The following is a 70,529-nucleotide window of genomic DNA, read 5'->3' on the forward strand; positions in this document are numbered from 1 at the left end:
TGACACATGATTGTTGTGTGACCATCCCTTCACAAATCAAACTTTGTGTGTTCTCACAGGTAGCTCTTGGATGCCATGAAAATCAACTCTGGGGTCCAACAGACATGTCTTTCTCAGTTGACACCCCAGCCATCCACCTCCCAGGTCCATGCTGTCCTCTCTCCGTTAGGGCGTGATGTAGGAGACACACAATCTCATTCTCATTGCAAGGTGACTTCTTGAACCTGCTCTCTGCAGGCGGCCTGGTGATGTGTGGGGAACTGTGGACCTTCCTATGGGGAAGAGAAGATGGAATCCAGGAACCATGGAAGTAGGGCCATCAGCCTCTCCCTTTAGCCATGTGGTTAATCCTGGTTGATCCTATGAAATGGCAATGAAATGCTAGAATCACCTAAACACAGAATCATAGGATGCAGGGGAACTGAGTCAGCAGAACCCTCTGATCTTAGAAACTTATGATTCTCCAAGCATGGACCCATAGATGGAGAGTCTTAGGATCATAAGAAAATCAAATTTGGGAATAAAAGAAAATCACGGTGGGCCAGACAGGTAGCTCATGCCTGTAATTCTAGTGCTTTGGGAGGCTGGGGCCAGCAGATCTCTTGAACCCAGTAGTTTGACACCAGCCTGGGCAACATAGTGAGACTCCGTCTCTATAAAAAATTAGCTGAGTATGGTGGTGTGCGCCTGTAGTCCCAGGTATTCAGGAGACTGAGGTGAGAGGATTGGTTGAGGCCACAAGTTCGAGGCTGCCGTGAGCCGTGACTATGCCACTGCATTTCAGCTTGGGTGACAGAGACCACATCTCAAAAAAAAAAAAAAAAAAAAAAAAAAATCACAGTATCATGGAGTTCTGGAATCCTGCAGATTAATTATCCAGAATCCTGGCTTCCAGGCTATACCTTACTTCCCTGTGAAATGAGGGCATTAGACTCCCCAGACTTTCCTGTGGAAAGAGCTAAGTTTTGCTGTCACAGCAGCTCTTAGGGACCGGTTGGTGGCTGCCTGCTGGAGTTCCTCTTCTGGTCCAATACTGCCACCAAGTGGAGATGCCAGAGGAGGGCGGCACTGAAGGGGTACCGGGTCCAATCTTCCCTTAGAGGCAGTGCCCCTTCTGGGCAAGGTTATGGGTAGTATGAGCGGTGCCTCCTCCCCAGACCTTGGCTGTCCTGCAGCCCAAGTGGGATTTTACATTGTGGGTATGACCTATCTCATGGGAATGGTGGTGACCACAACACTTGCTGAAGCCTGCATGACCCAGCTGATCCCTGAGACCACAGGAGATGCGATGTCACCATCTTTGGAGCATAATCCAGAGCCAGGGCTCAGAGGCCAAGAGCAAGATTCACAGTGTTGCTGTTCACACATGGGCCTGGGCCTGGGCCCAGGCAGCTTGATAATCACGCTCCTCCTGTCCACCCCCATAACCCAGGATCATGGGTCTTGGACTCCCTCATCACTGGAGATGCTCTCCTTTACTCTGGTTCACCCCCAGCTTCACCTTTAGGGCCTCCCCTCAGCCTTGAAGATCCTGAGCTCCAGGGACATGGTGGGATTTTTAGAACCTGATACAAGTGCTGCGTGCAAGTGGTTTATGTGGGAACATGGTTCTAGGGAACAGGAGAGTGGGGGAACAGGTGAAGAGAGAAAGCCATTCGGGTATCCATTGGCTGCCGTCTTCCCTGGTTGAAGAGGCTGGGGCCCGCTATGCCTGGCAAGGCACAGGAGATATGACTCCAAGGAGACATCATGTTTTGTTTCTTACAAGGCCAAGCCATCAGCCCCTTTGTGGGCTTCCTCCCTAGCATCCACAGCCTGCACACCCTTTCTGACTATCAACAGCACCCTACTCTCCCATTTCACGGAGGGAAATCGAGGCCATCAGCTTCTGTGTCACAACCTGCAGTCTCTGCAGAGAGTTTCTGTCTCTCCCTCCTCAGAGGGTTGCTGAGGTTGTCCTCCAACCCAATGGCTCCAGAAGCTTCCTTGCTGGTTCCTTCCTTGCTGTTCCTTGCTGGTTGTCTTCCAGCCCAACGGATCCAGAAGTTTCGGCAAAGCATTCGTTCCTGTTCTCTCCAGGCTCTTCTCATACTAGGCTCAGCAACCACCTCCATACTCTCCTAAATCTTCCACCTGCCCCCTCTACCTGCAGCTTCCTCTTAGTTCAGAAGCTATCAGCTATTTAAAGTGGTATTACTTCTTTCCATTTCTATGTTTTGTTGCTAGTGCTGACTTTTAGCATATTGATGTTGTTTCCTGCAACTGTCCTAAGTTCACTTATTAGTTCCAGCAGATTTATTCTTTTTTGTAGATTTGTTGGCGTTTTCCATGTAAACAATTGTGTTACCCGTGAATAAAGACAGGTTACCTTTTCCTTTAAATTCTAGATGCCTTTCATTTCTTTTTCTTGTCTTATTGCACTGGCTAGAAACTCTAGGACAGTGCCAAATAAAAGTGGTGAGAGTGGATGTGCTTGTGTTGTTCTTGATGTTTAGGGAGGAAATATGCAGTGTTTTATTTAAGTGTGATGTGAGCTGTAGTTTTTCATAGATGCCACTTATCAGGTTTAGGAAGTTTGCAGCTAGTTCTAATCTGCTGAGAGTTTTTATATAAATATTGGAATTTATTAAATGATTTTTCTGCATTAATTGAGACAATTATGTTTTTATTTAGTCAATTAATATAGTGAATTGCATTACTTTATATTCAAATATTAAACTAACCTTGCATCCCTGGGATAAATCCCACTTGCTCATGGTGTATCATCCTCTTTATGTATTGTTGGATTGGATATGTTAAAACTTTGTTAAGAACTTTTGCATCTATGTTCCTGAGAAGTACTGATCTAGAGTTCTTTTTCCTTATAATGTCTTTGTCTGATTTGGGCATTAGGATACTTCTGGCCTTATGAAATACTCATGAGTATTTCCAACTCTTTAATTTTCTGGAAGAGTTTGTGGAAATTGTTATTATTTCTTGCTTAAATGTTTGTTAGAATTCACCAGTGAAGTCATCTTGCCTCGTTTCTTTGTAGGAAGGCTTGTAACTACAAATTCAGTTCTTTAAATAGCTATAGAACTATTTTGGTTATTTATTTCTTGTGCGAGCTTTGGTAGTTGATGTCTTTCAAGGAATTTGTTCATTTTATAGAAGTTGAATTGATTGGCATGTAGACGTTTATTCCTGTTCATTTTTTAACATCTATAGAATCTGTAGAGATGTCACCTTTCTAATTGTTGATATTAGTCATTGTCCCCTCTCTTTTTCCTGGATTGTCTGGATAGAGACAGAAAGCCCATGGGTTGAGCCTGTCCATGGTCTTCTCTTCCTGAGTTCTTAGCCTATGAATTTTGGATGTGCTCAGCCTCCACAAATGCGTAAGGCACTTCCTTGTGATAACTCTGTCCTGCCTTCAGGGACTCCACTTACATCTATGTTGGGCTGCTTGAAGTTTTCCCACAGCTCACTGATTCTCTTTTCATATTTGCAGTCCTTTTTTCTATGCTATGTCTTCAAGTTCACTAATTTTTTCTTCTGCAGTGTTAAACTGCCATCAATGCCATTCAGTGCATGTGTCCGCTCAGATATCATAGTTTTCATCTTTGGAAGTTTGATTTGGTGCTTTTAAATATCTACTCCTTCTCCACACATAACATGCTCCATCTTTCCTCTGTCTTCTTTTTTTTTTTTTTTTTTTTTTTGAGACGGAGTCTCGCCCTGTCGCCCAGGCTGGAGTGCAGTGGCCGGATCTCTCAGCTCACTGCAAGCTCCGCTTCCCGGGTTCACGCCATTCTCCTGCCTCAGCCTCCCAAGTAGCTGGGACTACAGGTGCCCGCCACCTCACCCGGCTAGTTTTTTTTTGTAATTTTTAGTAGAGACGGGGTTTCACCGTGTTAGCCAGGATGGTCTCGATCTCCTGACCTCGTGATCCGCCCGTCTCGGCCTCCCAAAGTGCTGGGATTACAGGCTTGAGCCACCGCGCCCGGCCTTCCTCTGTCTTCTTGAACATGTGGAAGCACTAGAGGCAATTTTTTGATGTGCTTGCCTATTAATTTTATCATCTGTGTCATCATGTTTGTTTCTATTGCTTGATTGATTTTCCTCCTCATTCATGAGTCACATTTTTCTTCTTACTCACATGCCTAGTAATTTTTGATTAGATACCAGACATTGTGAATTTTACCTTACTTGGTTCTGAATACTTTTGTATTCTTACAAATATTTTTCAGCTTTATTCTGGAATGGAGTAAAATTACTTGAAAGCAGTTTAATTCTTCTGAGGCTTGCTTTTAAGCTTTGTTAGGCAGAACCTAAGCAGCACTTATTCCAGGGCTAATTTTTCCCCAGTACTGAGGCAATACCCTTCTGATCATTCCACCTGATGTCCTATGAATCACTAGATTTTTCCACTCTGGCTATTGGGAAGACAAACTGTTGCTGGCACTGTGTGAGCTCTGAGGATTGCTTCTCTAATTCTTTGAGGTAGTGGTTTCATCACATGTGTGCACTGGCCAGCACTCAGATGGATACATTGAGGAATGCTTCTGAAAGTCTTGGGAGCTCTCTCTATGCAGTCACTCCTGTCTGGCACTCTGCCTTGTGAACCCCAGCCAACTTGAACTCCCTGGACTCAGTCCTCCTCCCTGCTGCAGTGTAAACTCTCTCTAGACAGTGTGGCTAATGCAACTGAGGAACCCAGTGTTGAATTTTAAGTTTAATGAATTTCAACTTAAATGTAGCCACTGGCCATGCATGGCTAGCCACTGGCCATGTGTGGCTACCACCATGGATGGCTCAATCTCTAATGCAGCTGGTAGAGAGCCTGGGGTCCCTGCTCTTCCTCTGGGAAATGAGCTCTGCCCTCTCTGCAGTCAGGACATGTGTGAGCTCAGCTGGCTCTGGTCAGCCCGGAAAACCACAGTGGAGAGTTCACCTGTCTATCACCTGTCCAAGGTGGGCCTTACATTGGCCTAGTTCAAGCTGGTTGCTATGATTTGAACGTTTGTCTCCTCCAAAACTCATATTGAAATGTAATCTCTGAAGTGGCAGTACTGAGAAGTGGAGCCTTTAGAGGTGATTGAGTCAGAGGGTCCTGCCCTCATTAATGGATTAATCAATTCATGGATCAGTGGATTAATGGGTCATCATGGAAGTGGGACTGATGGCTTAAGAAGAGGAAGAGAGACCTGAGCTAGCACCCTCCCCATGGGATGCCCACTACTCTCTTAGGACTCTGCAGAGAGTCCCCACCAGCAAGAAGGCCCTCACCAGATGCACCCCCTTGGTCTTGGACATCCTGTCCTCCAAAACTATAAGAAATAAATTTTGTTTTTTTAAATAAATTACCCAGTTTTAGGCATGCTGTCATAAGCAATAGCAAATGGACCAAGATTCCAGGTTTTGCAGCAGAGTTAGCAGTTACTCTTCACTGCAGTATGGCAGATGCTTAGTTGGGCTCTGGTCTCCAAAGAGCCCCCTCTTCTAGCCCAGTTCTGTCAGATCTTGACTTAGAAAATAGCACAGCTTTCAGACCATCATAAACTCAAGGGGAGCCATTGTGACACTGGGAAAATAGACACTAATTCCACACTTCCAGCCTCCAGGGTCTTAATCTGTCCTAGGCAGTGCCATGGAATAGAAAATCCCAGAATTCCAGCCCAAATGCCCAGCCTCACATCTCACTGGTGGGCAAACCAGTCCAGAGAGATTACGGACTTGCATCCACACATAGCACATAGTGATGGGGCCTGGGCTGGAGCCCCCCCGTGCCTCCAGACCCTCCATCCTGGCCGGCTGGCCTGTCCCCCACAACTCTCTCTCAGAACATTCTCTGATTCTATCTTGCTTTTTGTCTCTGCTCCCTCCCTTTCTTGTGGGGCTTTCCCTCTTCTCTAGGTACCTATTTTGGCCCTTTCCAGGGAAGACAAACACAAGGAGAATCCCATCTTGGGTTTACGTGCAAGGGCACGCTCTGGACATTCTGTCCTATCTGGTCCATCTCCCCATCTGCCTGCTCCCCTCTGGGGTAACTCTGCTTTTGCAAGCCTGTAGACGGAGAGGGTGGAGAAGGCCTCCGGGGGAGAGACACTACAGGGTGGGGAGAATCTCATTCCTCAGGGAGGGCTTGTCAATTGAGTCCTGGGGCTGCTAACAGGCAGTTGTGTTCTTCCTTCCCTGAAGGCCTTCTTAGGACGAATTCCTCAAAGTGGGACAGTTGGTCCCAAGGTGTCATGCACATTGAAGATTTTGCTACATATCATTAAACTGACATTCAGAAAGAACCCTCACCAACAGCATGAGAACAACTGTCCCCACCCCCCCACCTGACTGTCTAATCTTTGAGCAGCCTGGTCTCTGAGTCAAAGGACCAAGGAATGAGTGAATGCCCAGGGCTTGGCTGAGAGGTTAGGTCCCTACTGAGGGATGGGTGGGTTTCCACAAGGCAGGGTCTTGGGAACTTTGATACTTACAATACAACCACTGAAATCAAGACACTACCTTGACTCATTACTGCTTTCTAATTGTCACAGCAGTTCAAGGGTGATGAGTTGTCCCAAAAAGCCTTGTTTAGAAAGAATGTCTTGGTCAGAATCATGCATTGCATTTAGCTGTCATGTCTCTTCAACCTCCTCCAGTGTGGCTTATTGGTCATTTATATATCTTCTTTGGAAAAATGTCTGTTCAAGTTCTTTGTTGATTTTTAAATTAGTTTTTTGTTGTTGAGTTGTAAGAGTTCTTTATATATTCTGGATGTTAATCCCTTATCAGATATATAATTTGCAAGTATTTTCTTCCATTTTGTAGGGTGTCTTTTTTTTTTTTTTTTTTTTTTTGAGACGGAGTCTCGCTCTGTCGCCNTTTTTTTTTTTTTTTTTTTTTTTTTTTTTTTTGAGACGGAGTCTCGCTCTGTCGCCCGGGCTGGAGTGCAGTGGATTACAGGCTTGAGCCACCGTGCCCGGCCTATTTTTGTTTTCTCTATAGTGGCCATCTTAATCTAGGACATGCCAACCACTGCATGGTTGAAAATCCATGTATAACTTTTGACTCCCCCAAATTTAACTACAGCAGCCTTGACAATAACATAAACAGTTAACACATATTTTGTATATTGTACGTATTATATACTGTATTCTTACAATATAGTAAGTTAGAGAAAAGAAAATGTTATTAAGAACTTCATAAGAGAAAATGTATTTACTATTCACGAAGTGGAAGTGGATCATCACAAAGGTCTTCATCCTTGTCTTCACATCGAGTAGGCTGAGGAGGAGGAGGAAGAGGAGGGCTTGGTTTTGTTGTCTCAGGGGTGGCAGAGGCAGAAGAAAATCTGAGCGTAAGTGACTCACGCAGTTCAGATCCATGTTGCTAAGGGGCCAACTGTATATATCTCATTTGTATATATACATAATATATATTACACATATATTACATATATACACATCACATTTTTATATATGCGTATATATAACTTTTTTTTTTTCTTTTTTGAGACTGAGTCTCACTCTGTCGCCCAGGCTGGAGTGCAGTGGTGCGACCTCGGCTCACTGCAACCTTTGCCTCCCAGGTTCAAGTGATTCTCCTGATTCTCCTGCCTCAGCCTCCCAAGTAGCTGGGATTACAGGCACGTACCACCACGCCAAGCTAACTTTTGTATTGTTAGTAGAGAGGGAATTTCACTATGTTGGCCAGGCTGGTCTCAAACTCCTGACCTCTGGTGATCCGCCAGCCTCAGCATCCCAAAATGTTGGGATTACAGGCGTGAGCCACTGTGCCCAGCCAACATTTGTATATATGTGTATGTCACATTTGTGTATATATATCACATTTGTATATATCACATATCACATTTGTATATATACTGTATGTCACATGTTTGTGTGTGTGTGTGTATCCATTCCTGCGTCAATTGATATTTAGGTTACTTCCACCCCTTGGCTACTGTAATTAATGCTGCAATGGACATGGATGTGCAAATACCTCTTCAAAATCCTGCTTTCAGTTCTCTGGATCTATACCCAGAGTGGGGTTGATGGATAATATGGTAATTCTATTTTTATTTATTTATTTATTTTTTGAGATGGCATTTCATTCTTGTTGCTCAGGCTGGAGCTCAACGGCATGATTTTGGCTCACTGCAACCTTCACCTCCCAGGTCCAAGCAATTCTCCTGTCTCGGTCTCCTAAGTAACTGGGATTACAGGAATGTGCCACCACGCCCAGCTAATTTTGTATTTTTAGTAGAGACAGGATTTCACCATGTTGGTCAGGCTGGTCTTGAACTCCTGACCTCAGGTGATCCACCCGCCTTGGCCTCCCAAAGTGCTGGGATTACAGGTGTGAGTCACCGTGCCTGGCTTAGTAATTCTATTTTTAGTCTTGTCGAAAACCTCCAAACTATTTTCTATAGCAGCTGTGTCATTTTACATGCCCATCAACAGTGCATAAGGGTTCCAATTTCTCCACATCTTTGTCAATACTTGATGTTTTCTATTTTTGTTTCCTTTATAGTGGCCATCCTTAGGAGTGTGAGATGGTATCTCATTGGTCTTTACGTGCATTTCCCTGATGATTAGGATGTTGAGCAGCTTTCCATGTGCCTATTGGCAATTTGTATGTCTTCTTTTGGGAATCATCTATTCCCAAATAGGGAATCATCCTTTGCCCATTTTTTAGTCAAGTTATTTGGTTGTGCTTGTTGTTGTTGATGAGTTGTAAGAGTTTTTAGATATATTCTTGATATTAATCTTTATCAAGATATATGTTTTACAAATATTCTCTCCCATTCTTCCACGTTATAGGTTGTCTTCTCTGTTGATTGTCTCCTTTGCTGTGCAGAAGTTTTAAAGTCTGATCTAGTCCCATTTGTCTATTTTTACCTTTGTTGCCTGTGCTTTTGGTGTCATATTCAAGAAACCATTGCAAAATCCAATGTCAATAAATTTTCTACATTTTCTTCTAGAAATTTTATAGGTTCAGGTCTTAAGTTTAGGTCTCTAATCCATTTTGAGTTAATTTTTGTTTATGGTGTAAACTTAGAATGCAACTTCATTCTTTTGCATGTGCATATCCATTTTTCCCAACACCATTTATCAAAGAGTGCATTCTTTCTCTGGTGTATGGATTTGACAGTCTTGTTGGAGATCATTTGGCCGTGTACATGAGAGTTTATGGGCTCTCTATTCTCTTTCATTGTTCTATATGTTTGTCTTTATGCCTGTACCATACCGTTTGGATAACTGTAGCTTTTGGAATTGTTTTCTCTCTCTTTTATTTACTTATTTTTTTTGAGTTGGAGTCTTGCCCAGGGTGGAGTGCAGTGGTGTGATCTCAGCTCACTGCAACCTCCGCCTCCTGGGAACAAGCTATTCTCCTGCCTCAGCCTCCCAAGTAGCTGGGATTGTAGGCATGAGCCACCATATCCAGCTAATTTTTGTGGGGTGTTTTTGTTTGTTTGTTTTTAGGGTAGAGATGGGGTTTCGTCATCTTGGCTAGGCTGGTCTCGAACTCCTGATCTGAAGTGATCTGCCCTTCTCAGCCTCCCAAAGTGCTGGGATTACAAGCGTGAGCCACCGTCCCCTGCCTGGGATTGCTTCCTTAAGTTTCTTTTTGGATTGTTCATTACTACCGTATACAATGCAACTGATTTTTGCAAGTTGATTTTGTATCCTGCAACTTGGTTAAGTTTCTTTATAATCTCTATTATTTCTTTGTGGATCATTTAGGATTTCTTCTGTATAAGATCATATCATCTGTGAACAGAGATAATTTTACTTCTTCCTTTCCAATGTGTTTTTAACTTCTTTTATTTGAGATGAAATTTCACTCTTGTTGCCCAGGCTGGAGTGCAGTGATGTGATTTTGGCTTACTGCAACCTTTGCCTCCTGGGTTCAAGCAATTCTTCTGCCTCAGCCTTCCAAGTAGCTGGGATTACAGGTGCCTGCTACCACGCCCAGCTAATTTTTTGTATTTTTAGTAGGGACGTAGTTTCACCATGTTGGCCAGGCTGGTCTTGAACTTCTGACCTCAGGTGATCCACCCACCTTGGCCTCCCGAAGTGTTGGGATTACAGGTGTGAGCCACTGTGCCTGGCCTTTTTTTTTTTTTTTTTTTTGCCAAATTGCTTTGGCTAGAATTTCTACTACTGCACTGGATAGAAATAGCAAAAGTGAACATCCTTCTCTTGTTCCTGGTCTTCGGGGGAAAGCTATCTGTCTTTTACCATTGATTATATGATGCTAGCTATGAGGTTTTTATATATGGCCTTTAACTAGAGAAAGTTTCCTTCTATTTCTGGGTTGTTGAGTGTTTTGTTTTTTTTTAAAATCATGAAAGGGTGTTGACTTTGTCAAATGATTTTTCTAATCATTTTTTAATCAATTGAAATAGTCATGTTTTTTTCCCCTTCATTCTGTTGATATGGTATATTCTATTGATTGTTTTTTGTATGTTGACCCATTACTGCATTCTAGGAATAAATCCCACTTGGTCAGATATATAGTCTTTCCACTATGCTACTCAATTCATTGTGCTTTCATTTTTTGAGGGTTTTTGCATCAATATTAATAAGGGATATTGGTCTATAGTTTTCTTGTAGTGTCTTTGTTTGGTGTTGGTATCAGGGTAATGCTGGTCTCAATGAATGAGTTAGGAAGCGCTCCCTCCTCCTCAATTTTTTGGATGAGTTTGAAAGGGATTGGTATTAGTTTTTGTTTTTTTTCTCACAGAGTCTTGCTCTATTGCCCAGGCTGGAGTGTAGTGACATGATCATGGCTCACTGCAGCCTTTACCGCCCGGGCTCAAGTGATCCTCCCATCTCAGCCTCCCAAGTAGTTGGAACTACAGGTGTGCATCACCATGCCCAATTAATTATTTGTTTTTTGTTTGTTTGTTTGCAGAGACAGGGTCTCACCAGGTTGCCTAGACTAGTCTCAAACTCCTGGGCTCAAGCGATCTTCCTGCCTTGGTCCCCTAAACTGCTGGGATTACAGGCATGAGCTACCACACCCAATTCTTTTTTGTAAATGTTTGGTAGAATTCTCCAGTGAGGTCACCTGGCCTTGATTTTATTACTGATTAGATCTCCTTACTGGTCCAATTTTTCTATTTCTTTATGGGTCAGTTTTAACACATTTTGTGTTTTAGAAATATCCATTTTAGTTAGGCTATTGAATTTGTTAGTATACAATTGTTCATGGCATTTAGTCATAATATTTTTATTTCTGTAAAATCAGTAGTAATGTCCCCACTTTCATTTCTGATGTTATTAACTTGAGTCTTGTGTCTCTCTTTCTTGGCTGTTCTAGTGAAAGATTTGTCATTTTTTGCTGGCCTTTTCAAAGAAATAACTTTTGGTTTTATTGATTTTTTCTATTATGTTTTTATTTTCTTTTTCACTTATCTTTGATCTGATTTTTATTATTTCCATTCTCTTGGATGGAAGCTTTGGGTTTAGTTTGCTCTTTTTTACCCTAATTTTTAAGGTGTATAATTATTGATTTGAAATATTTTTTCTATTTTAATGTAGGTGTTTACAGCTATGCATTTCTCTATTACCACTGTTTCCATGGTATCCCAGAAGTTTTGGTATGTTTTGTTTTTATTTTCATGTGACTCAAGGTTATTTTCTAATTTTCCTTGTGATTTCTTCTTTGACCCTTGGTTGTTTAAGAGTGTTTCGTTTAATTTACACACATTTCTAAAATGTCCAGTTTTCCTTCTGGTGTTGATTTCTAGTTTCATTCCATTCTGATCAGAAAAATACTTCAGATTATTTCAATCTCTTAAAATTTATTAAAAATTGTTTTGTGGCTTAGCATGTGATTTATCCTGGAGAATGTTCTATGCGCAGTTGAAAATAATGTGCATTCAACTATCGCAAGAACAGAAAACCAAACACCGCATGTTCTCACTCATAGGTGGGAATTGAACAATGAGATCACTTGGACACTGGAAGGGGAACATCACACACCGGGGCCTATTGTGGGGAGCGGGGAGGGAGGAGGGATAGCGTTAGGAGATATACCTAATGTAAATGACGAGTTAATGGGTGCAGCACACCAACATGGCACATGTATACATATGTAACGAACCTGCAGGTTGTGCACATGTGCCCTAGAACTTAAAGTATAATAATTTAAAAAAAAAGAAAGAAAATAATGTGCATTCTATTGTTGTTTGGTGGCATGCTCTATAGGTATTTTAGGTTTAATTGGTTTATAGTATTTTCTAAATCCTCTATTTTCTTAATGTTCTTCTGTCTGTTTTTTCTATCCATTATTGAGGTGAGATATTGAAGTTTACAACTACTGTTGCAGAACCGTTCATCCCTTCAATTCTGTCAATGTTTGCTTTATACATTTTTGGTCTGTTAGGTGTTTATATGTTTATAGCCTTATTGTCTTACTGTTTGAAGACTTTTCTCTCTCTATATTGTTCTTCTTTGTCTCTTGTAAAGTATACTTTTCTGACAATAATATAGCCATCCCAGCTCTTTTTCATTACTATTTACATAGAAAGTCTTTTTTCTATTCTTCTATATTAAACCTCTTTGCATCCTTCTATGTAAAGTGAGCCTCTTGTAGACAGCATACAGATGGACATTGACTTTTAAAATTCAATATGCCAGTCTGCTTTCTTAGAGATTTTAGTTAATTTACCTTTAATATGATTACTGATAAAAGGATTTACTTCTGCCATTTATTTGTTTTCTATATGTGTTATATAATTTTTGCTCCCCAATTACTACCTTTTTTATATTTAGTTGATTTTTTGTAGTATAAAATTTTGATTCCTTTCTTTCCTTTTCTGTGTGTTTTAAAGTTATTTTCTTAGTGGTTACCACCTAGTTTGAGTAATACCAACTTAGTTTCAATAGCGTACAAACACTCTGCTTCTATACATCTCTGCTCCTCCCCATTTATATTATTAGTTGTCACAGATTACATCTTTATACATTATGTGCCAATTAAGTTAGATATATAGATATTATTTTATGTGTATGCCTATTATATCATATAGAAAAATAACGATGTTACAAACCATACCAAAAGTACATTAATGGTGGCCTATATATTTACCTATGTAATTATCTTTATTTTTTCTTATGGCTTTGAATTACTGTCTAATGTCCTTTCATTTCAGCCTGAAGAACTCCCTTTAGCATTTTCTGTAGGAACAATCTTCTGATAATAAATTCCCTCAGCTTCTGTTTTTCTAGAAATGTCTTATCTTTTATTCTCAAATGAGAATAAAGAGAAATTTTTGCTAAATATAGAATTCTTAGTTGACAGGGCTTTCTTTTTTCTTTCAAGATTTAAATATGTTATCCTATTGCCTTCTGGCATCATTTATTTTTCTGATGAGAAATCAGATGTTAATCTTACTGAGGATCCCTTGTGCATGAGATGTTTTTATAATGTTGCCTTCAAATATTTCTTTTTGTCTTTTTCTTTCAACAATTTGATTATAATTTGTCTTGGTGTGGGTGTCTTTAAGTTTATCCTGCTTGAAATTCATTGAGCTTTTTGGACATGTATATTCATGTCTTTCCTCAAATTTGGGAAGTTTTCAGCCATTGTTTCTTCAACTATTCTTTCTACCTCTTTCTGTCTTCTTCTGTGAATCTCTAACGGTGTATGTTGGTCCACTTGATGGTGTCTTATACAGCTCTTAGTCTCTGTTTACTTTTCTTTGTTCTTTTTTCTTTCTATTCCTGAGACGTAATAATTTCAGTTGTCTTACCTTCAGGTTTGTAGGCTCTCCTGCCTGCTGAAATTTGCTATTGAGCTCCTCTAGTGAAATTTTCATTTCAGTTATCCCACCTTTTATGCCAAAAATTCTGTTTGGTCTCATTTTATAATTCCTATATCTTACTAAGAGTTTTATTTTGTCATACGTGGTTTTCCTGATTTTCATTGTCTTTAGCTGTTTGAGCATATTTAAGATCATTGTTTTAATCTTTATCCAATAGTCCAATGCCTGGGCTTCTTAGGGACAGTTTCGATCTATTTTATTCCTTTGAATAGGCCATACTTTCATGTTTCTTTTTATGCTGTGTAATTATTTTGAAAACTAGACAGTTGAATATTATAATGTGGTAACTTTGGAAATAAGATTATCCCTTTTCCCAGTGTTTGCTGGATTTTTTATCGTTGAAGGCTATAGCAGATAATTTCTATAATGACTTTCCCAAACTGTTTTTTTGCAAAGACTGTATTCCTAGGCATATTCAGTCACTGACATTTTGTCCATAGCTCGTGTTCAACTTGTGCTTTTTTATTTCATATTTTTATTTTTTGAGACAGGATCTCACTCTATCACCCAGGCTGGAGTGTAGTGGCATGATCATGGTTCATTGCAGCCTCCATCTCTTAGGCTCAAGCAATCCTCCCACCTCAGTCTCCTGAGTAGCTGGGACTACAGGTGAGCACTGCCATGCCGGACTAATTTTAAAAATTTTTTTAGACTAGGTGTCATTATGTTGCCCAGACTGGTTTCAAACTCCTGGGCCCAAGCAATCCTCCCACCTTGGCCTCTCAAAGTGCTGAGATTACAAGGGTGAACCACTGCACTCGACCTCAGCTTGTGTTTTGACAGAGATTCCCTTCAATATCAGGAACTAAAAAGAAACAAACAAACAAACAGCAGAAACCAAATAACCACTCCCAGACTTTACAGATTGACTCTGTGCTAGGCACTCCTTCAACACTTATCCAAGCCTGCACTTAGCTTAGGGATTAGCCCAAAGTGGACGCTTAGGATCTCCTCAGGTGTTTTCTGAGCATGCATCTTGCCCTGGGCATGCATGTGGCCTTCTAAATCCCCTTGTACACATGGGTGTTTTTGAATGCCCTGATTTTCCAAAGAAACTCTCACCAGCTTTTACTACTGGGTCTTAAGTGTTTTATTGTAGGTCTCAACTATAATCTTCTGCCCTAGGCATCTGCAGGATGTGAGTTCACCTTGCTCTCTCTTTCTATATATATATATATATGACATATATGTTTATATATGTAGTATTATATATAGTATTTATATATATACACACAGTACACACACACACACACACACACACAATATCTGCGGTGTTTCCATCTGCATTCTGAGTTAGGCAAAACAAAGACAAGCACCTTGTATGAGTCCTTTGGGCCACCTCTCCCTAGGCCCTCAGACAGCTTAGGACAGACATGCACAATAATGTGCCAATCAGGTCTGGTATGCTCCCTCTTGTATGAGAGACCAGGGTCTCACACTGAGAATACTGACTTCCCTCTCCAGGACTGCTGCTGCACCAGGGAGAGAGTGGGCAAGGGCAAGTAAAAGGGCCATGGAGCCATCCTACCATTTTAAAGTCACCTGTTTCTTGATTCAGCATTTGTTTGGTTGCTGTGACCCTTTTACTGCTTCCCAGAATTCTGACAAAATTGATTCTGACCGTTTCTGCTTGTTTCTGGTGGGGTAGGGGCAAGAGATTGGCACTGCCTGCCTTGCTATTTTGCTTATGTCACATCCAATCAAGGTAGTCCTTTCTGTATTCCTTCTGCTGGTGATTTGTTGAGCTTCTTGGTTGTGAGAGTTGATAGTTCTCTTAAAATTCGGAAAAATTTTAGCCATTTTTACTTCAAATCTTTCTGTCCTCTCCCCTTTGGGGAGTACAATTACACAGGTGTTAAACTGCTTGAAATGGTTTCAGAGCTCACTGAAGCTTTGCTCTGTTTTCTACTGTCTCTTTTTTTAATCCATGTTTTCATTTGGAATAGTTTCTATTGCCAATTCATTAATCTTTTCTGCTGTAGTGTCTAATATGCTATTAATTCCATCCAGTGTATTTTTTTATTTGAAAATTTTAATCTCCATAATCTCCATTTAGGTATTTTAACTATTTCCCACATGTCTCCTTCATATACTCTTTTTTTGTTTGTTTATTATTTTTTCTGTTTTGTTTCATTTTGTTTTGTTTTGTTTTTATTTTTGTTTTTTGAGGCAGAGTCCCGCTCTGCCACCCAGGCTAGAGTGCATTGGCGTGATCTTGGCTCACTGCAGCCTCTACCACTCAAGTTTGAGAGATTCTCCTGAGCCTCCTGAGTAGCTGGGACTACAGGTGTTTGCCACTACACCCGGCTTATTTTTGTATTTTTAGTAGAGACAGGGTTTCTCCATGTTGGCCAGGCTGGTCTCAACCTCCTGACCTTAAGCCATCCTCCCACCTGCGCCTCCCAAAATTCTGGAATTGCAGGCATGCACCACCGCACCCAGACCGCCTTCATATACTCCTGCTTTCCTCTATCTTCTTGGACATGTGGGGTGTATTTATAATAGTTGCTTAAATGATCTTATCTACTAATTATATTATCTCTTTCATTTCTAGATCTGGTTTTGTTGATAATTTTTTTTTCTCATTATGGGTCATATTTTCCTGTTTATTTGCATGCCTAGTTATGTTTTATTGGATGTCTGGCATTGTGAACTTCATCTTGTTGAATGTTATTTCTTTAAATGTTTTTGAGCTTTGTTTTGGGATGCAATTTGATCCTTTCAAAGACTGCTTTTGAGTGTTTTTCAACAAGCACAGAGTGACTCATAGTCAAGGGCTCATTTGGCCATCTCTGTGTCCTTCTTGTCCTCTTCTCAATGTCTCATGAATTGCGAGGTTTTCTGAACTGGATATTAGCGACCTATTCCCAGTTTTGTGTGAGCTTCACCAATTTTTTCTCCTGCATTTCGAGTGGTTCTTTCCCCTGTCTTAGGTAGTTTTCTTGCCCTTGTGTACTGATCAGTCCTGACGAGGACACTCTGCAGCCCTCTGCAACTCCCTCCTCCTCTTCAGTCTTCTGCCCTGTGAACTCCAGCCAGCTTTTCATAATAAAATATCTCAGGCTGGTGGGCTGAAACAACAGACATTTATGTTCTGAGTTCAGGAGGCCAGAATTCTGAGGTCAAGGTAGGGGCAGGGCTGGTTTCTCCTGAGGCCTCCCCTTGTGGCTTGCAGATGCCACTTCCTTGCTATGTCCTCACATGGCCTTTCCTCTGTGCACACACAGCCCGGTGTCTGTGTGTACAGACTTCCTCTTCTTATAGGGGCATCAGTCAGATTGGATTAGGGATCCCCTTATGGCCTCATTTTAGCTCAGTCACCTCTTTAAAGACCCTGTTTTCAAATCTGGTCACATTCTAAGGTACTGGGGGTTAGGACTTCAACATATGGATTTTACGGGTAGGAAAGGGTCAGGACTCAGCCCAGAACAGCCTCTGGGACTCTGGCTCTGTCTCCTCAGGGAGACTACTGGCCCCTGCCTGGACCCACCTCACTCTGTCCCCTCTCAGGGCCTGTTGTCCTGTGCTGCTTGTTGGCTAATGTTGGGAATTGTGGTTCCATCCATTTTGTCTAGATTTTTTAGTTGTTTCAGGAGGGAGGGTAAATTTGATCCTTTTTACTTAATCTCGGCTGGGAGTAGAAGTCTCACAATAGAGCTGCTTAACCCATCCTCTTGTTTTCCACTCCATCCTCATCCCAGCCCTGGCGGCCCTTAGCAGAGTCCCAGGTTGCTGCCCAGAGACCCTGCCGTCCATCCTCTTGTAACTCTCTCTGCTGTGCCTTATCAGTTACCTCTTCTCTGTTTTTTTTTTCTTTCTTTCAAAGTTTTGTTGTAATCTCTTGAGCAAGCTTCTCCTGATCAACTTGTCCCTATGGGTCTTCCATGTTTTCATTCATTCATGACTATTTTAGTGAGATCTTGAAGAAGAAACCAGTGAGTGTTAAACAGATTAAACTGCTGTCTTCCACCAGACATTTCCTCATGTCTTTAAACAGTTAAAGTTTCTTGGAAACATTATTTGAAAGCAGATGTTCTCCTGGGGGACATTTATAATGCTTGTAACTTTTCACTATTGTAAATAATGCTTTGATCACTGCCCTTGTGCAGAATGTTTTGTACATCTCTGTTACTTTTCTAGTATAAATGCTTAGAGACTGGGTCAAATCCTTGACAAAATTAAAACCTCTGAGGTATACTGCCAGATGGCCACCAAAATTTTGTATCATTCTACCCAGATACTACCAACGCTTTCTTCCTATGCTTACAAAGCACTTGCTTACTCTGGAATAAATAAAAAGTTTTCCTGTATTTCAATTATTTTAAAATCTCTTTAATCCACCTAGAAATTGTTTATGGCATAAGCTAGGGTATGACTTTATTTTTATTTGTGAAACAGTTGATTCACTCTCTTCAAAATGGTTTTCCATCGGCACATCTTTGTGGAACATTTCTCCCTCCTTCTCCTCCTCAAATTGAGCTGGGGCCATACCTAGGTGCTTCCAAGGGAGATATACAGGATAACACTGGCTTCTGGGCCTGGGGTCGTGTCTGGCTGGGGAGGGGGAATCCCCAGGACCAAATGTTCTCCCAGAGCCCTGGAATCTACCCCAGTTTTATCCTGACAACCCTGCTATAATGATGTGTATATGGATACCAGAACCACTACTTACCAACCAATTCTAGACTATAGCACCTTTGCCCACTGCAAAGCTGACTCACACCTGAAGATGTCTTTATTATTATTATTATTATTATTATTATTATTATTTAAGAGACAGGGTCTCACTCTACGTCCAGGCTGGAGTGCAGTGGCATGATCATAGCTCACTGTAGCCTCGACCTCCTGAACTCAAGCGATCCTCCTGCCTGAGCCTCCCAACATGCTGGGGCTACAGGCTTGAGCCACTGCCCCCAGACAAGATGTCTTTACCATCATACCCCAGGGTATCTATCAGTCAGGGTTTGATTGGAGAAGTAAACAGCTTGGAGATGTGACAGAAATTTGACTTCATATCACTTTGGGAGCTGGTTATATGGTTATACTGTCTTTTTTTTTTTTTTTTTTTTTTTGAGACCGAGTGTCGCTCTGTTGCCCAGGCTGGAGTGCAGTGGCATGATCTCGGCTCACTGCAAGCTCCACCTCCTGGGTTCATGCCATTCTCTTGCCTCAGCCTCTCGAGTAGCTGGGACTACAGGTGCCCACCACCTCACCCAGCTAATTTTTTGTACTTTTAGTAGAGACGGGGTTTCACTGTGTTAGCCAGGGTGGTCTTGATCTCTGACCTCGTAAGCTGCCTGCCTTGGCCTCCCAAAGTGCTGGGATTACAGGCATGAGACACCGCGCCCGGCTTTTTATTTTTTATTTTTTGAGACAGAGTTTTGCTCTTGTTGCTCAAGGTGGAGTGCAGTGGCACGGTCTCAGCTCACTGCAACCTTCAGCTCCTGGGTTCAAGCGATTCTCCTGCCTCAGCCTCCCAAGTAGCTGGGATTATAGGCACCTGGCACCACACCCGGCTAATTCTTTGTGTTTTTAGTAGAGATAGGGTTTCACTATGTTGGCCAGGCTAGTCTTGAACTCCTGACCTCAGGTGATCTGCCTGCCTTGGCCTCCCAGTGTTGGGATTACAAGTGTGAGCCACCATGCTTGGCCTATACTGTTTCTTGAAAGCTGTTGACTTGGAAGTTCGTGGAATGGGAAGATGGGAGTGGAAGATGGGCATGAGATGGACATGAGGCTCCTGTGAGGCAGAGTCACGGCCCAGGAAGGTGCAGCAGGACCTGGAGGGATCTCCTGCCACCTCCCAGACTTTACCTTCAGTGATGGGTCCATGCAGGACAGGATGCTGCCTTTTGTATTGCATTAAACACCCGCTGGCTGGCCAGGGTTGTGGGGGGCAGGGCCAAGGCAAAAGATCCAGCAGGAAAGCTGAGTGCAGTGGTTCATGCCTGTAATCCCAGCACTTGGGGAAGCCAAGGTGGGAGGATCACTTGAGGCTGCAGTAAGCCATGATCACACCTCTGTACTCCAGCCTGGGTGACAGGGTGAGATCCTATCTCAATAAAATAAAATAAAATGAAATAAAATAAAATAAAATATAGTAAGATGCAGCAGGAGTAGGGAGCCATGGACCTAGCCACTGTCCCATGCTCTCTGTTGGGTGGGACACATCTGCCTGTGCCTGCGTCCAGGCTTAAAGACACAAGGTGCTCCTTTACCCAAATCTCAGGCAAAAATGTTCCTGGGGTCCATACTCCCTGGAGTCTTGTTCTAGCTCAGGGAGTCAATTAAATTTGGCAGAGAGGCTCAGCGGGGTGAAGGGGCCACTCACAGGCCTCCTTGGCCTCAAAGGCTGAGCCTGTCACATGTTGAGAAGAGCTACTGGTTCAGAGCCAACCCTGGAGGCTGTTGGCCCCACCCTCAGGGACATGCCCATGAGCAAGTGAAGAGCTCAGGATCTTCCTGCTTGTCCACACCCTCCTCCCAGGAGAATCAGTGAGCACCCTTGGACCAGGGGCCCTTGACTAGATTTGGGCTGCTTTGGGGTTTAGAGGGACAAGTACTTGGTGCCAGGAAGGGCCTGGATGCAGGAATTCATGCCCCTTGAGGCCCACTAGGGAGCTGTAGTCATGGGCGGGAGTCCCAGCAATGGGAAGGTGAAAAGGCAGGCAGAATCTAGAGCTGCTTTTAGTTGGATTACTGCTCAAAGCTCTGGCCAAGATGAAAAAGGAAACTTCGCAGATGTGAATCTTGAGTCTGGAGAGCATCTGGGGAGAGAAGGGCTGCCAACCCAGTGGGAGCACCAAAACCTGGCCGAGTACCTCACCTGCCTCCCCAAGGGGCTGGCCCGCTTCATGCTTGGTGTCCTCATCTTCCACCATGAGGTTAGAGAGTGCATCCTGTGTGACTTCGATTCTTTTAAATTCATTGAGGTGTATAGTGTGTTCCATCTTGGCAAATGTTCCATGGGCATTTGAAAAGAATGTATATTCTGCTGTTATTGGGTGGAGTGTTCTATCGGTGTCAAGCAGACCCTCCAGGTCAATGGTATTATTGAGTTCTTCTATATCCTTGCTGATTTTCTTAGAGTAGTTCTATCAACTTCTGACAGAGAGATTTTGAGTCCTGCACTATAATTGTGGATTTGTCTACATCCTCAGCTCTATGAGTTTTTGCTTCATGGATTTTGAGGCTCTATTGTTTGGTATGTACACATTTGGAAACAAAAATGAAACTATAACATATCAAAATATATGGGATTCAGCTAAAGCAGTGCTGAGAGGGATATTTGTAATAGTAAATGCTAGAAAAGAGGGACGCTCTCAAATCAATATTCTAAATTCCCACCTCAAGAAACTAGGAAAAGAGGAGCAAAATGAAACAAAAGCGAGATGATGGATGAAAATGATAAAAAGAAGAAAAATAAGTAAATGAAATAAAAAACAGAGAAACAATAGAGAAATATCAATGAAACAAAAATTTGGCTTCAGAGGCGGGCACGGTGGCGCACACCTATAATCCCAGTACTTTGGGAGGCTGAGGCGGGCAGATCACCTGATGTTGCAAGTTTGAGACTAGCCTGACCAACATGGAGAAATTCTGTCTCTACTAAAAAAAGATTACAAAATTAGCCTGGCATGGTGCCGCATGCCTGTAATCCCAGTTACTCGGGAGGCTGAGGCAGGAGAATCACTTGAACCCGGGAGGCGGAGGTTGCAGTGAGCCGAGATCGTGCCATTGCACTCCAGCCTTGGCAACAAGATTGAAACTCCATTTAAATAATAATAATAATAATAAAATATAAAAGAATAAAATCAGTAACATTTATAAACCTGTAGTAAGACTGAAAAAGACAAAAGGATACAAGACACAAATCACCAATATTATGAATGAAACTGGAGACATTACTACAGATCCTGCAACATTACAAGAATAATCAGGTAACACCATGAACATTTCTACTCTCATAAATTGAGAAGCTTAAGAAAAATGGACCAATTCCTCACAAATGACAGACTAGCAAAACTCCATCAAGATGAAATAGACAACTTGAATAGTCGTATAGCCATTTTTTAAAAATTGATGTAAATAAACATTCCTTCCCCAAATGTCCAAGGCCAGATGGTTTCACTGGAGACTTTTACTACACATTTAAAGAAGAAATAAGTCCAGGCATAGTGGCTTATGTCTGTAATCTCAGCACTTCGGGAGGCTGAAGTGGGAAGATCACTTGAGCTCAGGAGTTCAAGACCAGCTTAGGCAACACAGTGAGAATATGTCTCTGTACTTTTTAAAAAAGGAAAAATAAAGAAAAATTTATACAATTTATTCTAGGAAGTTTATGCAATTTATTCTAGAAAATAGAAGTGGTGGGAATCAATCCCAACTCATTTTTAATATCCCTTACAAACTTAGAAGCAAAAATCCTCAACACAATATTAGCAAATTGAGTTCAGCAATATATAAAAAGAATTATATACCATGACCTGGTGGGATTAATTCCAGGTATGTAAAGCTAGGTCAGTATTTCAAAGTCAATGTAATCCATCATATCGACAGGCTAAAGAAGAAAAAGCGTATGATTGTATTGATGCAGAAAGAGCATTTGGAAAAATCTAACACCCACTAATGACAAAATCTCTTAGAAAAATAGGAACACCCATTAAATAACAAAATCTCTCAGCAAACTAGGAACAGAGGGGGACTTTAAAAATATATTTTGTATTAAAAATATAAAAATCTTTATAGCTAATGTCATAATTAATGATAAAAGAGGAATGCTTTCTCCATAAGATCAAGAACAAGGCAAGGATGTCAGCTCTCATCACTCTTATTAACACAATACTGAATGTTCTGGCCAGTGTAATAAGGCAAGAAAAGGAAATAAAAGGCATACAGATAGGAAAGGAAGAAATAAAACTCTTCCTATTGGCAGATGACATGATTATCTACATAGGAATACCAATGAATCCTAAAAAATAAACCTTGTAGAACTAATAAATGGGTTCTGTAGGGCTGCAAGATAAAATATCAACACACAAAAATAATCTTATTTCTATATACTTATAGTGAACATGTGGAAGCTGAAATAAATATAAAAACACACCATTTTCAGTCACTCCAAAGAAAATGAAATATTTAGTTACACTTAACAAAAACATGTATAGGATCAAGTATGTGTTGAAATTGCAAAATGATACTGAAAGAAGTAAAAAACAAAAACCCTAAATAAATAGGAATGCTATGTTCATGGATTGGAAGACTCAAATAGCAAAGATGCCAATTGTTCCCACATTGATCTGTAGGTTTAATGTAGTTCCTATCAAATCCTCAGCCAATTTGTGGGTTTAGACAAGTTTATTCTAAAATGTATGGGAAGGCCCACTTTTTGATGGGGTTGTTTTTTTCTTGCAAATTTGTTTGAGTTCTTTGTAGGTTCTGGATATTAGGGCAAAGGATATGAACAGACACTTCTCAAAAGAAGACACTTATGCAGCCAAAAGACACATGAAAAAATGCTCATCATCACAGACACATCAACAGACACATCAAAAATGCCATCAGAGAAATGCAAATCAAAACCACAATGAGATATCATCTCACACCAGTTAGAATGGTGATCATTAAAAAGTCAGGAAACAACAAGTGCTGGAGAGGATGTGGAGAAATAGGAACACTTTTACACTGTTGGTGGGACTGCAAACTAGTTCAACCATTGTGGAAGACAGTGTGGCGATTCCTCAAGGATCTAGAACTGGAATACCATTTGACCCAGCCATCCCATTACTGGGTATATACCCAAAGGATTATAAATCATGCTGCTATAAAGACACATGCACATGTATGTTTATTGTGGCACTATTCACAATAGCAAAGACTTGGAACCAACCCAAATGTCCATCCATGGCAGATTGGATTAAGAAAATGTGGCACATATACACCATGGAATACTATGCAGCCATAAAAAAGGATGAGTTCGTGTCCTTTGTAGGGACATGGATGCAACTGGAAACCATCACTCTCAGCAAACTGTCACAAGAACAGAAAACCAAACACTGCATGTTCTCACTCATAGGTGGGAATTGAACAATGAGAACACTTGGACACAGGAAGGGGAACATCACACACTGGGGCCTGTTGTGCAGTGCGGGGAGTGGGGAGGGATAGCATTAGGAGATACACCTAATGTAAATGACGAGTTAATGGGTGCAGCACACCAACATGGCACATGTATACATATGTAACAAACCTGCAGGTTGTGCACATGTACCCTAGAACATAAAGTATAAAAAAATAAATAAATAAAATGTATGGGAAGGCACAGACCCTAACTACCTAAAATTATCTTAGAAAAGAAGAACAAAATGAGAAGAATTGCTCTACCTGATGGTAAGTCTTCCTATAGTATACGGCTACTGAAACCAAGACAGTGTGGTAACAGCTGAGGGACAGACATATAGATCAATGGAACAGAGAACCCAGAAATAGCTCCATCCAAATATCCACAACTGATTCTTCTTATAAGGGTTCAAAAGCAATTCAGTAGAGAAAAGGCAGCCCTTTTAACAAATGGTGCTGGAGTAACTGGATAGCCATTGGCAAACAAAAACAAAACACTGAATCTGAACCTAAATCTCACACCTTACCCAAAAAATAACGTAAAATGGATCACAGGCTTAAATGTAACTGTAAAACTATAAAACACATAAAATAAATGAGAGAAAATCTTCAAAATCTATGGCTAGGCCAAGAGTTCTCAGACTTGACACCAAAAGCATGATCCACAAAAGGAAATATTGTTAAGTAGGACTTCATCAAATTAAAAAGTTTTGCTCTGCAAAAGTCCACGTGAAGAGTATGAAAAGACAAGCTGCAGACTGGAAGGGCATATTTGTAAACCACATTTGCAAAGGAGTTATACCTAAAATATATAAAGAACTCTCAAAACTCAACATTAAAAATCCAGTTAGAGAGTGGGCAGGAGCATATGTTCTCAGGACCTTCAGAAGTTTTTTGCCTCCATGGGCAAAAATAATAAATTATATATATTTTAAAATACATATATATTTTTAAAATATATATATTTTTAAATATATATATTATATATATATTTTAAAACACATATATTATATATATATATTTATATATATATATATATATATTTTTTTTTTTTTTTGAGACGGAGTCTCGCTCTGTCGCCCAGGCTGGAGTGCAGTGGTGGGATCTCAGCTCACTGCAAGCTCTGCCTCCCGGGTTTACGCCATTCTCCTGCCTCAGCCTCCCGAGTAGTTGGGACTACAGGCGCCCGCCACCTCGCCTGGCTAGTTTTTTTGTATTTTTTTAGTAAAGACGGGGTTTCACCGTGTTAGCCAGGATGGTCTCGATCTCCTGACCTCATGATCCACCCGTCTTGGCCTCCCAAAGTGCTGGGATTACAGGCTTGAGCCACCATGCCCGGCCTATTTAAAATATTTTTAAAAATTAAAATAAAAAGGAAAATGAGCAAAAGACAAACAGGCATTCCATCAAGAGGATACACACATGGCAAATAAAAATCATGAATGTTCAACATAATTAGCCATGAAGAAAATGCAAATTAAACCCACAATGATACGTGACTGCACATCTATCAGAATGACTGAAATAAAAAAGTGACAAGTACAAATCCCAGTGAGTGTGTGGAGAAACTGGATCACTCCTTCACTGTTGGTGAGGGTGTAAAATGTGCCTGCTGGCACAGCACCTCTGGAAGGCAGTTTGTAGATTTTTACAAAACTCAACATGCAGTTGCCCTGTGACCTAGTCTTTGCTTTCTTGGGCATATTTCCTAGAGATATGAAACTTATGTTCACAAATACATGGACTTGAATGCTTAGAGCAGTTTTATTTGTAACAGTCAGAAACTGGAAACAGCCCAGATTCCAGGGGTGAATGGTGAAATGCACTGTGGTATATCTGTAGAGTGGAATATTATGCAGTAGTGAAACGTCATGAACTATTGATCCATTTGGGTGGATCTCAAGGGAATTTTGCTGAGTAAAAAAGTGAATCCCAAAGAGTTACCTGCTGTAGGATTCCAGGTAAACGGCATCCTCGAAAAGACAAAATGAGAGATGGAGAACAGATGAGTGGGTTCCTGGGTTGGGCTGTGTCTACGCAACAGCAGCATGAGGGGTCCCATTCTGATGGAAATGTCCAGTATCCTGATTGTGGCAGTGGACACACGAAGCTAGCACAGAACTAAACACCCACATACAAAAATGAGTGCCTGTAACAAGGTCAGTGGAGTGTATCAATGTCAACTTCCTGGCTGTCATAACATCCTAGAGTTTTGCAAGCGGTTACATTGGGGAAAACCAAAGGATACCAGGGGTCTCTCTGCACTATTTCTATGCAAGTGTCCAGTATGCATCTGACAGAGGACATGGTACTATCCATGAGAATAAGCAAGAGAGGTCCTGTGCTGGATGCCGCCTGAGGGGTGTGTGTGTGTGTGCTGGCGGGGATGCAGGCACCTTCTCTAGCTGATCCGCAGGGTGCAGCCCTGCCTTGCAGGGAGCCAGGCTCCGCAGAGGCCCCTGGGCTGGGCTCAGCCTCCCAGGCCTGACCTTGTAAGCCCAGGAGCTATTCTGTGTCTGTGTGTCTGTCTCTCTCTCTCTCTCTCTCTCTCTCTCTCTCTCTCTCTCTCACACACACACACACACACACACGGCGCAGCCCGTGAGCTCATTTTGCCCATGGCTGGCAGTCTGGGTGGGTTGCTTCTGCTTGAGCTCTTTGTCCAGCTCCATTTCAAATGACTCATGAGTGGTTTTTGCCCTCTCCCCTAGGGACACCCTCTGCCTGGCCTCATAAATCTTCCCAAGGAGGCAACGTTTCCTGATAAGCAACCTCTCGCCCCACTCCTCCAAGACCACCCAAGAGATTGCTCCCCCTTCCCTGGGCGGTGCCAACAGCTTCCCCACCCTGAGCCTCCCCATGGTCTCTTGAGCTCAAAGCGGTGGTATGCAGCTCCCTGGAACCCCATCCTCATGTACTCTGTTAGCTGGGCCAGGTCCAGAGAGGAGCACATCAGCTGGGGAGGTGGCCTTGGTGGGCGTGGTGGGGGGGACGCCTTTGCCCAGTAGGGTGTCCTGGCGGTGCCTACACCGTGGCAGCTCAGGCAGCCCTGCCGCACACCCCGCCTGCACGGGCTTAATCAGGGGCTTGTGGCTGTGGGGATTTCTGCTCTTTGTCCTCCCTGCCCCAAGGGAAAGGCTCCCTTTCTCTCACTGGTTCATACTGTCTCCCTCTCTCTCACATGCTGTTATTCTGTTTCTCATTTTCTATCTCATTCATTTATTGTCTTTCCCTCTCTATCTCTTTTTGTCTCTCATTCTCTGTCTTCGTATCTCTCTCCATCTGTCTCTTTTGTCTCCCTCTCATTCTCTCTTCATCTTTCATTAATTCCGTGTCTTTCATTCATTCTGTCTCTCCATCTCTGTCTCTCATTCTTTCTCATTCTCTTTTTCTTTCCCTTTCTTCATGTCTGTCTCTCTTTCCATCTCTCTCTCTCTGTGACTGTGGCCCAGGGAGCATGGGACTGAAGAGGTTGGATCACTGGACTGAAGAGGTGGAGACAGGAGCCGCCAGGATCCTCACCCAGCCCAGTTGCTGTGCGTGGCCAGGGACAGCGGGGCAGGAGTGGCCCTGGGGAGGAGGTGTCACTGTTTCTCAAGGGTCCCGCCTCCTGAGCTTTCTGGCAAGGCCTAGGGGAACAAGCACTTATTTCTTCCCAGCCACATGGTGACTTGAGTGGATCCAAGGACATGCTTCTGAGACTTGCTTCTGTTTTGGTGGGGGCACCCTGGCTTTCGAAAGGGGTCCACCATTGGGGGTGTGTGAGCCCAGAGCCCTCCAAGCCCCTCACAACCCACACCACTTCCCTGAGGAATCCAGATTGGGCCTGGAAGGGAGGTGGGGATGAGCCTGGTCTCGGGGAGTGGCTGCCTTTGTCCAGCAGGGCGACCCAGCAGCACCCAGACACCGCGGCAGCTCAGGCAGCCCCTGTACATGCTGTCCTGTGTGGACACAGTCAGGGTCTGCGGCTGTGGGGGATTCAGGACTTCACAGGGCAGGGGTCTGCACGAAGATAGATGTTTGCAAGAGCGCCTGGACCTGATGAGCATTCATAGGCGGCTTTTGGGTTTTCTCTCTACATGGTGAGGTTCCTTCCTGAGCCCATGCCTCCTCCCTGGTGCTGACACAACCTGTTAGGGCTGTGCCTTCCCTACCCCTTGGAAAGCATGCTGAACCCTAGTGGGGAGTAGAGCAGGAAAAACCCAGCCTGGCTTTAAACACTTCTTGCAATCCCTTGGGGCTTCTGCCAGCTACCCAGCGCATCCATTACAATTACACATCTGGAGCTGGGGAAACCACCACAGGAGGGGCTCCAGGAGCTGTGGGACCAACTGGGAGTTGACTGAGCTACAATTCCATGGGTTCTGGGACCTCCACAAGCCCCTGCTGTGCCTGGGGCCACTGCGACCTGCTGGGTCTCCTGGAATTGATGTCGGTTCAGGGCTGTGTCCAGCTATCCCAGAAAGGTCTGATTATCTCCTCTCCCCACTGCATGTTCACCCTGGTAAAAGGCCAGAAGTGCCTTTGGGGAAGGCTGGGAGAAAGATAAGAACAGTAAGCTTTTGGTAGCGCAGCGGGTCCCCCTCAAGGGGGCTCAGCCTCCCCTCTATCCAGGGGGTTCTGGGTCTGCAAACTGGCTCAAATTTGGGACTTGACTGAGGAGCTTGGACTTTGGATTTATATATATATATACACACACACACACATATATATACACACATATACACACACACACACACACACACACACATATATATATATATATATATATATATATTTTTTTTTTTTTTTTTTTCAGACAGGGTCTCTGTTGCCCAGGCTGAAGTGCACTGGTGCAGGCATAGCTCAGTGCAGCCTTGAACTCCTGGGCTCAAGCAATCCTCCTTCCTCAGCCTCCTGAGTAGCTGGGACTACAGGCATACACTATGATGGCCAGCTAACTTATTTTATTTATTTATTTATTTATATTTTTAGTAGAGATGGGGTTTCGCCATGTTGGCCAGGCTGGTCTCGAACTTCTGGCCTCAAGTGATTCACCCGCTTCTGCTTCCAAAAATGCTGGGATTACAGGTGTGAGCCACTGTGCCTGGCCCAGCTAATTTGCTAATCTGTTTTTCTTCTTTTCTTTCTGTTTTTTTAGATGGAGTTTTGCTCTTGCTGCCCAGGCTGGAGTGCAATGGCGCGATCTCGGCTCACTGCAACCTCCGCCCCCTGGGTTCAAGCGATTCTCCTGCCTCAGCCTCCTGAGTAGCTAGGATTATAGGCACCTGCCACCAAGCCTGGCTAATGTTTTTTGTATTTTTAGTAGAGACAGGGTTTCACCATGTTGGTCAGGCCAGACTAGAACTCCTGACCTCAGGTGATCCACCCACCTCAGCCTCCCAAAGTTCTGGGATTACAGGCGTGAGCCACCGTGCCTGGCTTATTTTACTTTTTTATAGACACAGGGTCTTGCTATGTGTCTATAGCTGGTTTCAAACTCTGGGCTTCAAACGAACCTCCAGCCTTGGCCTCCCAAAGTGCTGGCAGTAGAGGGGTAAGCCACCACGCCTGTCCTGTTTTTGACTAGAGTTAGACTTCTGTTCACCTGACCGTGGGCCCAGCGATGGCTTGTCCTGCCTACTCCCCTCCCCTTATCTGGAGAGCTTCTTAGGCCTGGAAGGCCATGGGGAGTTGTAGGGGTACAATGTAGCTTCCAGTCAGAGAACCGCCAGCCCCTGCCTCTCCAATAGAAATATAGGGGCCAGACTGCAGTATGGCAGATGAGAATAAAAAAGCCCACACTTCCTGGGAAACGTCTCCCCCTCGAACTGTGCCCAGGGTTTTCTGGATATGGTTTGAGAGAAGCAGAGGGTGGGGGCAGGTACTTGCCTTCTTAGCGCTGTGTGCCTTTGGGCAGGTGAACGCTGCCCTCTGGGAAGGGCCACTAGTGGCTGTGGCTGAAGCAGCAGGCAGGCCACGGTGGGCGAGGGCAGCCAGACATGAAAGGGAGTTTGAGCCTGGGAGATTAGTGGGAGGGAGTATAATTCTCCCTGGTTCCAGGTAGGCTGAGGGGACTGCCTCTATCTGCCACCATCATCCTAGGTGTAGTGAGGTAAGAGCTGAGCCAGCCCTGCCAGACCTCAGGTGTATCTCTGACATTACCCTGCTGGGGCACTGGGCCCTACCACTCATGTGCCCTGGGTCCTGTCAGCCACATGCCCTGGGCTCCTGGGCGTTCTGACAGGCTCCTGGCTGGAGTTGGGCCAGGGCTTCAAGTGGGGGTCTGGTGGGGCCACTCAGGGATGGCCTGCCTGCCGCTCCCACCACCAAAAGCTGCCATGAGCTGACAGCCTCCCTTCTCTCGGGAAACAGCAGGGTCCTTCCATGGATGTCAGATCATCCTTCTCAGCAGCCTCTTGCACCAAATGTGGTCCTGAGAGTCCAGGGCTGGGACTAGAGCCCTCTACCCGTCAGTCGGCCAGGCAGCTGCCTCCTTCCTTTGGTGACCACTAAGCTGTCGCTGGGAGAGTGATTCAGTGGAAGGGAGCTCTGTGGTGCCGGAGGCGCTTGTGATGCACATTTACAATCTCACACGTCTTCTTGGAGGCAACCTCCGGGCCTTTAAGCATGCCATTGCGGAGGGAGGTCTCCCGTCCCGTCTGCTTCCCACTGCCGCCTCTCACCTCCTGGCACTAGAGCCAGACTTTGGGGGCTCACTGGAGCCCATTGCCGTGGGGTGGGTGGCCCTCCCACTGGGGTCGCTTGCAGCCTAGGTGGGCTGGGCTGCTGTCTGCGCTCCCTCTGCTGAGCCAGCCCCATTTCAAGGGAGGTGGCCCAGCCCCTCATGAGCAAAAGATGACAAACGAGTGCCCTCTCCCTACGGGAGGGGGTCTTATGGATGGGGAAGGATGTGAGACCAGTCACACCTAGTGGAAAAGCAGAACCAGGGGCCAGGGCTCCCACACAGGACATCATGCCTTAGAGGAAAGCCACCACTTTGGATGGGTCTCAGACGGGGAAACCGAGGCCCCGAGAGGGAGTGACTGCCCAAGCCTGGTCTCCTCCCTTCCCCATTCTTGCTTTGCCCCACATGCACCTGGAGCTCACCTGGCAAGCTGGCCTTCAGGGACTCAGAAAGGGTGTGCTCACTGGGGTGACTCACATGGCCAGGCTTTCCCAGGGAAGCAGGGCCAGGAGCCCAAGGGGTGGCGAGGATGGCTCAGACCCTCGTGGGGGCCATTTTCTGCTGTTCCTATCGTCTTTGTTTTTCCTCTGAGGACCCCTCATATTCGCCTCTGTCGCTGCCACTGGCAGGGTTTCAGAGCCTTCCAGGAGCATGTGCTCCACCCCCCAGGCTCTGCGGTCACTGTGCCAGAATCAGTCCCTGCCGGCGCAGACGGCACTGCCTAGAGAGCTGGCACCACAGCCCAGGTCTCTGAGGCCCCTGCAGCACGTGGCTGGGCAGGCTCGCTGGCCCTGTGTCCTCAGCTTTGGCAGCCTAGCCCGTGTTGGAGGCACCGCCCTGCACTGACCAGGGTCTGCAGGTGGCAGGCATGCCACCGCCAGCCTGGACCCCAAGCCCTGTTCTTCTGTCCCTTGTTGCGTGGCACAGAGGCCCCATCCAGGGAACTTACAAGCCTTCTCCTGGATGCCACCCCCAGGTCTGTCTGGAATGTGTGCACCTGTATCCTAATGCCAGCTCTGGGTCCTCTGACACCATTCTGCTTCAGAAGCAGTTCCAAATCCGTATCAGCAGAGGGGATGAGTCCCTGGGCTGTGACTGTGCGCTTCTAGCTACCTGGGCGTGCACCTTCCATCCCAGGAGTCCTCTTTCTCCCCGTCCCGGACAGGAAACAGGCTGCGGAGAAGGGCGTTGCCCGATGGCTGGTGTGGCATTGACTTAGCCGCCAGCTCCCCTCCCACAATTTAAGAATGGGGAGACCACCAGGACCCCAAAAGGTAGAGCTACTCACCTCACAGCCCTAGCAGGCTATGTCGCTTCATTCCCAGGCCGAAAGCGGCCACAGTCCCCGCCAGAAAGGAGCGATTCTCTGGCCCCGCTCCTTGAGGGGATCAGCATCTGCAAGAGGCGCAGGCATCACCGGCTGGCCGAACTCCTCCTCACCAAGGTTCCCCGGAGCATCAGCGCAGCGCGCAGCTCGGGGCAGACGGCCGGGTCCTCTGTGGAGGACCGTCCCGGCCTGGAGCCCCGCCGGCAGCTAACCCGGCCGCCAACGCCTCCCTTCCCCTCCCCCTCAATCCCGCCCCCGGGGCCGCTCCAAGCTCCCACCGCAGCGCCCCCAACGCTCTACCTGCTTCCCGATGCCCGCCCCGGTCCCCCAATGCCGTCTCGCCGTGGTCGCCCCGGATTCTCGCACGCCCAGCCCTCGGTTCTCACCGCTCCCCGCCTCCCTTTCCTCCAACCCCGCCGGGAAGGGCGCGCCCGAGACCCGCGCCGGGAGCGGCGGCCGGGGCCCCGAGCGGCCGGGAGGGGCGGGCGGACGGGCGCGCGCGGCTCGGGTTTCGGCCCGCCCCCGGCGCCGGCGTGATCCCCTCCCGGGCGCGGGGCGGGGCCGGGCCCAGCTGGCCGCGCTCCGGGCGCTATAAGAGGGCGGCGGCCGCGGCGCGCCCTGCGCGGAGCTGGGAGCGCGATGGTCGGCCGCCGCGGTGCGGCAAGATGCTGGATGGGTCCCCGCTGGCGCGCTGGCTGGCCGCGGCCTTCGGGCTGACGCTGCTGCTCGGCGCGCTGCGCCCTTCTGCCGCCTACTTCGGGTAGGTGCCTTCGGCGGCCGGCGCGCACTGGTGGGCGGGGGCGGCGGGGCCGGGGCCGGGGCGGGGTCGTCCGGAGTCCCCGAGGCACCCGGGGTGGCTGGGCCGGGGCGCGGCGGGGCCGCCTGGTTGCCTGGCGCTGTTTGTTTGCGGCGCGCGAGTCGCTCCGTCCGCGGCGTGTCACGGGTAGAGAGGCGGGTGGACCCGTCGGGCTTGCGCTGGGCCGCGGTCCTCCGTGACCGCAGAGTCGTCGTCGTCGTAGTCGCCGCAGCCGCCGTGAGCCGGACTGCCTCGCGCTTAGGGACTGGGATCAGGTCCCGGCTTCCTTGGGCCGCCCTGTCCTTGCCAAAAGGCTGGAGCCTGAGTCCTCAGCCCCTGGCCATCGCCCACCTAGCAGCTTCCCTCCTTTCTCTTCTCGAGAAGTTAATTTAACAATAACAAAAATACGTACAAAATCCAGATGTTCCTCTTTCTGAGCCCCAAACGGGGAGAGAGAGAGAAAGAAAGAGAGAGAGAGAGAAACCCTCCAAGCTGGAGGAATTTATTTATTTTTTGCGCTTTGCTTCTGACGCTGTGGCCCGGGCCCCGGCCCGCGGTAGCGCGTCCATGGGACCTGGCCGGGAGCGCAGGGCCCTGCCGGGGCGTCCCGCGGTGTCACTGCCGGTGCTCGCGTGTCTCTGCAGCAGCGCTTTGCGGGGCTGTCGGCGCGTCTCTCTCTTCCTTTCTTTCCCTTCTTTCTTCCCTCCCCCTTTGCCAAGTCTGGGATGCCCAGTCCAGCGACCTTTACAGGGACCCTCGCTGCGTTTTGGGCACGCTGAGGTGCAGGGTGGCACCGTGCAAGGCAGCGCCCCGGGCCTCCCCGCCACCCTCCCGCCTCCTACCCCGAGCGCTGCCCCGGGAGCCCTGGCTGGCCTTCGGATCCCAGTCCCCGACCTGGACGCCCTGGGCCCCTCCCTCGGCCGCCGCCCTCCACTGGTCACCTGTTCCCGGCCCTCTGGCCTGAGCGCCAGCGCGCGGCGGGCTGGCCGGCAGAGGGCCCCGTTGGTCCAGGAATCTGGCACCCGCCCGGGCAGGGAGAGGCCGCCTGGGCCGAGGAGCCCTGCAGGTGTATCCTGTTCTCAAAGAAAATAAAATATTTTCATGGGAAACTTTCCCTTTGTGTTTTTCTTTCTCCCCCTTTCTTCTCTCTGTTCCTTTCTTCTGGGTCGTCTTCCAGGGTCAGCCCGGTGTCTCAGTTCCCTGGGGCCCCCACCCGCAGCCCTCTCCTGGCTCTGACTGTGGGTACGGCCCTGGGCCTGGGCTGGCACGCCACGGCACGCCATCTGTGCAGCCCGTAGCCTCACCCGGGAGGGCAGGAGGGAGGGCCACAGGTCCGCGGTGAGTCACCGTGGCCTCGTCAGCCAGCTGTGCTTCCCTGCTCTCCGGCCCAACGGAGGCTCTGCTTCTGGGGCTCGGGACACACCCTAGGCTTGTCCGGGCTGCAGCGGCTTTGTCCCTGCTGTGATCCGATTCCTGGAGAGGGGGTGGGGCTGGGTCCTGGCCTCTCCTTCTCTGACCTATCTCTGGGGTTTGTGCTCTGGAGAAGGTCAAGGGGCTCTGCTGCTTTGTGTGTGTGTGTTTCAGCTCTCTTGCAGACAGTTAAGTCCAGGCTGGTGCCAGGCGCATAGCAAAGACTTAAGTGCTGTTGTGGCTTCTCTGGCTAGGCCCCTTGGCCCTGCTTCTTGGCTCCAAAGGACCCATCAAGGGAGGATTCCTGAGTCCTGAGGGCAGCTCTCTATGTAGCTGCCCTGTGGGAAGTCCAGAGGGCAAGCGTGCTGCCTTTGGTGACAGCTGGCATTGCAGAGGGCAGCTAGGACTCTGTTTGATGGATGGAGAATGAGTACCTTCCTGAACCAGGGGCTGGGGGGCATCCTGGGTCAGGGCAGGCCAGGCTCCATCTGGACTGCTAGAGGCCTTGGGCCCCCCTTAAGTCAGTTCCCAAGGTTGGGCTGGGGAGGGGAAGCAGGGCACAAAGGGCTCCAGGCTGGGTTGTGTGGAGGCCTCTCCTGCTGGTTTGGGGCTGTGGCTCCTGGCCCAGCAAAGGCAGGGGGTGGCCCAGGGCATTAAAGGCCAGGTGGGGCTGGAGCTGGAGAGGGGCTGGGGTGGCCCTTCCCAGCTCCAATCCAGGAAGCAGGGAGAAGGGGCTGGGATCTAGGGCCGTTTTCTCCCTTCCCCCTCTCAAAAGCTCTGCCTGGCACGGAGGCTCCCGGGCAGGAACGCGGCTCCAGTTACAGCTCAGGAACCCGGAGAGGAGAGGCTGGCCTGGGGGAGGGTCACGTGGACCCATGGGAGCCCTCCCTGCCTGCTCCCTGAGCTGCAACCCAACCCTGGCTGGCGTCCGCTGCCCTCCTAGAAGCCTCTGGCCACCAGGCTGGACCCCCTGTGGGGAAGAGGCTCCCCATTGGCCTGGCCCTGCACCTTGGCATGGCTAGCAGGTGGCGTTTCCATCTGGTTCTCCCATAGCTGTGTCCCTGTGCCTCCTCACTGGCCTGGCCCCAAGCCCTTCTAGACAGAGGGGTAAGCAGGAAGGCCAGCCTGAGGTCATAGGAAGGGCTTGGGGTGCAGACTCAGACCCTTTCCCCGAGGTTACTGTAAGAGGGTGGGCCTGGTGGTGGTCTGAGAACGTGGTTTGTCCTCCATTGGGAGGCCTCTCTCGATTCGCCCTTGCTGGGTTGTGGTCTCAGCTGAGATGATAGTTCCGGATTAGACGCCAGGACTGCTGCTCTGCTGGGCTCAGACCCTCTGGATGTGGAGTCAGGGCTGGGCCTGGGCCTGGGGGCTGTTCCTGCCCAGCGGCGCTTGGACCTCCACCTCTGGCTGCTAGGCTGCCTGGCTCCCTGGCACCTTGCAGCCCTTTCCTTAGGGGTCCCAGGCTGGCTCAGGATGAGGGCTGAGGCTTCCCACTGGAGTTCTTCTTTAAAGACCCTGAGGCTGTTTTGTGGTGATGGCCCTTGCAGTTTACATCACTCAGGAAACATTTGCAGGCTACTTTGGAGGGCATGATGGTAGGAGGCCAGGCCCTGCCAATTTGCCCCCTTCTCTGGGCCTCAGTAGCCTGGAGGCCTGCCTGGAAGAGGCATGACCAAGGCAGGCACTGAGGGATTGTTGAGGTGCCCCCGGCCGTGGCCCCAGAGCCAGCCATTGGGCTGGAAAGGTGCTTGGAACTGGTCCAGAAGCCAGGCTGGAGGGAGTGACCACTGTGAATTGGGCGCCTGGTGGGCCTCAGGGCTGGCCGAGGATTTTTGTTATTGGCTGTAACTCACGTCCTGTAAAATCCACTCTTTTAGTATACAGCCCTGTGATTTTGAGTACCTCATTCACCAGGCCGTGCAGCTCTTACCACTGTTTAATTCCAGAACATTTTCCTCACCCCAGAAACCTCATACGCATTAGGCAGTCACTACCCGTTCCCCTCCCCCAGTCCCTGGCAACCACTCGTCTGCGTTCTTTCTCCACGGGTCTGCCTGTCCTGGACGTTTCCTAGAAATGGAATCCTATGCTGTGTGGCCTCCGCGCCTGGCTTCTCTCACTCAGCATCGCCGTTGTAGCACGCGTCAGTATTGCCTTCTTTCTTACGACTGAGTTAGACTCGACTGGAAGACTCTCCGAGAGACTTTTTGACCCGTTCATTAGTTGACGGACATCTGGATCGCTTCCGCCATTTGGCTATGATGGATAATGTTGCTGTGAGCATTGGTGTGTGGGGTTTTGTGTATGTGTGTGTTTTCAGTTCTTGGGGTACTTACCTAGAAGCGGAGGTACTGGGTCACATGGTAACTCTGCATCTGCATGTGATGTTTTTGTTTTTGTTTTGTTTTATTGAGACAGGGTCTTGCTGTGTCACCCAGGCTGGAGTACAGCGATGTGATGAGACTCATTGCTGCCTCCACCTCAGAGGCTCAACCATCCTCCCGCCTCAGCATCCCAAGTAGCTGGGACCACAGGCACAAGCCACTATTCCTGGCTAATTTTTTTTAATTTTGTTTTTTGTAGAAACAGGGTTTTGCTGTGTTGTCCAGGCTGATTTTGAACTCCTGGGCTCAAGTGATCTCCCACCTCAGCCTTGCAAAGTGCTGGGGTTACAGGTGTGAGCCCCCACTCCCCGCCTGCATTTAGGTTTTTGAGGCCCTGCCAAACTGTCTTCTGGATGCAGCATTTTACATTTCTGCCAGCAGCGCACAAAGGCTTGTTTCTCCACTTCCTTGCCAACACTGGTTTTCTGTTTTATTTTCTACTGCAGCCATCCTAGTGGGTGTGGAATGGCACCTTGTGTGGCTCTGACTGCATTTGTCAGGTGGCCAGTGGCGCTGAGCATCCTTTCATGGCCTCATGGGCCATGGGTCTTCTTTGGAGAATGTCCATGCAGCTCCTTTGCCTGTTTTTAGTGGGGCTGCTTGTCTTTCTCCTGTTGAGTTATGAGAGCTCTTTATATATTCTGGATCTCTCCTTGGACTGAGGAGAACCTTGTCTCTAGAACTGTGAGCCCGTGGGTGCTCTTACCCTTGCACAAGGAGCAGGTGACACCCTGGCAGCCCTACTGGGTGGGTGGGGGCAGCCAGGACATCCCCTGTTTCCTGGAGCCTGGTGTGGGGCAGTTCTGGGTGCTCAAGGGACTCTCAGAGGAGGCTACGGAGAGGCTGCTGTCACGGGTGTGGGGAGGGGGTGTGTTTCTCACATTAGTGCCAACATCAGACCCCACAGGGTCAAAGAGGGAGGCCGCCAGCTGTGGGCAGGACATGCCCTGCCTGGTCCCATGGCTCTGCCTCTCTGTGCACCAGGCCTGGGGTACAGCTGGCTGCCTGGTTGAGGGGCACCTATGGGTCCCTGGCAGGGCTGGAGAAAGAGGAGTGGGCCTGAGGTGTGGAATCATGGGGCTGTGTGGTGGGCAAGAGAAGCCTGGGAAGGGGCTGGCAGGAAGATGGGGTCTGGGGTGACCCCTTAGCTGGGGCCTGGGTCAGGTGCTCTGAGCACTGTGGGCCAGAGGGTTTGGAGCAGCTGAGAGCTCAGTCTTAGGTTTGGGCAGGTGTTGTCCTGGAGACCCGCCCCCTCCAACAACTTAGGACACCCCAGGAAGCACATGAGGCCTGGCATCAGGAAGAAAGGCCACACAGCATGCTCTGGAGGGCCAGAAGGGCAGGGAGGAAAGGGGCCAGGCAGCTGCCTTGTTTCGAGAGATCGTGGAAGTGGCTCAGTGGGGCAGACTTCAGCAGAGGGCTGAGGGGAGGGGCCCTGGGGGCCAGGGAACTCCCTGGGGACTTCTTAGCATGGAGAGGAGAGGACAGGGGCAGTGGAAAGTGGGGGCATTTCTCCAGGACTCCTGGCCTGTGACCCCAGTGGCCAGTAGAGGGACCCAGTTACCTGGCTCCTGGACAGTGGGGCCGTAAGTGAGAGGGTGTCAGCCTGATGGCCCCTGCAGGCGCTGGTGGCCTTCCTCCCTCCTGCTCTGCACCCAGGGGCCTCGGAACCACCAACCCCTCCCTGCCCCACCTGCTTAGGGATCCTGGCTCCCTGGAGGGTGTGAAGGGTGTGTGGTGAGGACGGAGCAGCAGCGCCTGGCCTGCCACAGCTGAGGGAGCAGATGTCCTACCCACAGCTGGCAGACGCGTGGATGGGGAGACAGCTGGCCTCATCTTGCTCCCGCCCTGCTGCAGGCTGCAGAGGGCCCCAGTGCCTGCCGTAGCCTGGGACCCTCCGCCGGCTGCTTGGGTGGCCCGGGCTAGGGGTGCCCTGCTCTGGGGTTTGGCCATTGAAGAAGCGTGTGGGTGACTCTTCCCCTAGGAAAGAGCGCACAGGCACGGATACCTCCCGGAGGCTCTGGACACCCGGGCAGGGAGGAGGTAATGCCTGTGGGAGGGTGGGGGCTGTGGGAAAGCGACATCTGTTGACAGGCCTCGGTCACGCCACCTGATCCTGGCTGCGGCACGGGCTCCCTTTGTGCATTGTGCTGGGTGGCGGGGTCAGGACCAGCACAGTTGTCTGGGAGCGGGGTGGCACCCACAGGAGTGTCTGGGACTGGGGACTGAGCCAGACTCCCAGAACCCAGAAGGCCGGCCACGAATGGGGGTTCCGCAGACCCCATGCCTTCTGGCTGGAAGTTGACCTCTGATGGGGCCGACCCCTGAGGGTCAGGTGAGGCCCTTAGGGCACAGCAGTGCCATCTCCCCTGTGCTCCCAGGGCCTCTCCTGTTCCTCGAGGTCGGCCCGGGCTGCCGCTTCTTGCAGGAAGCCCAGTGACTGCCCAGATGCCTCCTTCTCTCCCTGCACACTCAACTCTCGGGTTGGCCGGGAGGGTCCCCATGGAGTCTCCTCAGATGCATCCTTCTCTCCCTGGTTGCTCAACTCTGGGGTCAGCCAGGAGGATTCCCTTGTGTTCTCCTCAGATGCATCCTTCTCTCCCTGGTCACTTAATTCTGGGATTGGCCAGAAGGGTCCCTGTGGGGTGTTGTCCAAGCTGTATTCTGTGTTCCCCCCTACCCCAAGACTCCCTCAAGCCTGAGGCTCTCTCTGCCAGGTAGATCTGTGTCACTCATTCACCTGACAGCCCAGCCCTGGGTCCTACAGGACTCTGACTCTGGCAGGGCTATGTCTGCACTTGTGGCCAGACGTAGTGCAATGCAGACCTGCCGCTGCCAGGCTGCCGCACCTTCCCGTGTGTGGATGGTAGGCCAGGTGTTGATGGCCACACCAGAGCAACCATGCGGAGTGCAGCCCTGGCAGGGATGTGACCCTGGTTTTCCTTCAGGGGTCATATTCAAGCACATCCATGGGCCAGGCCGGGCAGGGTGGCAGGTGGCTGGGGACGGTCTAGCTGTGCCCGCTGACCTGGGTGGCACTGGGTTGCCCCAGCTCCATGACCTGCAGCCTGGGCTCTCCCTGGAGCCTGTCCCCCTCCCGGCATGGTCCTGGCTGGCTGGGCGCCACTGCCCGCCAGAGGAAGCCCAGCTGTCCAGCTGGCAGCTGCAGCACCTCAGGACCAGTGGCCGGACGGGATGATGGAAAAAGGCAAGCCGCAAGCTGCGTTTGTTTTTTTTAGCGATACCTGAGGTCAGTGCAGCCAGGGGAAGTGGGCTGGAGGTCTGGCCCAGGAGGAGCCACTGCCAGAGCCTCCCAGAGCTGGAGAACGTCAGGGCCGGCGTCCCTCCTGGCCAGATGGGGACAGAGGCGGCAGTCCTGGGGTCACTGTGGGGTGGGGAGAGGAGCCAGGTGGACTTTGGGATGCCCCCTCTGTGATACCCACAAGGAGAGTGAGCTCCAGAGGGGATGACAGTGTGGGAGGTGACACTGGTGGCCGCTGGAAGGTTGTGTGGCTCTCCCTGTCCTTCTGACCAGTTGTGTGGGTCTGCGGCTGTCTGGGAAGGCCATGGGGGGCTGTGGTCACTGAGCACAGAGGCCTTCTGGAAGCTTCTGCTCTTCAACTTTCCCCCAGGGGTCCCGTGCGCAGCCTTGGTTTCCTGTCTTGCAGCCCACAGACCAGCTGTGCCCCCTCTGGGGTCCAGGGTCCTGCCCCAGAAAAGGGCAGTCAGCCCAAGTGGCCTGGGGGAGCTGGGCTGGCCTCTGTGGTCTGGTTTGGGGGACCTCATGGGTGCTGCAGACACAGACAGGGCAGGGCTTATTCCAGGGGCTGCCGTGGGACACGGTGCTTTCAGCAGGGTGGAGGGGGGGGTGTTTCTGTCAGGCCCGAGGATTCCTTGCCTGACGGGCACCTGGGCATCTGCACGGGCCATGCTTGCCATCCCTGAGGCATGTGCCCCACTTCCTCCTGGGTGCAACTGGGCCCTGGTGGCATTGCAGCCCTGAGGGACACAGTAGACGTGCTTAGGCTGGAAGCTGGGCTCGGGCTGGGTTGATTTGCAGACCATGGGGAGGGTGGAGAGTTGATCTCAGCCCCGGTTTCTCAGTGCTAGAATTTGTTTTGATTTTGTTTCACACAGAAATTAAATGCTGTCTGGCAGGACTGAGGTTTTGCTGGCGGGGTGTTGTGGCTTCTGGAACTGCAGTCTCCTCTCCCTCCGCCCCAGCCTGGGGAAGAGAGCTGGGTCCCGGTCAGAGTGGCCAGACGTGCTGGCAGGAGGCAGGGAGGTCAGAGGCCAGCCTTGGTGATGTGTGCTCCCTCCGCAGGATTTCTTGTCTATTGTGCTGGGAGCTGGAAGGAGCCTGTGACTTTAGGGACTGGGTAGTATGTGGTGGCTATCCCTGTGTGTCTCGGGTTCTCTCTGGGGACAAGGCCCACTTGGCTACCCTCAGGCACAGGGCAAGGTGTCTGAGTGTCTGGGTCCTCCCAGGGTGGCCCGATCCCCAAGCAGCCAGGACATGGGAGCATCAGGCCCAGCCTGAGGAGTGGGGGGACGTCCCCAGACTCAGCACCATGAGTGCTAAGCTCCGTTTCTGTGGGGCTGGAGAATGGTCTCCACAGAGCTTCTGTAGGGGTCAGTGCTGACCACCCTGGCCAGCCTCCAGGGCTCAAGGAGATGGCCAGGTCACCACTCCTCGGAGCCACCTCCCCCATGGTCCCTGAGACCAGCAGTGTCTGCAGCCCCATCTGCAGCGTGGAACTGTTCTGTGTGCCCTGTGGCATGGCAGCTGCAGCCACGTATGGGTGTTGAGAGATCTTCCTTCTCTCCAGCTGGCCTGTGTCCTCCTGCATGGCTGCACCTGGAACGATAGCCAGAGGTGGGAGGTGGCTGAGGCTTGAGGGGTATGGGTGTCCCGTGGAGCCATTGTCATCTGGGCCCTTCACTAGGGAGAGCAGTCACGAACTGGTGCTGCCTTGGGCCTGGCAGGGGTGTAGTCAGGTCAGAGGCCGCTTTCAGGTCCCAGCCCTGCCTCCGCACTCACGGGCTGCACGGGCCACCACACTGTTTAATCCCCTGAACCTCGGTTTCCTGCCGGTGTAGCAGAGTCAAAAACACACTCACCAGGTAGTTTAGGACATGAAGACACGAGACACTGGAGAGCATAGATGCCTGTTTTCAGCAACAGACCCACAAGACTTAGAGGCTTTTCTGCTTGAAACAACTAAAGCTGAATTTTTACATGGATCTGATGTGTGTACATGCATGTATATGTTTGTGTGTGTGCATGTATGTGTGTTTGGGTTTGGATGGACATGTGCATGTGTGTATACATGTATGCATATGGGGGGGTTTTGTGTCTGCACGTGCTTATGTGTGCATCTCTATGGGTTTATGGGTTCATACGGGTGTGTCTGTGTACATGTGTGTATGGGTGTGTCTGTGTGTACACATGTGTGTATGGGTATATCTGTGTGTATGGGGGGTTTGTGTGGGTATGTTCGTTCCTGTGCATGTGTGTATGCATGTGTCTGTGTATATGGGTTTATGGATTCATATGGGTGTGTCTGTGTGTGTGTAAGGGGGTTTATGTGGGTGTGTTTGTTCCTGTACATGTGTTTATGTGTGTGTCTGTGTGTATGAGTTTGTATGGGTGTGTGTATGGGTATATCTGTATGTGTGTGTATGGGTTTATGGGTTTGTATGGGTGTGTGTGTACACGTGTGTCTGTGTGTATGGGTGTATCTGTGTGTGGGGGGGTTGTGTGGGTGTGTTTTTGTCTTTGTGCATGTGTGTGTGTATATTTAACTTTATAAGTGTCAAAGAGCTGATGAAATGGATAGATGGTGGGGATCCCTAGAAATAGCAAGAAGAGATGCTGAACAAGAAAGCGTGAGGTTGGTTTGGTCTCATGGGATGAGGGTGCATAGTAAAGGCCAGGGTCCACTAAGGAGAGAGTACTCAGAGGAGACCCTCCCACAGCCCCAGGTGGCCCCCAGGGCAGGGCACAGCCACCATGTGTGCACCGAGGTCTGAGTCACTGGTGTGGTCCCGGGCCCTGGCCTCATGCTGGATTTTGGGTGGCTTGACTCTGGGACTGCAGATGGCCCTAGAAGCCTGGCTGGTGTGCACATAATGAGATCCTTTCCAAAATCTGTGCTAGCGTCCTGGGGCTGCTGTCAGGCACCACAGACTGGCTGACCTGAAATGAGAGGACTTCTGTCTCAGGTCTGGAGGCCAGAAGTCTGAAATCATGGCATCCGCAGGGCCATGCCCCTCTGGAGGCTTGAGGGGAGGGTCCTTCCTGCGTCTTCCAGCTGCCAGTGATGGTTGTGAACTGTGGGGCTCCTTGGCCGGTGACTGAGCCACTTTATACCCTGCCTCTATCTTCACGTGGCCCTCTCGTCTGCCTCTCTGTCTTCTCCTTTTTCTTATAAGGACAGCCTCCACTGGCTTTAGAGCCCACTGTGTCTGGGATGATCTTGCCTTGAGATCATCCTTATCTCAGTTATTTCTGCAATGCCCGTTATTCCACATAAGGCCCCTGACTGAGGTTCTGTTAGACACATTTGGTGGGCACACCATTCCACCTACTGTAGTACCTTTATCCTCTCCTTCAACTTGTTTCTGCCAACTGTTTCTTCAGTACAGTGAGCAGCCTGGGGTCAGAGCTAACCAGGCCTGCACAGAAACACAACGGGGGCCTCAAAAAGACAGCTGCAGCCCAGGAAGCAGAGCAGCGGTGCTGAGTGCAGCAGCTCTCCTCGCTCCTCCATTAGGAAGGAAGACACTTGGGGATGGCTGCAAGGCTCAGAAAACCACAAAGACTGACCCAGCAAGTTTGGAAAAACCAAATAGAGCTAGAGGGGGAAAAAAGTAAGTAATGGACTGATTTAAAAGCAGATTAGAAACAGCTGAAGGGAATTAGCACACTGGAAGATAGGTCAGAAGAAATTACCCAGAGTGTATCAGAGAGGCGGTGAGATGTCAGACAGAGGGCAGGACACCTCGGCGACATGGGGAGGCCATGCCGGAGGTGGCTGAGAAGGGCGCAGGAGTGGGACAGGGCTGATATGTATGAGGGGAGAGGATGAAAGTGTTCTGAAATTGAATAAAGATGTAAAGAAGATTCCAGAAGCCCAGTGTCTTCCCAGGCAGAAAGTAAAATAAGTTCACCCTGGAACATGACACATTAGAAGCACACAGCATGCTGAGCACAGTGCCTCAGGCCTGTGATCCCAGCACTTTGGGAGGCTGAGGGAGGAGGATCACTTGAGTCCTGGAGGTGGAGGCTACAGTGAGCCAAGATAGCGCCACTGCCCTCTGCCCTCCAGCCTGAACAGAGCAAGACCTTGTCTCAAAAAAAAAAAAAAAAAAAAAAAGAGTGGGTGCAGTGGCTCATGCCTGTAATCTCAGCACTTTGTGAGGCTGCGGTGGGTGGATTACCTGAGGTCAGGAGTTTGAGACCAATCTGGCCAACATGGTGAAACCCCCATCTCTACTAAAAATACAAAAATTACCTGGGTGGCCAGGTGCAGTTCCTCAGGCCTGTAATCCCAGCACTTTGGAAGGCCAAGGTAGGTGGAACACGTGAGGTCAGGAATTTGAGACCAGCCTGGCCAATATGACAAAACCCGTCTCTACTAAAAATACAAAAAAATTAGCCAGGCGTGGTGCCAGGTGCCTGTAATCCCAGCTACTTGGGAGGCTGAGGTAGGAGAATCGCTTGAACCCAGGAGGTGGAAGTTGGAGTGAGCTCAGATGGCACCACTGCACTCTGCACTCCAGCCTGAGCAACAGAGCAAGACTCCGTCTCAAAAAAAAAAAAAAAAAAAAAGAAAAAGAAAAGAAAAGAAAGAAAAGAAAAAGAAAAACTGCACAACATTGAAGACAGAGAATCATAAAAACTGTCTGAGAAAGCAGAATACAGATGAGGCGCGAGGACACCAACAAGCTGGCACTGACCTCAGGAGGCAGAGGCACTGCTGCATAACAAGATGCAGGAAGGAGTGAGGGCAGAGCATGGGCTCTGAAGGTGCCATGGAGGGAGTGCTGACTGATAAAACAGTGTCTTGTTGGGCCCCCAAACGGAGATAAAACACGCAATTAGTGCATAACTCAGGGCGGGAGTGTTGATGGGAATGTGTTCTCTGGCCCTGTGCTGCCCAGGTAGAGAAGGCACTGACCAGCATCAGGCTTAGGTAGGTCACAGACACATGGTATAGCATTGAAGGTGACCGTGGAAATTACAAAAAAGACTATGCAACTTCAGATGAGCAGAGGGAAAATGTGGAATAACAAACAAAACAAAGCAAAACAAAAAACCCAAAAAGAGGAAAAGAGGATGAAAAAACCCAGGACAGGCATGGTCAACAGAAAGGATGAGACAAGAGGGTAAACTGAGGCCCCAGACCCTAGGAGATGAACTGCTCCAGGCGAAAGGCTGGGTTGATTGGAGTGTGGTTAGGGGCTTAGTCTAATTTCCCTGTAAGAGACACTCCAAGGATGGAGGATATAGAATGTTAGAGGAAGGGAGAGAACTCACCAACTCAGAGGGCTTAGGGCACAGAGGGAATCTTGAGAGAAGAAGGACGAGAGGGCCAGATGGTGAACCGGGCTCTGCAGCATGACCTGAGTCTGTGACTTGGTCTCTGGCAGCCTGAGATTGTGACTCAGGCTCTCTATGGCAACCAGAAACCTAGGCTGTTACTGGGGTTACAGTCCCCATTATAGTGAACCGGAGCTGTGACTCAAGCTCTGTGTGTGAACCAAGTCTGACTCAGGCTCTGTATAGTGAACTGAGGCTGTGATTCAGGCTCTGTATGTGAACTGGGGGTGTGATCTGGGGTCTGCTTGGCAACCTGAGGCTGTGGCTGGGGCCACAGTTTCTGTCTGCTATGAACAGGGGCTATGACTCAGGCTCTGTATGGTGAACTGGGGCTGTGACTCAGGATCTGTATGGCAAACTGAGCTGTGACTCAGGCTCTGTATGGTGAACTGGGGCTGTGACTCAGGCTCTGTATGGTGAACTGGGGCTGTGACTTAGGCTCTATGTGGTAAACTGGGGCTGTGACCCAGACTGTCTATAGTGACCTGAGTCTGTGACTCAGGCTCTCTATGGTGACCTAAGATTGTGACTGGGGTCACGGCCCCTACTATGATCAGCTTGAGCTGACCTGAGGCTATGACTCAGGCTCTGTATGGTGAACTAGAGCTATGACTCAGGCTTTGTAGAGCTCCCTGAGGTTGTGACTCAGGCTTTGCATCATGACCTGAAGTTGTGACTGAGGCTGCAATTTAGGAGCAACTGAAATGATAACAGTGATAGCTTTAAGTGTGCATTTTAGAACAGGAGAGAAACTAGAACGCACAGTACTGTTGAGAAGCTAGAGAGAGAACTGCAGGCCAACATGAAAGGAAATAGAAGGAAGACGTTGGAAATAGTGCCAACAGTAATTACATAAGAGTAGACATGCCGTAGAGATGACAGCTCACTTCTTGGAAATATCTGAGACTAAGCCAGTAAAGATGAGGCTCATTGGATTAGTTTCCTGTCTAGGGGAATCCCTACAGATTCTTTGGACAAAAACAGGAGAAAGCAATTAACAGAATCATGACAATAAATCTGAAAATTTAGGTGAAACTGGCAAAACCGAAAAAGAAAAGTAATAGAAACTAAGTCAAGATACAGAAATATTCATTAATCCTATAATAATTAAAGAAAATGGGGCATTGAGAATATAAAGTGCAGCCACATTGGAAAACATCTGAGTCTCCAAGGGATTAAGCATAGAGTTTCCCTGTGACCCAGCAGCTCTACTCCCAGGTGTATACCCAAGAGAAGTGAAAACATATGTCCACACAAACACATGTGTGAATGTTCATAGCGGCATCAGGTATGAAAGCTGGAAAATGGAACAACCCACGTGCCTCTCAGCACATGAATGGATGAGCACAACATGTTCCGTCCACACGATGGAATAGGATTCACCCTTAAGAGGAGGGATATTCTGACACAGGCTGCAGCCGGGATGAACCTTGAGGACATTGTGCTGGGTGAAATAAGCCAGCCACAAAAGGTCAATGCTGCGTGATTCCACTTAAATATCCAGGATAGGCAAATCCATCAAGACAGAAAGCAGATCAGGGCTGGGGAAGTTTCTGAGGAGGTGGCAGGCCCTGCATCTGACTGTGGTGATTGTTGCCCGTATTGGTGAATACACAGTGAATCTTGCAGTGGGTGAGTTTGTGGTGTGTGAGCTGCAGCCTGACCCTGCTCCACTGTGCTTGGCTCTGTAGTGCCATTGCATGTGGAGGGTTAGTAGCAGCCCTGCCACAAGCACATCCTTTGGGGCCATTTTTCCAACAGCGTGTGCTCACTTGCTGCCTGTGTGTCACATTTTGGTAATTCTTGCAATATTTCAAAATTTCTCATTATGATTATATCTGTTATGGTGATCTGTGGTCAGTGATCATTGCTGTTGCTATCGTCTTATGGGGTGCTGTGAGCCATGCCCATGTAAAACAATAAACTTAATTGATAAACGTTTTATGTCCTCATTTCTCCACCGACAGTCTATTCCCCATCTCTCTCCCTTTACCCAGGCCTCCCTATTCCCTGAGACACAAGAATATTAAAATTAGACCAATTAATAACCCTACGGTGGCTTCTAAGTGTTCAAGTGAAAGGGAGAGTTGCACATCCCTCACTTTAAAGCGAGGAATGATTTAGGTTAGTGAGGAAGGCATGTCCAAAGCCAAGACAGGCTGGAAGCTGGGCTATAGTTAGCCAAGCTGTGAATGCAAGGGAGTTCTTGAAGAAAATGGAAAGTGCTACTCCAGTAAACACACAAACGATAAAGTGAAACAGTCTTATTGCTGATATGGGGAAAGTGTGAGTGGTCTGGATAGAAGACCAAACCAGCCACAGCATTCCCTTAAGCCAAAGCCTAATTCAGAGTAAGGCCCTAACCCTCTTCAGTTTTATGAAGGCTGAGACAGGCCAGGAAGCTGCAGAAAAAAAGGTGGAAGCGAACAGAGGTTGGTTCACGAGGTTTAAGGAAAGAAGCTGTCTCTGTAACATAAAAGTACAAGAGCTGTTAGAGACGCTGCAGCAAGCTGTCCAGCAGATCCAGCTAAGATCGCTGATGAAGGGGGCCACAGTAACAACAGATCTTCAGTGGAAATGAAACAACCTTCTACTGAAAGAAGATGTTATCTGGGACTTCCATAGCTAGAGAGGAGAAGTCAATGCCTAGCTTCAAAGCTTCAAAGGACAGGGTGACTCTCCTGATAGGGGCTAATGCAGCTGGTAACTTTTAAGTTAAAGCCAGTGCCCATTCACCATTGCAACAATTCTACAACTGTTAAGAATTATGCCAAATCTACTCTGCTTGTGCTGTAGAAATGGAATAACAAAGCCTCGATGACAGCACATTTGTTCCCAGCCTGGTTTACTAAATATTTTAGGCTCACTGTGGAGACCCACTGCTCAGAAAAAAAGATTCCTGGGAAGTATTATTGCTCATTGGCAGTGTCCTGTTCACCTAAGAGCTCTGGTGGAGATGTGCCAGGAGATATATGTTGTTTCCATGCCTGCTAACACAACGTGCATTAATTCTCCAGCTCACAGATGAAGGAGTCATTTCAACTTTCAAATCTTATTATTCAAGACATTTCATAAGGCTACAGCTGCCACAGACAGTGATTCCTCTGATGGATCTGGGAAAAGTCTATTGAAAACCTGCTGGAAAGGATTCACCATTCTAGATGCCTTAAGAACATTCATGATTCATGGGAGGTCAAAACAGCAATACGAACACGAGTTTGGAAGATGTTGATTCCAGCCCTCATGGATGACTCTGAGGGATCCCAGACTTCAGGGGAGGAAGTCACTGCGGATGTGGTAGAAACAGCAAGAGAACGAGAATTGGCAGTGGAGCCTGGAGATGGGACTGAATTGCTGCAGTCTCATGAGAAAATGTGAATGGATGACGAGTTGCTTCTTATGGATGAACAAAGTGGTTTCTTGAGATGGAATCTACTCCTGGTGAAGGTGCTGTGTACATTGTTGAAATGACAACAAAGGATTTAGAATTGACATCAATTTAGTTGATAAAGCAGTGGCAGGGTTTGACAAGAGTGACTCTAATTGTGAAAGCAGTTCCACTGTGGGTAAAACGCTATCAAGCAGCATCACCTGCTACAGAGAAGTCTTTCATGAAAGGGAGAGTCCATTGATGTGGCAAACTTCATAGTTGTCTTGCTTTAAGAAATTTCTGACTGGGCGTGATGGCTCACGCCTGTAATCCCAGCACTTCGGGAGGCCAAGGCAGGTGGGTCAAGAGGTCAGGAGTTCCAGACCAGCCTGGCCAACATGGTGAAACCCCGTCTCTACTAAAGATAAAAAAAAAAAAAAAAGATTTCCACAGCCACCCCAAACTTCAGCAGCCACCGTGCTAATCAGTCAGCAGCTACCAGCATGGAGGCAAGACCCTCCCCCAGTGAAAAGATGACAACTCAATGAAGCTTAGATGATTGTTAGCCTTTTTCAGCAGTCCAGTGTTTTTAACTAAAGCATATGTATTATTTTTAAGACATAATGCTGTTGCTCACTTAATAGACTATAGTGTAAGCATACCTTGTAGAAGCACTAGGAAACCAAAAAACTCATGATTTGCTTTATTCTGACCTTCTCTTTATTGCAATGGTCTGGAACCAAAGCTACAACATCTCCAAGGTGTGCCTGTATGTCTCAGTAAAGCTGTTCAGAAAGAAAGGAAAAAAGAAACTGGATCAGAAAGGAAATCTTTTTGCCAAGAATAGCTCAGTCCTTAGATGGCTTCATGGCCAGTTCTTCAGAACAAACAGCTAAGAAGACACAATTCTAATCTGATACAAACTCTTCTAGGAAAGTTGAACAGAAGACCTCTCACATAGGCAGGCACTGAAACTCAGTGGGAAGAGCTAGAGAGAAGAAAATCACAAACGCAGATGTGAAAATCCTAGGAAGACACTATCAGAAGACATCCAGCCCCATAGAAAAGAATGGAGCCCATCCTGGCCAGGTTGAGTCCAGGAAGACAAACTTCCACAGAACATTGGTCAGTTTCTGTAGCTCACTGCAACAGTGAGGCTGCAATGAGCTGTCATTGTGCCACCCCACTCCAGCCTCGGTGGCAGTGTGACACTTTTCCTCTAAAAAAGCGAAAGGAAGGAAGGAAGGATGGAAGGAAGGAAGGAGAGAGAAAAGTCATACCTCAAAAGATGTAAGGATGACATTTGATAACATTCGATATTTATTTTTTATTATTATTATTTTTTTTGAGACGAAGTCTCACTCTTATCGCCCAGGCTAGAGTGCAGTGGCGTGATCTCGGCTCACCGCAACCTTTGCCTCCCGGGTTCAAGCAATTCTTCTGTCTCAGCCTCCTGAGTAGCTGGGATTACAGGCATGCACCTCCATGCCCAGCTAATTTTTGTATTTTTAGTAGAGGCGGGGTTTCACCATGTTGGCCAGGCTGGTCTCAAACTACTGACCTCAAGTGATCCTCCCACCTTAGCCTCCCAAAACGCTGGGATTACAGGCGTGAGCCACTGCGCCTGGCCCCATTTATGATTTTTAGAGGTTCTTAGCCAACTGAGAACCAAAGGGTGCCCCTGTGGCCTGAAACGGTGTTTGGGCGTCAGGCTTCATGCTGAAATGTTAAAGGCATTCCTCTGAAGATGAAGAACAAGACCAGGATAGCTGCTGCCACCTTTATATAAACCAGGGTGATGCAGGCTGGTTTTTTTGTTAGTTTGTTTTTAGATGGTCTCACTCTGTCACCCAGGCTGGTGTGTGGTGGTGTGTCTGTGGCTCACTGCAGCCCCCACCTCCCGGGCCTGTGCCATTTGCTGAGTGTGGAGCGAGTTCTATGGATTCTGGAAAGGCCATCTGTGTGCCGGCACAACTCACAGCTCTGTGGGGAAGAACACGCTTCCTCCATCTTTGGGTCTTTGCTTGGTCCGGTGCAGCCGCAAACACGCGCAGGCACATGCAGCCCTTGCTGAGCTTATCCACCCACTGCTGGGCTCTGCTTGTCCACTGAGCACACCTGGGGCGTGACTTGGCATGGATTCACATGGGACAGCTGGCTGCTCACGGACCATGTGACACGCCACGGAGCGTGTGGATCTGATGTTCCCAGCTGCTCTCCTGCTGTCTCCAGCACGTTCCTATAACAAGGCTATGTTGAATGGCATGCCGGGAAGGTACAATGCATGTGCAGTCTGTGCTTCCAGAAAGATGTGATTATGTCTGTAATTGTAGGGCATCTTAGTTTACGCAGGCTGCTACGGCAAAACACCACAGCCTGGGAGCTTGTAAAACACAGAAGTATGCTGCTCACAGCTCTGGAGGCTGGAAGGCCAAGGTCAAGGTGTGGCAGATTCTGTGTCTGGTGAGGGCACTTCCTGTTTCATAGACAGTGCCTTCTCACCATGTCCTCACATGGCAGAAGAGGCAAGGGTCTCTCCAGGGTCCCTTTTATTTATTTATATTTTATTTTATTATTATTTTAACCACAGCTCACTGCAGCCTTGACCTCCCAGGCTCAAGTGTTCCCCCCGCCACAGCCTCCTGAGTAGTTGGAACCACAGGCATGCACCACTGCACCTGGCTAATTTTTAAATATTTTATAGAGACCAGGTCTCACTATGTTGCCCAGGCTGCTCTTGAGCTCCTGACCTCAAATGATCCTCCCGTCTTGGCCTCCCAAAGTACTGGGTTTACATGCATGAACCACTGCACCCAGCCTGGGGTCCATAAGGACACTAATCCTGTTCATCACCTAATCACTTTCCAGAGGTCACAGCTCCTAATGCTACCACTTTGATGGTGTTAGGTTTGACCATATGAATTTGGAGAAGACACAAATATTCAGACCACTGCAGTGGTTTATTTTTAAAGTTTCCTAGATATGTCAGTCTGGAATTCCAGCCATGGAAGAGTGTCTCCCTGTGTCCTTGACAATATTCTCATCGGACATTTGATTTGTGCTTATTAATTAACGAAGCATAATGTATCAATATAGTTTTATTTCTTGAGATGGGGTCTTGCTATATTGCCTGGGCTGGTCTCCAGTTCTTGGGCTCAAACAACTCTCCCGTCATGGTCTCTGGAGCAGCTGGGACAGCAGGCAGAGAATGTCTTGGAGTGGGGCTGAGTGTTGGCTCGTGGGTTTGAAGAGCCAGTTGGTTTCCTTCCCTTGGCCTGTGGGTTTATACCCTTTGTCTGTCTTCAATCGGTTCCTTTGTTATTGGTTTATAGGAAGAGATATGCATCCAGACACATACGTGTACAGCGCTGGCCCCTGGTCTGGGGTGTGAGTTGCAGGCATTTGCCCCAGATGTAATTTGTCTCTTGGTCTCTGGACTCTGCGCTGCCTCTTTTTTGTTTTTTGCTATGCAGAGATTTTTATACTTTTAAGTAGTCAAATATATTCACTTTTCGGTGACTTCTGGGTTCTGAGTCTCACGGAAGAAAGCTTCTCTGTTCTGAGGTTGTGTTGGGAACCACTCCTCCCTTCTTCAGCCCTTCTGTGGCTCTGTCGTGTGGCAGACAGAGAGCCCTGCCTGTCAGGAGGGTCTGGGCCTCCTCTGCTGGGCCCAGGCCCTGAGATCGCCTGCCCCGTTCCCCAGCATGCCCTGTAGTGCCTGTGGTCTGCCTGTTTATCCTCAGATCTTTATCCCCTGGCGCTGTGAATCCCTTCAGTTGGCTGCATGTGGAGCCCACCCTGACAATGAAGGAGGCATGGGGCAGGGGTCACCAAGGGTGGGAGAGGTGAGGGGGCAGGAGCTTAAGAAGGCCATGGCCAGAGCAGCACAGAATTCAGTGACTACTCCAGGGAAGGGCGTAGCCCTTGGGCCTCAGGCCATCCCTTGCCACTCCTGGGCTGGGGCCACCCTCCCTCCACACCCTTCTGCCGGTGCTGATGGCCCACCCTGCCCACCCTGCCTGTCCTTGGATCAGGGTCAGTTACCTGCAGCTGCGTTTAGGGAGTTGCCTCTGATAGAGGGGTGTCCTGGGGCTGCCCAGCGAGTCTCCAGGTGCAGCCACACTTGCTGCCCTGCTGTCTGCCTGCTCCAGGAGTGCCCTAGGGAAGGCTGGAGGACTCACATTGTCACTGTCAAACCAGCTGTCAGTGCCCCAGCATGACCAGTGTGGGCCAGGTGGTGGGCCACAGGGAGGGGGCAGGGCAGACTGATATCCTCAGTTACCATTGACAGGGAGGGAGGGGTGGCTCTGGTAGATGGGGCCCCCTCCCCCTCCTCCCCTGCCCTCTCCCCTTCACCCTCCTGTCTTCATCCACTACCCTCCTTCCCTCCTTCTCCTCCCCTCTGCTTTTCCCCTCCCCCACCTCTTCTTAGTGCCCTCCCTCTCCCCTTTCCCTGTCCCCTGTCCACACCCACAGTTGGGTTTTGCAGCTTGTGGAGGGCCCATGCTGACCTGGCTATAGTGGTTTTCTGGGACAGTGGCTTGGGGCTCTTGGGTCCTGACGGGTCCAGGCCTGGGGGGAGGCACAGGTGGAAGGCTGTTGTCCTCCTGAGGGCTGTTCTGGTCACAGCTGTGTCGTTCCATCTAGGGATGGAGGTCTCCACCTGCGAGCTGCCCTTGTGTGTGAGGTGTGGCTTTCCTGGCCCTGCTCCCCAGCCTGCCCCCCGCCCTAGTCCTGCTCTATGTGCCCAGCTGTCCTGGGATATCCCATCTCTGGCCCTGGGGCTTGGAGGTGTCTGTGCATGGATGCCCACAGTGCCACCCCGTGCTCCTGTCCTGACCCCTAGGGCATCTGAGGGGATCTGTGTACACTGCACTTCCTTCCCTCACCCAGGCGTCTCCCAGCCTTAGCCCACAGCAGTGTCCAGGTTTGGAGGACTGACTGGTCCCTCCTGTCCTCCCTGTGGGGCCTGTGCCTCGGGGACCTTGGGGATTTGCTAGAAGGGCCCTTGGGGTCCTCCTCTACCCACTCCCTGGCAACCTGGCACATGGGTGTGTGTCTTGAATCCTGGGCATGGCCTCCCCAAGTGAAGACCCCCCCCCCGTGGTGCCCCTTGGTGGCTCACTGACTGGTGGGGGGGCTGTTGCAGGTCCTGCTGCCTGCAACTCTGGCTCAACTCAGAGGGCTCACGGGGGCTCGGGCTGGCTCTGAGCATCCTGGAGGAGCAGACCCCAGCTTAGGGAGCAGGACGTCAGCTTGGCCGGGCAGGGTATCTCAGCACGCCCACCAGGTGGGTGGCTCCTGTGGAGGGGCTGTGGGGTCCTTCCTGGGGCCTCTACCTGCTCCCTCTGTGGCCTGCGCCTGTGGCCCTGGAGGCAGGTGCCTTTCAGTAGCCTAGGGGTCACCTGTGTGGCCTTGCCTTTGATGGGATGTGCTAGGGAGCCTCTTGGGCCCCTCCCCTCCACACCCCTGGGCAGGAGCTACTCCCTCTGGGTGGGTGGTGGGGTCTAGCAGGGCCATGCGAGGGTGTAGGGGGAGCCTTCCCAAGCTGGCACCCCGGTAGCTCCCAGAACGTACTGAGTCTACTGTTCTCTGCTGAGGTCTGCTGGGGGTGAGTTGGGCAGCATGTGTCCAGTGGTGCTCTCGGGAGGGGCCTCCGAGCCCTGGCCCTGTCCAGGCAGGTGCCCTCCCAAGGGCTGTGGGGCTGAGTCTGGCTTGAGGTGGTGGTGCCTGGGGCCCCTGACAGTCCACCCATGTGGGGACACTGGGCTGGCAGGTCTGACACAGCTGCAGAGCATGCTCGGTCAGTCCCAGGATAGACAGGTGATGTGGGGGCGGGGTCAGGGTTTGAGGTTGAGGACCGAAAGGCCTTGGCTCCATGTGGGCTGGGCCAGGGCGGGGTGTGAGGGAAGCCCTGTGAAGTGAGTCCAGCAGCAGCAGCAGCAGCAGCAGGTGAGCCAGCAGCGGGCTGCGGGGAGGGGGCATCCAATAGGGTGGAGCCGGGTTCCTGGAGCAGTTGAGGTTGGGGATGCATCCTCAGTGCTGGGGGCTGGTGCAAGGCCTCATGTAAAAATGGAGGATGGTGTGTGTCAGCTCAGAGGCCCCCAGGGGTGACCTATGGGGAGGGGTTAGCTGGGGTCTGTCCTGCAAAGGAGGATGTCCAGGCTTGGTGAGGTGAGAAGGGTAGAGTGTCAGAGAACCAAGAGCCACTTCCCAGTGCAACACCCAGGCATTGAGGTGGGGAGACCCCAACCAGAACCTGGGGACATATGCATAGACTGCAGGAGTGCTGGGAAGCTGCAGGGGGCCACAGGACCGTAGACATCCCAGCAGGTCATGGCAGAGGGTAGGGGGACCTCAGGCGGGGTCCTGCAGGTCAGCTGGGGCCGAAGAGAGTGGAGGGTGTGGCAGATGCCCATCAGGCATAGCTTGGGGTTCAGGCTCCGGAGCCTCCTCCCTGCCCACAGCACTAGGCGGGGCTGTCCTCTTTCGTATGTTGTGTTTGTTGTGAAGGTCTTGTCTGTCCAGCATAGCTAGAGTCAGCTAGACTCCCTGAAACTGCGGGGGTTGAGTTGGCAGCAGAGACAGCCCTGTGGTTGCTGCGACCATGCTCGCTGGAGTGGGGGCCATGGATGTGCAGGGAGCCAAGGCCCTTCTCACCTCCCCCTCCCCTGCCTGCTCATCCTGGATTCTTTCTGCCCCTCTCACCCCCGGATGGACATGCCTGTCCCCTGTCCCCTGGCCACCGAGACACCTGGCCAGGCTCCAGCAGGGCTTCCTGGCGCTGGGCTCACACTGGCCTCTCTGTGCCCAGGCTGACGGGCAGCGAGCCCCTGACCGTCCTCCCGCTGACCCTGGAGCCCGAGGCGGCCGCCCAGGCGCACTACAAGGCCTGCGACCGGCTGAAGCTGGAGCGGAAGCAGCGGCGCATGTGCCGCCGGGACCCGGGTGTGGCAGAGACGCTGGTGGAGGCCGTGAGCATGAGTGCGCTTGAGTGCCAGTTCCAATTCCGCTTTGAGCGCTGGAACTGCACGCTGGAGGGCCGCTACCGGGCCAGCCTGCTCAAGCGAGGTGAGTGTGGCCGGCCTGGCCCTCAGGAAGGCCCCAGGCAGAGGCAGCAGCCCAGGCCTGGTCCATGTCCCAAGAGGCCCCTCTCAGGCTGCACTCCTGGGGACACTGGGCCCAGCCTGCCCAGAGCTCCTGGGCCTAGGCCCTGGAAAGGGCAGCCCCTGGACCTCCCTGAGTGCTGCCTGCCCTGCCCTGCTTTTGGCACAGGCACAGTCGTTGCTGGTGGCCAGGGTGTGCTGACTCCGCCTTTGATGGGGCCCTAGGCTGCCCGGTGCTGCCCCGACAGCCCTCGGCTCCTGCCAGATGGCCCAGTGCCCAGGGGGCTCTGCCTGTGCAGACTCTCCTCCTGCCTTCCCACCCTCATGAGGGCTCTCCACCACCTTATTTCAGCCACCCTCCCACCTCGGCCTCCTCCTGCGCCCTCCCAGGGGCTCTCCACCGCCTATTTCAGCAACCCTTTCACTTCAGCTTCTGGAGTAGCTGGGGCTGCAGCCGTGTGCCACCGTACTGCACTAGCTTGTGTAAAAATTGGGGACCCAAGGCCTAGGGCAGGCAGGACTTTCCAATGGCCCCATGGTGAGGCTGGGAGGTTTGAGACCCTGATGGAGACTGTGACCACGGAGCGGGAGCCATGGCCATGACGGGCTCTGGTTTCTCCTCCCAGCCAGCTCTGCGCCTGGGGGACACCTGGGCGCTTCCTACCCTGTGGTGCCCAGGGCATACCCACACCCTGTCCCGAGTGCAGCACCAGTAAAGATGCTCTGGGCCCCCACATGGGATTCATACTCTTGGGGTGGTTTGACTGCAGGACAGTGAAGGGGGAACTCTGGGCAGCCTGGGCTCACTGACCAGCCCTTGCCAATCCCAGGCTTCAAGGAGACTGCCTTCCTCTATGCCATCTCCTCGGCTGGCCTGACGCACGCACTGGCCAAGGCATGCAGCGCGGGCCGCATGGAGCGCTGTACCTGCGATGAGGCGCCCGACCTGGAGAACCGTGAGGCCTGGCAGTGGGGGGGCTGCGGAGACAACCTCAAGTACAGCAGCAAGTTCGTCAAGGAGTTCCTGGGCAGACGGTCAAGCAAGGATCTACGAGCCCGTGTGGACTTCCACAACAACCTCGTGGGTGTGAAGGTAAGTGGGGCGGGGCATGGGGCTGGTGGGGTGGGAAGGAGGGCCAGAAAGAACATCAGGGGGGCAAGGCGGGGCATGGGACTGGCGGGGTGGGAAGGAGGGCCAGAAAGAGCCTCAGGGGGGTAGGGGTGGGGTGCAGGGCTGGGGTCGGGGCTGCAGCAGGGCGGGCAGGCACACAGTGGAGTGGCCTCCGGCAGGAGGGTGGAGGCCGTGCAGTGCCGGCCATGGTCCTGGAACCTCTCATGCCCATAAGGCTCTCTACCCACCAAACGGGGCGCTAGCCATGTTTGCCTGCAGAGGGGCCCCCACGGTCCCAGTGGGGCCACCAGGAGGGTCTCCTTGGTTAGGCGGTCTAACCAGGATCATGGCACTGTGGGCCCCACCTGTCAGCCAGCTGGCAGGCTTGTCAGCAAAACTGGTGGGAGGAAAACGTGACCCCCACAGACCAAGGTGGGACGCATGGTGGGCAGGGGGTCCCAGAGAAGGGTTAGGGGTATGGAACCCACTCACCCGAGTCAGGGGAGTCTCATTCTGCCCCACCAGCCCTCTCTGTGGCCAGGCCTCTATTCTGAGAGACAGAATCTCGACCTAAAGACTTCGAGGTAAAAGGGCTCTCTCCTGAGCCCTTCCAGGGGCCACAGAGAGGGCTGGTTGGGGTAGCTGTTGGGGTAGCTGGCCCAGGGTGACCCCAGCTCTCTGGTCATCCTTCATGCCACCTGCAGCCTGTCAGTGCCCAGGTCCACATGTCTGGGGGAGTCCGGGCTGGACCTGTAACCCCACTCTGCACAGAGCCCCCAGCATCTCTGCAGTTCCTGAACAGGGATGGGCAGGGTTGACACCTCTGTTGGAAGCTGAGGGACATTTCTGCCTCCTGCCCTCATCTTCACATTTGCCAGGCAGGCTGGGAAGATAGAGCCCCAGCCTGGGGAGGGGTGAGGTAATGAGAGCCAGCCCTGCTCTGAGCCCCACTTGATTGAGAAGTCAGAATACCCAATCACCCATTTACTGAAGGATCAGCCTCCCCTGTTTGGGCCTCTTGTGCCTCCTTCCACCTTCTTGGTCAGGGGAGAGCCTTTGAAGGCAGATTCAAGCCCCAAGCAAGGCCCTTTCTTTTCCTTTGTGTATGACCCCCCCCTTTCCCTCTTCACCGCTTTGTAAGAGATTAATGAGAAGTCGGAACATGAAGGGTGCTCCGTTAGCTCCACAGAGCCTGGGTCACCAACATTTTAATTAAATTGGTCCGGGTTTCTCTGCAAAACATCATTAAATGTGACTATGGTTGCCGGGCCAGAGGTGGCTGGATTTCTTAATCCTCCTTGAGCCGGCCCTCCTGGGGGCTGCTGGCGTGGGAGCAGAGCCGCCTGGCTCAGGTCCCACCTGGGAAGGGACCTCCCCACCAGGCCTGTCTTTGCAGGTGGGGGCCTAAGTCCTGGGAGGGGACAGGCCCAGCCAGGCTTCTGTGGCAGCTCCCAGTATAGATTGTAGGTGCTGGCCCTCCCTGCTGTGGGTGAGGGGTGCATCCCGCTCTGGGGCCAGCCTGGACTCTCTCTCATGGTATAAGGAGCTCTCTCTTCCCCAGGAGCCCCTCTCCCCCGCAGCGTGGGCCTCCCTGCTCCTGCGGTGCCTTCACTGGCCTCCCAGCATGCTGACCCTCAGCAACGGTGGGCTGGGGGTCGCATCTGCATGTGCAGTAGCACCTGGTTCCCGATACTAGGGGTAGGGAGGTCACGGTCAGCTCACACATACACCACCAGATGAGGTCACGCTTGTCCTCACCTGTCCAGCGAGCTGTGTGCTGAGAGCAAATATGAAGTCCTGGCAGGACTGGGATTATGGGCATGGGGGCAGAAGGTCCAGCCCCTGCTGAGGGCAGCCCCCGACGCAGGGTGGACATCAGACAGGAGCCTCCCCTTGTGGAGGTGCAAGGGTGGCCACCCTGGGGGCTGAGGTGCCAGCCCTGGAGTCTCTGTCCTGGGCAGTCAGCAGCCCAGAGGAGGTAGGACAGCCCCATGAGCCAGGAGAGTGAGCTGGATGTGAGATGTGCAGTGGCAATGCCTGCCAGCTGGGCCTGGGCCTGAGCCTAGGCCCAGGTGGGGTGGGGGTGCGGGGTCCCTCTGGGGATCAAGGGCAGGGTCTGCTCACTGGGCCCACCTGCACAGCCCTCACACTGCCCTCCCTCCCATGCCCTCCTGCCAGGTGATCAAGGCTGGGGTGGAGACCACCTGCAAGTGCCACGGCGTGTCAGGTTCATGCACGGTGCGGACCTGCTGGCGGCAGCTGGCGCCCTTCCATGAGGTGGGCAAGCACCTGAAGCACAAGTACGAGACAGCACTCAAGGTGGGCAGCACCACCAACGAAGCAGCAGGCGAGGCAGGTGCCATTTCCCCACCACGGGGCCGTGCCACGGGGGTGGGCGGCAGTGACCCGCTACCCCGCACTCCAGAGCTGGTGCACCTGGACGACTCGCCTAGCTTCTGCCTGGCCGGCCGCTTCTCCCCGGGCACCGCTGGCCGTAGGTGCCACCGTGAGAAGAACTGCGAGAGCATCTGCTGTGGCCGCGGCCATAACACACAGAGCCGGGTGGTGACCAGGCCCTGCCAGTGCCAAGTGCGTTGGTGCTGCTATGTGGAGTGCAGGCAGTGCACACAGCGTGAGGAGGTCTACACCTGCAAGGGCTGAGTTCCCAGGCCCTGCCAGCCCTGCTGCACAGGGTGCAGGCATTGCACACGGTGTGAAGGGTCTACACCTGCACAGGCTGAGTCCCTGGGCTTGAGCAGCCCAGCTGCGTGTGGTATAGGCATTGCACACAGTGTGAATGGGTCTACACCTGCATAGGCTGAGTCCCTGGGCTCAGCCCCAGCTGCATGGGGTGCAGGCATTGCACAGAGCATGAATGGGCCTACACCTGCAAAGGCTGAATCCCTGGGCCCAGCCAGGCCTGCTGCACATGGCACAGGCATTTCACATGGTGTGAGGAGTATACACCTGCAAGGGCTGAGACTCTGGGCCCAGTCAGCCCCGCTGCTCAGAGTGCAGGCAGTGCACACGGTGTGAGAAGGTCTACACCTGCAAGGGATGAGTCCCCGGGCCTGGCCAACCCTGCTGTGCAGGGTGAGGGCCATGCACGCAGTGTGAGGAGTCTACACCTGCAAGCACTGAGGGGCTTTTCTAGCACATTGGGGTATACAGCTGGAGCAGGGTGCCAGGGGTCTTCTGGGTTGACTGTCCAAGCCCTGTGTCTCCCCCTCTCCAGGACCCAGAGGCGGGAGTTGGTTCTGGTCTGGCGTGTGCAACCTCTTTGCTTGTGCCCTGGGCCTCAGCTTCCTCCCTCTGACCCGAGAGCATTGCACCAATGCTTTCTGAGCTTTCTTCCATCCCTAACACGCCAGTCCCTGGGAAGTGGCTCCCCATGCCAGTCCATTGGCTTTCCCTCCCCACCTCCTCTGAGGCATGGGTAGCAGATGCACCTTGGTGACCGTGTGGCCTCCATGTGGGCCACCCATTGGGGACTGGCCTGGCCCAGGCTGCCCCAACACCAGCACTGTCTTCAGAGACTCAAACCACTAGAAGAGGACGCAGCCTGTTCTGCACTCCCAGGGCCTGGCCGTGCAGGTGCCCAGGCTCGGAGGACACTGCCGACCTCTGACGTTGAGCACTTCTCTTTGGAGTAAATATCAGTGACTTTTAAATTATTATGATTATTTAACTAATATAATAATTATTATTTTCTCCATCCCTGCCACCTCCCCGGCTGCAGCTCCCCACTCTCGACCAAGCCCCAATCTGGGAGGGCCCTGCCTTCCATCTCTGACATGTTCCCTCCTAACCCTGCCTCTGATCTGCTTAGTTGTTTGAAACCACTAAATGGAGATAGATGTGTGTAGTTAAGGAAATACAGTGACCTGCGTCTGGCCACAGCCCTTGGGGCTTCTGGAAGCCAGCTCCCCCTGCTCCATGCCAGCCAGCCACTGCCACATGGTGGGCCAGCCGGCGGCCCCTGCCCTGCACCCTGTGGGCAGACGGCTCAGCCTCCAGGCGGCTCGGTGCAGATTCTCAGGCTGGGGGTGGTAGGGAGGGGTGGGTATGGTGAGGGGTTAGGGCAGCCCTTTGATTGGTTCACGTCATGTCATGAGGAAGCTGCTTGCTCTGTGTCACTGGGGGACAGATTGGGACAGATGCCGGTAGAGGCAGTCTTGGGCTCGCATCTGGTCATGGAATGTCATGCGTTATGGCCCTGCTGTTGTGTGTGCTGGGGACAGGGTGACCTGCACTGACCTGGCTTGGTTTGAGGGTATAGTGTGTGTGTGTGTTGTGAGAGTGTGTGTGCTGGCGTGGTCAGTGTGCATCCGTGTGTGTGTGTTGTGAGTGCGTGTGTGCTGGCGTGGTCAATGTGCATAAGTGTGTGTTGTGTAAATGCATGCTGGTGTGGTCAGAGTGTGTGTGTGTGTGTGTGCGCGCGCGCGCACTGGTGTGGTCACCTGGGCCGTGCTGTGCTGTCAGTGGCATGGTGGTGACTTAGGTTCCCAGAGCCTCTCGCCCTGGGCTCCATCTTGTGGGTGTCCTGATGGTTGTGGCTGGGTTCTGGGTGGGTGACTGGTATGGACACAGGAACTACTGAGTGAATGGGTGTCTCAGAGTCCCATGGGTCTCCAGAAAGCTGGGGGGTCTGTGTTTTTAAAAGAAAACCTATTTATGTTGCTGTGGGTCTCTGCCATCCCTGTGTTATAGTACATAAGAACGTTTATTCTCCTGTGGTTCAGAGAGCACCCCAACACGTGCCTGCAGCTGCATCCCCAGACCACAGTGTGGGTGCAAGATGCTGGGTTTGTCCTTGGTCTCGTGGAGGCCTGGCTAGAAGGGATAGGGGTGGTAGCCCCTGCCCTCTGCAGTGTCCGCATCCACCGGACCCTGAGCAGCATAGCTGGCCACACCCTCATGACATGACAAGACTGTCACTCAGTCACTATTGAGTCTACGAAGGGCATCAAGTCAGAGGAAGGTTTTTATGTTTAATCAAATAACACATTTAGCTCTATGTCATAAATATTCAGAAAAGTATTTTTTTAAACAAGGCAGACCAAAAATGTCTGCTAGCTGGTTGATTTCTATACAAATATATATTCGAATGTCTTGCTGGATGAAGAGGCCGCTCAGCCGGAGCCTCCTGTTTCATGCGCTTCTCTTCCGAGGGGCAGTAGAGGAGAAAGGGCTGTTGGGAGGGGTTCAGCCCGCTCCTTGGCCAAGGGATCCCAGCCACCTTCTCCGCACTGGGCCCCACCACAAGGGACCTGGACCCCCAGGTGGCTTCTGGCCAGGCGTGGGTGGGTGGGAGGGGCCCTGTCTGTGCTCTGAGTCTCCGTGCGTGCAATGATTTCTCTACCTCATCTGTGTGGCCTGTCCCAGAGGGACTGTGGAGAATGTATTTATTTAACAGCTTTGTGTCACAGAACCAGAAACAAATGGAAACACTAAATAAATGTATTTTAAATTATAGCCTCATCTCAGTCTGCTGCCTTCACAGGGGCTTCTGTAGGCCTGGGACGAGGAGGAGGGCCTTAGGAGGAGGCCTAGGAGTCGGCCTCTGGGAGGAGGAGGACAAGAAAGGAGGATTGGAGAGGAGGTGGACTCGGGGAGGTGTGCCTGGGAAGGAGGAGAAATTGGGAGGTGGGACCAGGGAGGAGGAGGAAGGACCAGGGAGGAGGAGGAAGGGGGAGGTTTTGGGGAGAAGGGGTATGCACAGAGGAGGACCCTGGGGAGGAGGAAGACCTGGGGAGGAGGACGACCCTGGGGAGGAGGAGGACTCTGGGGAGGAGGGCCCTTGGAAGAAGGAGCACCCTGAGAAGGAGGAGGACCCTGGGGAGGATGGCCTGGAGAAGAGGAGGACCTGGGGAGGAGAAGGGCCCTGGGGAAGAGGACTTGGGGAGGCGGAGGACCCTGTGGAAGAGGAGGGCCCTGGGAAGGAAGAGGACCCTGAGGAAGAGGAGGGCCCTGCGGAAGAGGACTTGGCGAGGAAGAGGACCCTGGGAAAGATGAGGGCCCTGGGGAGGGAAACCCTGGGGAAGAGAAGGGCCTTGGGGAGGAGGAGAACTCTGGGAAGAAGGAGGACCTGAGAAGGACACGCTGAGGAAGTGGAGGACCTGGGGAGAAGGAAGGCCCTGGGAAGGAGGAGGAGGACCCTGGGGAAAAGGAGGGTCCTGGGGAGGAGGATCTGGGGAAGAGGAGGACCGTTGGGAGGAAGAGGACCTAAGAAGGAACTCCGGGGGAGAAGCCCTGTCTCCCAGTCACATTGGGCACCTTTGTTGGGCAGGCATCTCCAGGCTGCGTGTATGGCCCCAGCTGTCTCTGGTCTCTGTGCTTCCCGTGTCCAGGCTGGAGAGCGTGGGGTGCCATAGGAAGCCCTGTCCAGCCCTGTCTTCTCAGATGCCTAGCTCCATCCCACTCCTGCCCACAGCCTCTAGCTGAAGGAGGCCTCTCACTCTCGTAGTGCTGGGTCCCCAGCAGAGCCTCATCATCCCCTAGCCCTGCATCTGGGGGTCTTCTGGGCACAGCCCCTCATCTCCCTGACTCAGAGCCAGTTCCCAGCCCAGAGTCCTCACTTTCCCTTCATCTCCATCACCCTTCTGAGCCCACATCGTGGGTCCCCCACCGCTGCAACATGCCCTGCTGGCAACCCCTCACTGGCCCCTCCAGACCCTGCCTGTCCCTCTCCTGCCACCTTGTGTCTGGTCTGTGCCCTCCCAGACATCCAGGTCCACGCCCACCACAGCACCGGGGAGGGAGGGGCTGCCCACTGAGGAATGTGGGATTATCTCCCTGATGGGAATAGTCCAGGCTTCCTTTCCAGACCCATGGCCACAGCTCTTACTAAGAGGCCAGTGGGGACTTCCTGGTGCCGGTCCCTGGCCCTCAGCCTCTGGCCACTGCCGGGGGAAGCCACACTGGATTGCTCTGCCTGGAGGGACAGGCCTCTGGAAGGCAGGGTAGTCGGGGGATTGGGCCTCTGAGCCCAGGCAGGAGAGGGATGTGAGCTGTCCAGCCAGGGAGCAGGTGGCCTGAATGAGACCATTCTTCTGAGTGACAGCAGTGAAACCATAGCTGAATTCAATCCGGGTGCAGGCGGCGGGCAGGCGGGGGCCAGGCTGCTGAGGAGAGAAGTCGTTGGTGGGTGGACTGGCTGGACAGGCCACTGTGCACAGCCAACCCTCCCCCTTTGTCCTGGGTCTAGTTGTTTGGGCTGGGGTCCCCTGTGTATGGTGGATGCTCTGTGTGTCTGGTCTGCATCTGCACATGTGTGTGTGTGAGGTTGGATTCGTGTGGATCTGCATGTCAGTGCATCTGTGTCTGTAGGTATTGTGTGTGTGTGCATGTGTGTTGTATGTGTCCACATGTCTGTGTGCATTTATATGCAAGCATGCATGTTTGTGTGGCTGGGTTTGTGTTGTCTACATGTGAGCATATGTGTGTGTGTGTGTTGTGCATGTGTCTCCATGCATACATGTGGCTGGGTCTGTGCATGTGTCCACATGTGTACATGCATATATGTGGCTAAGTCCATGCATTTGTGTCCGGGTGTGCATGTGTGTCTCGAGTGTGTCTGCATGTATGTGTGTGGCTGTGCATGCATGTCTGGTGTCTGTGCATGCATGTGCATACATATGTGTGTATCTTTTGTGTGTCTGCATGCATCCATGCATATGGCTAGGCCTATGCATCTGTGTCTGTGTGTGTCTCTTCATGTATGTATGTATGGCTGGGTCTGTGTATCTGTCTACATGGGTGAGTGCATGTATATGTGCATATAGGTGGCTGGATTCATGCAGCTACATTCATATGTGTGCATACATGTGTCCATGAGTCTGTGTCATGTGTCTCTGCACACAGGTGCATGTGCATGCATGTGCACATGTGTGTTTGTGTCCATGTGGGTAGGTGCACATGCGTGCACATGTCCATGTGTCTGTGTCATGCGTGTCTCTGCATGCACACATGTGCTTGAGTGCTGTAGGTGTGTGCTGAGCCATAGCTCATCTCCTTTCTAGTCTCCTACCTTGCCTTTCCTGGGTGATTGAGGCCTGGCCCCTATCCCCACTCTGGTCTCCTCCAGCTGACAAGCTCCCACTGGCCCTGGGCCCACCCTATCCAACGACATCCACCAGGTGAGTGGAGACACCTTGGAATCCGCAAGGTGCTTCCTCCCCTGCTCGAGCACAGGTTAGATGCTCCTGGGCAGTTTCTGGACGACAGGGCATCCCCATCTTGGCTTGCGGGGGGGGAGGAAAGCAGGGCCCACAGGGCATGGAGCTACTTTAGCTGAGCGGTCTCAGGTGCCATTCGCAGGTGGGAGACAAGTCCAGGACACACAGGTGGCCAGAGGCAAACCCAGGCTTGAGCCCAGGCTGGCTGGGCCCAGGCGGCTGGGGCGGTGGCAGGCATCTGGCTCCCCTCCAAGCACGGCAGGGGATGGCTAGGGGATTAGGTAAGAAGGCGCGGTTAGGTAATGTCTTAGAAGGACCTGGGGTGTACAGCAGGAAGCTTTGGGTGGGATCCTGCCTGGCCTTCCAGACTGACTTCAGAGACAGACGGAGAAGGTGGAGAGGAGGAGGGGGAAGGATGGGAGAAGGAGTAGGGGAGGAGGCAAAGGAGAGGAGGGAAGAGGAGGGACAAGGAGGAGGAGGGGAGGGTGCAAAGAGTGAGTCTGGTGCCCCAGAGCCCAGACAGGCCGTGGTGGGGTCCTGTGTTGCCCTTCCTGTGTCGTGGACCTTGGGAACTGTTAGGGACCCCAGGATGAAGTCCTCACTGCCTCCATGGGGTCTGGCTGCACATGCAGGTGCTCTGGGGCCAGCTCATGAGGCAGCTGCCATCAGGGTAGAAGGAGGTGGCCCAGGAGGCCCCGGGATGCAGGAATCTGGAGGTGTGGGAGGCTCAAACTCACTCCCTGCCCCATCTGGCTACACAGGCCACAGCCCCTGCATTGGGGCCTGGGGTCGCAGGGGTTCACCTTCTCTGCATGCACACTCTGTTCCCGGGGCCTGTTCACGTGGGTGGGCCTCATCCTGGGGCCAGGGGTGGCTGTTCACAAGGGGGTGGCCTCGAGCTGTCCTGCATCTCGTCCCCCGACCATGCTGCCTATCTTCTTAGTGCCCCTGACATGCACTAGAGCCCCTGCTCCTCTAAGTCCCACTGGGCTCACTCTCTCTGCAGCCTCTGTGCTCCTCGGAAGCCCCTCCCCGCCCACTGCCCAATGCATACAGCAGCTGGCTGGCCCAGGAGGAGCAGATGCTGGGCAGAGCTGTCACCTCCCTGGAGGTGGCCTTGGGTCAGCCAGGCCCAGGGGGCTGATCGGGAAAGAACAGGACACTTCTGGGGGCTGCAGAGGGCCTAGGCTGGGGACCAGAGTCCTGGCCTTGCCTGGTCCTGCCTCTACCGGGCTTGAGGGCCTTAGTTTCCCCATCCACCCCTTAGGAGGCAGCCCCTGTCTGATAGCCTGGGATTCTGGGCAGGGGTCTGCTGTGGGGCTGGCCAGACCAGGTGGAGGGGCTGGTGTAGGCACCAGGGTCAGCGAGGCCTGGCTGTGTGGCTTTGCTGGAATGCCCCTGTGGATGGTGGACAGAGTGGAGCAGGGGTCCAGGAGATTGCCAGGGAAACAAGACCAAATAAACACTCCGCCTGCAGCCCTGCAGAGGGGGCTCCCATGGCAATGACCTCATCTGCCCACCCAACCCTGCACAGGGCCAGACTGGAGGTGGGGGGTCCAGGGCTGGCAAGGGAGCCTAGCATCCTGTGTTTGTGTTGGGCCCACGTCCATGGCAACGGCTAGGGGCTCCTGCTGTGCTTACCAGCCAGAGGCTGAGGCCTCCCCAGCAGGGAGGGAGGGGAAAGGAGGAGGGGAGAGGAGAGAGAGGAGAGGATGGAGGAGGGGAGTTAAAAGAGGAAGAGAGAGGAGGGAAGAGACAGGGGAAGCGGCTGGGGTGGGGCGTGTCCCAGGCCAGGCCTCCAGGGGTGGCCTTAGCTCTGCAGCCAGTCCTCCCTGCCTTCTGCAGCAAGTCCTAAGCTGTGGAAGGGAGCAGTGGCTCTCACAGGCGCCCTGGATCTGTCCAGGGCTGGGTCACAGGTGAGTGCACGTGCATGGGTTTTCATCTACACAGGCTTATCAGCACCCATTGCAGGTGACTGGGGCCTCAGACCCGGGGTCTCTTGAGGATGTGGTGTCAGCCAGAGCCAGGGTCTCATCTGAGGCTCGCCTGGGGCAGGTTCTGCTTCCAGGCACCGTGCCCTGTCAGAGGGAGGACCTGGGTCCTCGGGAGCTGTCCCCGGAGGCCATCCTCAGCTCCCTGCCATGAGGGCCTCTCTGAAGGGCGCTTCCTTCACTTCCCAAGGTGGGGGTGATGGAGAAAGTCTGCTGGAAGGAGGAGCCTTGAAGTCTGTGGAGCTGCCAACAGGGTTGGGTGGGGGGGATGGGGCAGGCGCCGCTGCTGTGCTGTGCTGGGCAGGAAGCAGGTCAGGGCAGGAGTCTGGGACGCAGGGGTCACAGGATGCATGAGGGACTGTCTGCCATGGCGGCCAGCATCCTGCATCGGGATTCAGCAACTGTTCACATTTACAGCTGGCCCTTGAACAACATGGGTTTGCCCTGTGTGGGCCCCTTCCATGCGGATTTTCTCCTGCCTTTGCCACCCCTGAGACAGTGAGGCCAAGTCCCCTCCCTCCTCCTCAGCCTTGCAGCATGAAGATCAGGAAGACAAAGGCCTTTAGGAGGATCCCTTCCATGCAGGGAAGAGGAAGTACGTTTTCTCTTCCTTGGGATTTGCCCACTAAGGTTTCTAGACTCTAGCTTGATGTACTGTGCGAACACAGTATGTGACACAGATAATACAGAATGCCTGCTAATCACCTGTTCATGTTCTTCTCAAGGCTTCCAGTCAGCAGGAGGCTGTTACCAGTTCGGTTCCAGGGAAGTCAAAACTTATGTGGGGATTTTCAACTGCATGGGGGCTGGCGCCCCTAACCTCCACGTTGTTCCAGGATGAGCTGTAGTCATTTGATCTCTCTTCTCTTCTGTCTCTAAAAACAAGATGAATGTCTTTTTGCTTTTTGGCCCCTTAGAGAGGAAGTTGGAGGCATCTGGTACCGTAGGCGAATCGGCATTCTCCTTTCACATGTGACAGTGTGACTGGATGGGCTGGGGCCCACAGCGTTTGCACTGTCCTGTCCTCCCATGGTGCTCCTTTGAGCTGCTCTTGTTTTTTGTGTATTTCCCGAATCCAGTCTCCAATCAAGGCCGTGCCTCGTCCTCAGGGACTGCCTGCTTCCGTAGGTGAAGAGTTAGCTGCCCTTGAATGGCGATGCTTCTGGGCCCCACGGATGCTCCTGCTTCAGTCCTGACATCAGCACTTCAAGCTCGTTCTGTTTCCCTGCTACACCGATGAGATGTCATCATTCAGGAAAGAAAACTCTCCCTCCCTTATTTGTGTTTGATTTTTAGTATTGCTAAAGATGCATGGGTCCTTCCTTCTGTTTCAATGCAATGCCATTGTGATTCTTTGAGTCTCTGAGGACTTCCTTGCTTTCTGGATGTCAGGGGTTTGAGGCAGAAGTGAGATGTGGTCTGATTATGTGTCCGCAGAATCAATGTGGGTGCTGCAGGGAGACAGACCAAAAAATGATGCTGAAAAAACAAATAATCCAGGGCACAGACAAGAGTTTTAAATAAACTCTAGTAAGTATCATTAGGAAAACCTGGGGGAAAAAAGAACCATCTGGGGCATTGGCTCACACCTGTAATCACAGCACTTTGGGAGACCGAGGCCAGAGGATTGCTTGAGTCCAGGAGTTCAAGACCAGCCTGGGCAACATAGCAAGACCCTTTCTCTGCAAAAAAAATTTTAAAAATTACAGGTGCTGGGTGCTGCTAGCCCCAGTCACTTGGGAGGCTTAGGTGGAAGAATCGCTTGAACCCAGGAGGTTGACGTGAGGTTGCAGTGAGCCAAGATCATGCCACTACTCTGTCTCAAAAAAGGGAAGAAGGGAAGAAAAGAAAAGGAAGGAAGGAAGGAAAGAAGGAAAGAAGGAAAGAAGGAAGGAAGGAAGGAAGAAGGAGGGAGAAAAGAAAGAAAATCATCTGCCAGGTGCAGTGGCTCATGCCTGTAATCCCAGCACTTTGGGAGGCCGAGGTGGGCGGATCACCTGAGGTTGGGAGTTTGCGACCAGCTTGACCAACATGGAGAAACCCTGTCTCTTCTACAAATATAAAATTAGCCAGGCATGGTTGGGTGCATGCCTGTAGTCCCAGCTACTCGGGAGGCTGAGGCAGGAGAATCACTTGAACCTGGGAGGCGGAGGTTGTGGTGAGCTGAAATCACACCATTGCACTCCAGCTTGGGCAACGTGAGTGAAATCTGTCTCAAAAAAAAAAGAAAAAGAAGAAGAAAAAGAAAATGATCTATGAAAAAGGAACAATAAAACAAAAAAGTAAACTACTGAAAACAAAAATATGGCCAATGAAGTAATTATTTCCAATAAAAATTGGAAATATAAAGCCCAAGAAATCTAGTGAGAAAAAAATGGGTCAACTTTTCCTTGGCTGTAGGAGAATCTACGGTGCGCACTTGACACCGTTTTGGCCAATAAGATGTCATGATAAATTCCTACAGTGAGAAGCTCTCTTCTCCAGCAAGCAGGCAAAGCTTTGCTGAAAGCATGCCCATTTTGCTCAGCACATATTTTTCCCTTGCATCCATTTCCTGCATAGGACACAGGATGTGATGGTGGAGTCACTGCAGCCGTTTTGAGATCATGAGTAGGGAAGTGAACCATTAAGGATGACAGAGCAAAAATAGAAAAGGCTCCCGTGACCTCGTGGTGCTCTCACATGAACCCTAGTTTTGTTTTATTTTGTTTTTTGAGACAGGTTCTGGCTCTGTCGCCCAGGCTGGAGTGCAGTGGTGAGGGCTCGACTCACTGCAGCCTGAACCTCCTAGGTTCAAGCTGTTCTCCCACCTCAGCCTCCCGAGTAGCTGGGACCACAGGCGCCAGCTTTATATGAGCTTTATAAAGACAGCAGACACCACCATGCCCAGCTCATTTTTGTATTTTTGGTAGAGACTGGGTCGTACCATGTTACCCATGCTGATCTCAAACACCTGGGCTCAAGTGATCCTCCCATCTCAACCTCCCCAAGTGCTGGTATTATAGGCATGAGCCACCACACCAGGCCAAATCCTAGCTTTTGTTGTGTGTGTGATTTAAAACAAATGAAACTGTGTTTGTTTAAGCTAGAGTTGGCTGTTTTCTGTCATCTGCCACCCAAGTTGTTCCTAACTGATGTGCACATCAAGCCCGGAGCATTAGGCCTGTCATCTGCAGCAGGGATGCTGGGCTGAAATGCAGCGGCCCCTTGCAAACCTGTAAGGAGGGTCATTTGCAACCTAGATGTCCACACCTAGCCAGACTTCCTTTTAAAAAACTAGAATAAAGGCATTTTCAGCCAGGCAAATTCCAGAAAAGTTCACTACCCTCACATCTTTTCCAGTCAACTTATTTGAGGGTGTGCTCTCACAAAACAAGAGAACAAACCAAGGAGAGGAATTCTGGAGGTCCCAAGGAGCAGCTCCTCTGCGTGATGAGGAAGGGAATCAGGCAGCAGCTGCAGCGGGGCTGGCCCTGCAGCCAGGGCAGGGAGGTAGAGAGGCAGGGATAGCCATGGCCTGACAGCCAGTCTGTGTGAGTCTCTGAGCAAAACAAAACCAAACAAACAAAGCAGGTCCTTGTGTTAAGATAAAAATAAAGACCTCGACATGGAGACATTTAGGGAGGAGGCTGGGCTGAGGGTGGGTGAGTCGG

The 70,529-nt window shown here is 50.8% G+C and overlaps 1 protein-coding gene across 1 annotated transcript; it reads left to right on the forward strand.

The window, feature by feature from the left end:
• Positions 1 to 32,509: 32,509 nt before the first annotated feature.
• WNT9A (Wnt family member 9A) lies at positions 32,510 to 59,439 on the forward strand. The gene is made up of 4 exons (XM_025357367.1): positions 32,510 to 32,686; positions 55,306 to 55,562; positions 56,428 to 56,690; positions 58,887 to 59,439. The coding sequence occupies exons 1-4, from the start codon at positions 32,592 to 32,594 to the stop codon at positions 59,367 to 59,369; spliced, it is 1,098 nt and encodes a 365-aa protein (XP_025213152.1). The 5' UTR covers positions 32,510 to 32,591; the 3' UTR covers positions 59,370 to 59,439.
• Positions 59,440 to 70,529: the final 11,090 nt, after the last annotated feature.

This window comes from Theropithecus gelada, chromosome 1 (assembly GCF_003255815.1).
Source record: "Theropithecus gelada isolate Dixy chromosome 1, Tgel_1.0, whole genome shotgun sequence".
Classification (NCBI taxonomy): Eukaryota; Metazoa; Chordata; class Mammalia; order Primates; family Cercopithecidae; genus Theropithecus; species Theropithecus gelada.

Excerpts from the sequence above, each read along its gene's own strand:
- WNT9A (XM_025357367.1), top strand. The coding sequence starts at position 32,592 with ATGCTGGATGGGTCCCCGCTGGCGCGCTGGCTGGCCGCGGCCTTCGGG. Across the intron at positions 32,687-55,305 it reads CCTTCTGCCGCCTACTTCGG|GCTGACGGGCAGCGAGCCCC; the intron begins GTAGGTGCCTTC and ends CTCTGTGCCCAG. Across the intron at positions 56,691-58,886 it reads ACAACCTCGTGGGTGTGAAG|GTGATCAAGGCTGGGGTGGA; the intron begins GTAAGTGGGGCG and ends CCCTCCTGCCAG.